At 38.7% G+C, this 60,948-nt stretch overlaps 1 protein-coding gene across 2 annotated transcripts; it reads left to right on the top strand.

Annotated features, from left to right (window-relative positions):
• The first annotated feature begins 2,290 nt into the window (after positions 1-2,290).
• On the top strand, positions 2,291-6,891 carry SGT (UDP-Glycosyltransferase superfamily protein). 2 transcript variants are annotated; one of them, XM_079018546.1, is made up of 14 exons: positions 2,291-2,690; positions 3,511-3,764; positions 3,882-4,121; positions 4,204-4,315; positions 4,416-4,586; positions 4,671-4,734; positions 4,898-4,955; positions 5,035-5,212; positions 5,446-5,576; positions 5,822-5,924; positions 6,061-6,137; positions 6,240-6,287; positions 6,368-6,517; positions 6,589-6,891. In XM_079018546.1, the coding sequence occupies exons 1-14, from the start codon at positions 2,477-2,479 to the stop codon at positions 6,772-6,774; spliced, it is 1,986 nt and encodes a 661-aa protein (XP_078874672.1). In that variant the 5' UTR covers positions 2,291-2,476; the 3' UTR covers positions 6,775-6,891. The 2 variants fall into 2 exon arrangements, with proteins under 2 accessions (XP_078874672.1, XP_078874673.1); XM_079018547.1 differs by lacking the exon at positions 2,291-2,690 and having other exon boundaries at positions 3,598-3,764; positions 3,899-4,121.
• Positions 6,892-60,948: the final 54,057 nt, after the last annotated feature.

Genomic DNA, 60,948 nt, shown 5'->3' with positions numbered 1-60,948 from the left:
ATCAGATTAGGCAAGAAATCCTGAAATTCTGGATTTATACTGAGTTCACGACGTAACAGATAACTGTCACATCGTAAGATTAGTCTGACATAATTTTTTTTTGTTTAATTCAACTAATATGCAATCAATGTTTGATAAGCCTAAACTATGATACCACTGATGAGTTTTATGTAATACAAAATCATGTACAATACGGAAAACACTTAAAAATTAAGAGGGTAAATACATCCTATAAAGGGTCTATGTCATAACACTTTGAAGGAAGTATACTATGAACAACAAAACTAACATAAGCCCTAATATTATCGAAATCATGGGATTAGGGTTACATACCTTTGATTTGTTGTAGTAAATAAATCACTTCAATCTCCTTGGGGGTCCTATTTATAGTTTAGGTAACTTAAGGACAAAACAAGATATGAAGGATTAAATAATGGATTTATTCCAAATTCAAATATTTTCCTTATTTACCACCAAAAGGCTTCTGAAAACCGTTGGAATCCTCCTAATTTCGTTCACAACCTATATAGGTTTTAGAATTTTCATTCCTTGCTCAATCATTAAAAGTTACAATTCAACGCTTGGACATTTAATTAATTCCAATTAATCCAAAATGAATTCCAAATTAATTTTGATTAATAATTAATTAATTCTAATTCGTTTCACATTAATTTATTAATCATATAAAGTAACAAGCCAATTTTCTATTTCTAATTAATATATTAATCATATAATATATTAATAAATTATTTCCTCGAAATATCCAATTAGTTTATTAATCATATAATAATCTAATAAATCATCCTCTCTCTATAAATGTCATTTTAACCAAGTTCTAGTTATGAGGGCAACCAAAAAACTGACTTTGTTTCTAATTACAAAGAATATATACCAATTTAGTTACAGGCTTAGACACCTTAATCCAACAGATAGTTCACCCGTATCCTTGATGATGACTAATTACAAAACGAGAGAAGTCATGATGTAGGATGCTTTGTGCTAACTATATCATAGTCTTCATTGCTATCAAAATGAGAAAACGGTGAATGAGACAGTAAGAGGAACAAGGATGAATGTAGTTGCATAATGCATTGCATTCTTCCATTTATGTGCTATATGACTGTTATATTTTTTAAACATTTCAAGATGAAAAAAGTAATGAGCTGTAAAAAGAGTTTTGAGAAAACGTAGTGTTTTTAAAATGAATAGATGAAGAATTTTAGATTAAGAGTCAATAATTTGAACATTGATTAATAAACTATTTATATGATTTCTAAATAATGTTTCAGATGAGGAAAGAGTAATTGATTTTTTATACAAAAGAGTATTTCAAAAAGTTTCAAAAGTTTTTGGGGATACATCATATGTTAATAAACGATTCATTGACTATAAACGTGATAAATCCAAATATTACTTACTAGGCATTTCCAACATATAACCTACTATTTTGACATGTATTTTGGTACAAATAGAGACTAAGGCTTAGAAGAAATTGGGCAATTAAGATGTTTTTAACAATATTTTTTTTAACGGAGATGGCTAAAATTAGGGATGAGCATATGGACTGGGGAACCGACCTGAACCGGTACCGGAACCGGAACCCGATGGAACCGGTCGGGCCGGGACCGGGACGTTATTTTTGTGGATTTTTAGAACCGGGAACCGGTAGGAACCGGAACCGATATAACCGGAACCGGAAGAACCGGCAAAAAACGGTAGAACCGGCAAAAACCGGAACCGTATGATGCTATTTTTTGAGGACCGGTTCCAACATTTGAAGAAACGACAAAAACCGGTAGGAACCGGGAACCGATAGAACCGAAACCGGTAGAACCGCCGGGCCGGTTCGGTTCTTGATTTTGGCCGAAGCCGGTTCCCGGTTCCGGTCCGGTTCGGGCCGGTTCGGTTCTTTTGCTCATCCCTAGCTAAAATGGCTACCGTGTTTACTTTGAAACTATAAGGACCATTGATGCAACACTTTCAAAATTATCCTAAAAGTCTTATTTTTCAAAAAACCACAAGGACCAAAGGTGAAATTTTGTTTGCTTTTCATGTATTTTTATACTTTCACTAAATATCCGTTGGCTTTTCTAGAAAATATCGCACTAAATATTGCATTTGATTTTATTTTGACTATTGTCCGAATTTACATTACCAAAAAAAGTCGATAAAATATATTTCCAGGACAAAGAAGACTAAATGCAGAGCAACTATGCTATAGCAACTTGCACGTTTAAAGCTATTTTTCATCCCTTACAAACGTAGTTGTACATCTTCTACCGTTATTCCGTATTCGCTCACCACTCACTTGGAACGTGTCCCTCTCTCCCTTTCTCTCTCTCTCCCACCCCGACCGCGTTGATGTTCCGGAGCTGCATCCTGCTTCTATAATACGCAGGAAAACCAGAAATCGCCGGCATATTCTATAGATCTGGATAAAAAACAACGGGAGAAGCAGGCGACTTCACCGCCGGAGATGGACGTGGCTCAACCGACTGTGGAGCCGTCTCCTGAACCGGTGCAGAATCAGGATAAACCAAGCTCTTCTTCATCTAGTGCAGGAGAAGTTTATGTTGAGTCCGAGAAAAAAGTTCATGGCGAAATCAGTGGAGCGGAAATAGATAACTGTCGAGACGATGCTGCTGCTGATGCCGGTGGCCCTGTTTCTAACGGCGCTGCTAATTCTTCAGGTTATTGGGTTTTAATTTTTTGTTCTGATTCTGTTAGTAAATGCCGGTAGCGCAGCGAATGATCGGAGGTCATTGATTGAAATATCGAAGTAGTTGATTTCCAATAATTTGTACAGAATTTTAGTAATCTATCTACAATATCGGAACCACTGGAAAAAAAGCCAATTATGCCATTTTCGTTCGTTTATGTAAGGTTATATATTTTTATACTCAAATTTTATTTTGCATAATGTCATAACGTTTGTCTGGTAATATCAACTAAAATCCTACGTATAATTTGAAAAAAAGGCCAGGCATTGATTTTATGATCAGACCTGAAAATTTTCATTTGTTAATGTGAAATTTACGATTTCTTAAAATGCAAAAATCATGATTTCGTGAATGCCAGAATTGAGTAAACCTTAAAGTAAATATATGAAGCTTTCAGCCGCTTTTAACAAATGACTATTTTTGATATTAATGTTTTACAAGACAATGTTGAAATATTGGAGAACAGTATATTCTCAAATTGTTTATATGCTAAATTGAAGATGTGAAAAAGAGTTTAGGATCAGATATAAACTCACACTGTGAGTTTAGTTATCAAAACAAATGCAAAGAGATAAATCATGTAAAATTTTGTCTGTTGATGGTCTAAGTATCACTAGTGATGATTTGGAATCAGAGTTCACCATTTATATATAGGCTTACAAGAGTTCAGTCTTGAATCATTTGAATTAGTTTGTTCTATTCTTTACCATAATCACAAGCTCGAGGAGACTTTGGCTTTATATTGCAACATTTTTCCTTGATCTCAGTTTTGTTATGACTTATCATGCAGGGTCTGATGGAAAGAGCTTACCTAGTTCACATAAATTACCATCAGAAATCATGAGTTCTCATAAGTTGGAGTTACCTTCCAGTCAACTTAGACTGCGTAAATTACAATCAGAACTATCGACTTCTGACAAGTTAGACTCACCTTCCAGTCAACATAAACTGGAAAAATCAAAAACCGAAAAGCCTACACGTAGCAACATACTTGTGGAAGAGGCATCTCAAATATTCGATGAAAAGATATCTGTTCAACAGAAGGTACACCACACACAGACAGATTTATAGATGTATATGTGTTTATTGGTTTGATATAGCTGCTTGATCTTCTACGCATGCATGTCTGGGATTTCTGTTAAAACATTTAAAACATTGCAGCTCAAATTGTTGAACAGAATTGCTACTGTAAAAGACGATGGAACGGTAGAATTTGAGATACCTGCAGATGTTGAGCCCAGTGATTATGGTCCTGGAGATGGGAGAGCTCATGATGCATGCAATGAAGACCCTCTTGACTCAACTGAACCTCGGTATTTTCCACCATTGCAGATAGTCATGCTTATTGTTGGAACTCGTGGTGATGTGCAACCATTTGTTGCAATTGGAAAGCGTTTGCAGGTGTCATTTTTGTTATGAAATGAGGATTTTAATAGATTTATGAATGTGAATGGTTTTTTCACAAATGATTATGTTCTTTCAGGAATATGGCCATCGTGTTAGACTAGCAACCCATTCAAATTTCAAGGAGTTTGTCTTGACTGCTGGATTGGAGTTTTATCCCCTTGGTGGAGACCCTAAAGTTCTTGCTGAATGTATGTCCTTAATTACTGCTCCTTCTTCAACACAAAACAATTTGATATTATGAGCTAGACTTGAAGTTGAAGTGCCATTACCTGTTGTCATGCGTTGCAGACATGGTTAAGAACAAAGGGTTCTTGCCTTCAGGTCCTTCTGAGATTCCTGTTCAGAGAAGTCAGATGAAGGATATAATCTTTTCTTTACTCCCAGCATGTAAAGAGCCTGATCTTGATACTCGAATCCCGTTTAAAGCCGAGGCAATTATAGCCAATCCCCCAGCATACGGTATTGTTTTTCTGCAGACTACTTTCAGTAACTTTTTTCTTTTTTTTTTCTTCCATTTTTTTTTGAGAAAAAAAATGTTTGCAGGACATACGCATGTTGCGGAGGCACTGAAAATACCCATTCATATATTTTTTACAATGCCTTGGACGTAAGTCTTTCTGAATTAGGAGATATATATTTTTGCAAGTTTTGTCTAATCAATCATGAAAAAATCATGTTAGATTATCAGTTTTCCAGCTTAAATGTTGTTTTTGTCTCCCATCTAACCATCTTTTTTTTTTACAAAATGAGTTGCAATTTGTTGAAAACAGGCCAACTAGTGAATTTCCTCATCCCTTATCCCGTGTGAAGCAATCAGCTGGATATCGGGTAAGTTCATTGCTTGACTTACCATAATAGTGATTTAGCTTTTCTGATTCTATTGGTGGTTTTGTGTGAGGTAATGCAGTTGTCATATCAAATTGTTGATTCTTTGATTTGGCTTGGAATCCGGGACATGATAAATGATGTTAGGAAGAAAAAGCTAAAGCTGCGGCCAGTCACATATTTAAGTGGCTCACATGGCTCAGAGTCTGATATTCCACATGGATATATATGGAGCCCTCACCTTGTTCCTAAACCGAAAGGTACCTTGCATTATGTTGTTTGCAATGCTAGTGTTTGGTTGGAGTTGTATTATTTTTTACTTAATGTGGTTAAAGGGGACATGGCGTATTCCGGTAAGCTATATCTGGGTGTGTTTCATTTTGAAATTCAGGGAAAGGACGTTTGCCCTAACTTATCTTTTCCTTCCAATTCTCAAGACTCAAGTGTGCCTTTTGTTTTGTTAAATATATTTTTTTTAACATTGTTTTTGCAGACTGGGGACCTAAGATTGACGTGGTTGGATTTTGTTTTCTTGACCTTGCTTCAAATTATGAACCTCCTCAAGAACTTGTAACCTGGCTTAAAGCTGGTCCCAAGCCTATCTACATTGGATTTGGTAGTCTTGTGAGTCTTTTTTCTTTTTTGTTTCCTGGCTTAAAGTTGGTCCCAAGATATGCATATCTTTTATCCAAAAAAATAAGTATTCAGATTGAAAATTGTATATCATTGGGTTTGAAAATGCAACCTCATATAAGCGTTCCTATTCATGGCCCTGTTTGTAAAAGCAATAAACTCAACTCTACAGTTCTTCTTTTCATTTCCAAAGTAGTGTTTTTTTTTTCTTTTAAAATTTGAAATTTCACTGTCAGCCTGTTCAAGAGCCTGAGAAAATGACACAAATAATTGTTAAAGCTCTAGAAGATACTGGGCAGCGGGGAATCATCAACAAAGGCTGGGGTGGTCTTGGCAACTGTAAGTTTTTTTTTTTTATTTCCTTATATGTTTTTACTCTTACTATTACCATTAGTTTTTGTAATTTTGATTTCTGTTTATGGGATTGTCTATTTATTCATGGAATCAGGCTAACTTGGCTAAATTTATCCTCCAGTAACAGAACCTAAGGATTTTATATACTCCTTGGACAACATCCCTCATGACTGGCTTTTCTTACAATGTGCATCTGTGGTAAGATCTCATTTTCCAGTTTGTTTAATTTTACAAATAATTAATTTATTAAATATGATTACAAAAACAATGTTAAAATGTTAATGAATCTTTTGCTTCCAGGTTCACCATGGGGGTGCTGGAACAACAGCTGCTGGTCTTAAAGCTGCGGTAATAGCTTCTTTCCACTTTTTTTTTGTTTGTTTATTTGATTATTTATTTCTGAATTCTTTTTTTTTTTTTTTTTCCAGTGTCCAACCACAATCGTACCTTTCTTTGGTGATCAACCATTTTGGGGAGAAAGAGTTCATGCAAGAGGCGTGGGTCCTCCACCCATACCAGTTGATCAATTTACACTTCCCAAATTGATAGACGCAATTAAATTCATGCTAGATCCTAAGGTAATGGTAATCAACCAACTATATATTATTTCAAGTTTCAACATGCCATGATTTGGGAGATATTATTGCAGGTGAAGGAACGAGCGGTTGAACTTGCAAAGGCCATGGAGAAGGAGGACGGAGTGGATGGTGCTGTAAAAGCATTTTTAAAACATCTTCCCGCAAACAAGAACAAGAACAAGCCTGATACGGATATGGACCCACCACCTGCACCATCACATTTATGCTCAATAAGTAGGTGTTTTGGTTGTTCCTAGCCTCCCTCCTTTTCACTTTCACTATCTAGTAGTATGGTGTTTTGTTTTAGTTATGAAACGATGCATGCAATCTGTGTGCCAAAATTTTCTTATAATATAATGCGGAAATTTCTTTTAGTTTGTCACCACCTTATGTATTTTGTAACGTTTTTGGTTTTGGTTTTGGTATTGTTTTGATTTACTTTATTTTTTGTTATCAAGGTGTATTTGTTTTGAATTGGCAAATAGATAATCGTATGTAAGTAGTATCTATGTGAAAATATAAATTTTCTTTTCTTGATTTAACATTTGTGATACAAGTATATATTGATATGGTTCTAGTGGAGTGCCTACCCTCCATCCATACATTTCAAGTTTTTAATCGTGCATGTATTCCTTGTACCTACAGACCAAACTCCGCTTTTTGATTGATTTTTGATTTTCTAGGGGCAAAAGAAATTTACCATCTCCAACATATTATATCATTTTTTTATACCAAAATGATAAAGATGGTTTAATATTTGGTGCAAACAATATAGAAAAATTTGCAAAATAGTCATTTTGGGCTAATTTTGTTGCGGATTTGGTCTCTTAGTAAACTGAAATGATTGCAATATCTCAGGGTATTTATTTTCTATTTTTCTTTTATTTTTTAAATCTCATTTATTTTATTCATTTTAATAATTAAAAATAAAAAGGACACACCCTCTTTCTCTCTCTCTCACACATAAATCATCACTCAAGAAACAATACAAGAAAATGGTTGTTCTTCACCCCGATAAGAACAGGTCAATGAGAGCAGATGAAATTTTTAAATTTGTTTCAGAATAAAAAAGTGTTCTTTCAGATAACACAAAAAGAAACTTGTACGATCTCCAAAGAAGAAGAACTAGAATGTGCTGGTGGCTTCCATTAATGTCAAACATAAGAAATCAAACTACGGTTGATCCAACCTCACATGCACATCGTACACTTGAATCAATATCATCGAGCTCAACGACTTCAGGTGTGATTATCTTCTCAATAATCATCTTCCAAATTCTATCACCCGATTTCACTTCAAAATCAACATCAGAATGGTTGAATGAAACCAGATCTCGAAGCTACAAACAAATGAGTTGTAATTTGTAAGAACACAACCCTAATATATTATATAAAAATCAATCAAATAAGAAATAAATGTACTTTTTGAAACTAAAGGATCTCGAGTACCTAAATTACTAGAACTTTACATAAACATATATTCAACTAGCTCTTAAAGTATTTAAATCAGATTAAAGAAGAAAAATACCTCAATTTACTAGAACTTCCCCGATGGTTTTGGTGAAGTCAATATCTCCTGATATTCAACAGCCAAAAAGAGGTAATGGTTGCAACCGATCCAAAATTGTGTGGTGCAAAAAACAATCTCTTTACTTGGTTACTTGTGCTAGTCAAAATCTTTACTATCATGTTGAGCCAAGAAATGAATCGAACTCTGATCAAACAGAATACACTTTAGGCAGAAGCTGGAGAGGCGAAATGTGGCTATGAGAAGAACGCATACTGAATTTGGGGCACCAACAAGTAGATCATATATTACCAGATTCTGAAAATTTGTTGGGTCATCTATTTCACCTCCTACTTCCCGACACCATTCTTCATATTTAAACATGTGTACATCCAAGGAAAATTGTCGAAGTAGAGGTTTAGGTTCTATGGAAAACAAAAAACCCTAAAAATCATTAAAATGCATAAAAGAAATACTTAGAGATCACAGAACTTTTTTATCAAAAAATCGCAACTTTTAAGTCAAAATCGCTGAAAAAAAAATTTGAAAACAAAAATTTTACAAAAAAAAAGATTTTTTAATTTTTTTTCAGCGAAATTGTAAAAAATGCTGCGACTTTTTGATAAAAAAAATTCAAAAAAAAGTTTTGTGATGTATTGGTATTTTTTATGCATTTTTATGATTTTTAGGGTTTTTTTGTTTTCCAAAATTGCAAAAATGGTCATTGTGGTATGCATTTTTTTGGGGTTTTAATCCAAACCACGATTTTTTTGGACTGGTGGTCATTCTAAGGTAGTTTACATGCAGTTTTGGTCCCTGTACAAACTAAAATGACTATTATACCCTCATGAATTTAGTTTTCATTTTTCTTTCACTTTTTAAAATTATTATTATTATTAAATATAAATTTATTATTATTATTAAATATAAAATTATTATTATTAAATATAAAAAGGAAATATGAGACCCACTTCGTTGGTCTTTATTGATCTCAAATGGTACGAACGGAGGAGACCAAAATCGAAACGAAGGTGGAGATGGTTGTTGTTACTGCAACAGGAGGGTGGCGATAGTTAGAACTTCCAAAACAGCAGTGGGAGGTGGCGATATAGCGGTGGCAGCCGATGGTGATTGGACTCACGACGATAACATCGATTGGCGGCAGCTCTGCCGCTTCCTTCCTCTCCTCCGGCTGTGAACTACGAGTGGAGAGAGTGTGGGGTGACACTGGTGATGGAGGGGATGTGGTGGTGCAAGATAGGGAGGAAATGGGTGGAATGGCGGTGTTTCTTGGTGGTATGTGACTGAACAATAGAATAAGGTGGTGGTTCGACGGAGATGGTCGGCGACATCAACAACGTAGAACGACGGTGGTGGTCGACTCCTCAACAGTAGCGATGAGGGGTGGCAAGTGGTAGCAGCACAGCGGTGGTGACTATCTCTAACAACAGTGGCGACGACAACTTGTTGCCTTCGTTCTCTTCGTTTTCCGGCAATGAATGAGAGGGGGAGAGAGCCGGTGGAAGGCAACAGATGGTCGGAGAGGAGTAGTTCCGAAAGCAGCAACAAAGATGGGTGGTGGTGGCTTATGTCGACGATGGATGGCAGCTACGTTGCCCAGTTTTCTTCTTCCGTATACATTCGTTGTTGTAGTGTCATCGAGAGGAGGTTAGTGGCGAGTTGCAGGTGACGAGAAGGAGGTTGTGGAGGGTGGTGAACGACAACGAAGGTCGCAAACGGTGGTGGGTTGTTTCAGCCGACAGCTCGCCGGTGTCATTGTCTTCGTCGGTGGAGTACGAATGAGTGGGAGAGGTCACAAAGATGACTGATGAGGTGGTGACATGGGTTTCACCCATGAATGGGAAAGAAATAGAAGTTGGAGAGAGAGAGAGAGATGTGGGCCAAATTAATCAATTATTTTCTTTTTCCTTTAAATTAAATAGAAAAAAATATATCAGAAGGGTATTATAGTCATTTTAGTTTATCAAGGGACCAAAAATGCAACGAAATTATCTCAAAAGGACCACCAATCTAATATATATATATATATATATATATATATATATATATATATATATCCATATGATTATTTATATGCATATGTCTTATTCTTATGCATATTAATAGACACATTTGCATATAAATGTATACATATGCATATCATTCATATGTATATGTATAAGTAGATTTGTCTATGCATATGATGTATATATATGCATATCATGCATATGTATATGTATATGCGTGTTAATATGCATATGCATATTAATATACTTCTTCATATGCATATAGATCCATGGATAATCAGATTGAGAGAGTAAACCAATGAACTTTTTATCTACATTTAATTTTGCCATCAAACTTTATATTTGCAATGGGTATGACATATTTAAGAGAATTGATAAAGAGACTGTGTGCATATGTATGTGCACATATACTTTTTTAAATGTGCATATGAACAAAAAAAATATGAAAATGTATTAAAAATTCATTTTTTTTTTGAAATATTGTTTTTTCAAATTTCGTTCAATTTCAAATTATATAGAAAATATTCATAGAAAAAGAAAAAAAAATTATTTTTTCTGGTTTTTTTAGTTTTGCCAACATATAGTAGGGATTTCGAAAATAATATTTAAAAAATGAAGTTTAAAAAAACGGATACATATTTATACTTTTTTAATCCCAAAGCATCTGTTTCAGCAACAACATATATTTTCCAAATTTTGTCCCCTTATGTCCAAGCTTGTATTTCAGACATACTTAAGGTCTTTCTTCGGTCTATATACAATATTAGAGAATCGGATGGCTCACTTCGCAATGAGGGCAAGGTATGTTGTTACACATCTTGTAATGATATGGGCAAGTACGAAAATTTGAAAATTATGCTTTTTAAAAAATGCAAATTTTGCATGTCTTCTCGATTCAACATAATATAGCAAGAAAAAGTAGCATCAAGATCAGGACGATGAACATGGAAGGAAGCAAAATTAACATTAACGAACAATGAGGCTACTACTACACATACCTAAACTATTTGAGCTTTACCACCAAAATCTGAAAAGAAGTTACAACATCTTCTAGACTCTATTATTGTAAATTAACCCCAATTCCAGTCAATAACAATATATCACAAACAAATATTAAACACTAAATACTAGCAATTCTAGTAAACTAATTAACATATAGAGTTGTAGATTTAAGTATAATAATCTAGGATGCTAATTAAATAGGTGATTCTAATTTTGCTTTAACTACATATCTTATGCTCAAGCCTCAAGAATGTCTCATTCTAGACAACATTTATGAATCAGTGTTGCATATTAGTTGCTATGCCAGTAGGGTAGATCTGTAGGACTACCTGTAGTATTGTGTATGATCATCTATATGTGCATTAGTTGTGTTATATGTCGGCATATTATGTGGGATGGGTTAAGGTGATACTGCTCCGTGCGATAACTAACAAACCCGGGAGCATTCCAAATACGAGTTGAGGGAGACTCGTACTGTGGGCTCGATGGCAATCTAGATGTGAGTTGTGGGCTGCTCGGAAGGTAATCCAGACTCACACTGTGGGCCCAGGGGTAAACCAGTATGTAAAGTTGTGGACCCAGTATATGTTGTTATTTGTATATGTGTTATATGCAGGGTATCAGTATTTTGGGGGAAGTCACTAAGCCTCGGGCTTATAGTTTCAGGTACATCATGGGATCGCAACAAGGTGAAAACGTTATCGTACAACTCCTCATGCTTTGTTTATGTTTCTGGGAGGACTCTGATATAGACTATTTTGAAAACAAATTTGTAATAACTGTTGATTTTAAATGTTTTGAAAAGTTTTAAATTGGCTTGAATTTTATGGGTGTTACAAGATTACGCAGTCTATTGCGCTTTCTGAGTTGAGACTATGTTTTGGGAGGAGTTTGTGACCCGGTTTGGGGCAGAGGATTTTGCAGTTGTTGCAGTTCAGAAGTTGGCATGTGAGCTAGTGAGTGTGGCAGGGTGTCAGAATTTGAAGGATATGACTGCCAGAGTCCAAGGAGGCAAGACCGATTTAGATCACCTTGGGAAGAGAGAGTCATGCCAGGTGCATATAGTAGAGAGTTCCGGGAAGAGACCCAAGACTTCTGATCATCGGGTGAAAGGCCAGCAGGGCCGGAGTCAGTGCAACAGATGCAGGAAAGTACAAAGGGGAGTTTGTCGTTTCATGGGTTCAGGCCGCTACAAGTGTGGCGGGGTTGGTCATGTCAGCAGGGATTGTTCTTAGGGGGCAAGCCCATTTTCTTTTCACTGCGAGAAAATGGGCCACAAGAAGGTCGACTGTCCAAGGATGAGGGGAGGAACAGTGAAGGCGTCTGCTCTGGCTATTTTGCAAATCAATGACGGGCGAGAAGGTAGAGCGGGAGCCCCAACAAATAGGATTCAAACTTTACAGTGACATGCAGGAGAAATCACGAATACAGTAGGCGACGTTGCAGGTATGTACATGTTGCTCTTATCAGTTCTATCCATATTTTGTGGTTGTTTTCTAGCATCGGATTTGAGTAAGTGTATCATACTTGTGTTTGGATTATATTTTCAAGAAATGTCACATGCCAATTGCATACCATGAATTATTAGTGGTTAGTGAAAGGTCGTTTCCCTTTTGCTGGTTCGGAGTATTCAGCGATCTCTTAGCTCGTAGTAGAGATCGGTCAGGGGTATTATGTAGAAGGTCTGGAATTGGCTTCATCAGGGCTAGTCCCCCTGTATTGATGGGGCATAGTGGTTTCATCATCTGTTCTAGTATGAGTTGTGGAGGCTTATGAGGGACCCTCTAGGTTCTAGAGCTACCGTCGCTAGGAGAGGAGTGGTAGCAGAAGGATACAAGTGTAGTCACATGGGTTGTTTGACCATTGGGTGTTCCAAGGGAATGTTATTTTCGCATGGGTTGTGTCTGATTAGAGTTTAGTACTTCTGCAAGGGTTCGTCAGCCAGAGTAAAGGTCAAGGATTCTAGTTGCCAGCATGGGAATCCAAGGGGTTGGTATACTATCATGGAAGGAGGATTGATGTATCGGATTGGATCAGATTTATAGAGTACTCTTCAAGATTTCAGAGGATGAGTGATCTTAGGGAAGACTGGTAACCGATCGTTAGCACGGGTAAGCGCTGGTCGTCAGCAATTGGATTTCATAAGGTAAGAAGGATTGGGAATCCTTCAATGCTCACATGCCGTGAAGACTTAGTCGAATCTAAGTGGGGGGAATCGATCAGGTATTTAGGAGTAGAAATGGGTATGGAACTAGGATGGGTTTCGCATCCATGTCAGAGAGGGAGGAGGTCGAGTGGCCATCTAGGTTGAGGATTTGGTGAGTTGGGAGTTCAGAACACGTTCCAACATGTGGTCCATGCTTTCCCTTAGCATCGAATAGCAGGCCTTGGGAAACTGGTTAGGGGTCCATTTAGGACTCGAGTTCAGTTGAGTGTTAGGTCGAGTACATGTTCAACTTAGGATGAGTATAGATGGATTGGTGGTAGAATCAAGGTTGGCAGATAGTGCTAGAGTGTTGTAAGTCTGCGGGTGTAGCCGTAGCATTCACATGGTTGGTAGATAGTGCTAGAGTGCTGTAAGTTTGCGGGTGTAGCTGTAGCATTCACAAGGTTTTTAGATAGCGTTGGAAGTGTTGTAAGCTTGCGTATGTAGCTGTAGCATTCACAAGGTTGACAGATAGTGTTAGAGTGTTGTAAGTCTGCGGGTGCAGCCGTAGCATTTACAAGGTTGTCAGATAGTGTTGGAAGTGTTGTAAGACTGTGGGTGTAGTCGTGGCATTCACAAGGTTGTCAGATAGTGTTTGAAGTGTTGTAAGTCTGTGGGGGTAGTTGTAGCTTTCACTAGGTTGGTAGATAGTATGGGAGTGATGTTAGATCACGGGAAGAACCATAGCACCCAGTAGTTGTGGTACATCTGTGAGGGAGTGACAAGTCCATGGATCGGTTTACAGATTTCCCCAGATGAATTAGACCTGGATGAGCCAGTGATAAGACCATGGGAATACCACATCAGTCATGGGATCAAGCAAGCGATGGACCGTATAAGGTCGTTTGTGATATAAGGCTATAGTTGGTCTTGTAGCATTCACTTTTAGCCTTGGGTTTGGTGACGTTAGGATTCAGCGTATGGAGTTGATCAATTAGATCAAAAGGTTGTTAGAGCCACAGTGGCAATATGACTAGTCGCAACTATAGACAGATGAGGATTTCGTTCGGAAGTCGTGAGGGGCGATTGTATGGGAACCTTTGGCTTAGTAACCAGGTAAGAACTTCGTATTTCAGATGTCTAGCAAACAGATTGAGACCAGGAAGGTCTCAATGGATTTTGGAAAGTAGCCAGGAAGTAGCATACTGTGTCATGCAGTTCAGTGTTTCAGGCAGTTTAGTGTTTCTGGGAGTTCAATGTTTCAGGCAGATCAGCGTTTCGTGCAGTTCTACTGTTTCGTGCAATATTGGTGTTTTAGGATTTCATGAACAAACGGAGTAACTGATTGATTTGGAAAGTGATAAGTCACTCACAATGGGATTAAATAATCTCAGAGTAGTTGGTTTGACTCTATTGCGCAGCTCTCGTATGAGTCTAACCGTTGCAAGGATGAATCTTCTACTCGAAGGATTATCCGAGTCTTCTGTCAGGTATAAGTGTTTTGTAGTCGTGTATGGACAGTAACTTGTTTCCCTTTTCAGCAGCAACATGATGGGTGAAAGTTCGGTCTGAGGGGCCCGACAGGTAGTCAGACCATTGAGACCTTAGGGTTTGGATTCCAGGGAAAGTAGGATTGGTTTTACTTGAGAGATCAAGGAGTCAATCTTCACCAAGTTTGAAGAATTACTCGAAGTATGGTTCTAGTAGATCGGGGTAGGCCGATAAAAGAACAGAGTTGGAAGGGTTGTGATTGTTCTGCTAGCAGTTGAGGGATTGACGGATAGTTGTTTCAGCACGGCAAGCTGTTAGGAAGCCAGGTTATGATTGGTTTCAGGTCTCAGAAGGTAGAACTAGCTTGCAAGGGTTGAAGGTTCGAATGATATCTCCAGGATAGAGGTTTTGGTTTCCTTGGGAAGGCCATTGATCGCGTGGGATGATGGTTGTACCCTCAAGACGGCAGGTGTCAGTTCTCGTAAGAAACATCAACTGGTTCATGGCAATTGTTGGGAGCCGCGAGCTTATAGTGTGAGCCATTTTCGGAATAGGTGATTGCATTAGACTTCGTGGATGAAGTCTAGTTTAAGTAGGGGAGAGTTGTAACACCCAGAATCTAGAAGACTTATAAAAGAAAAATAAACTTCATTAGAAAGGGCAACTCGTCGAGTTCGAGGAGGAAAACTCGACGACTAGGAATCATTTGGGACGCGGGATTAGAAACCAACTCGTCGAGTTGGGGAGGACCAACTCGACGAGTTGGATTGGGTTTGGGAAACCCTAAATCCGGGATTGTGCACCTTATTTATACAACTTAACTCTAGGGTTTTGGCCTCATTTTCAGCCTCCAAGCCCCAAATCCAAAATCTCAAAACCCTAATGCATTATGAGAGCGTGTGAGCCATTTTTGAGTGAGTTTGTGTGCATTGAAGCTTGTGGAAGAAGGAGAAGCTTGGGGATTCAAGAAGAGACTATTAGATCCAGAAACATCTTCCCACTTTCCAGCAATATTTGGCCCTTAGAATCATAAAAAGGGTCTCCAACCCATTTTTTTTCCAAGAAAAGGCCATGTTCATGGAAGTAGATTGCTATATCTTGAGTTTGGGTCCATTTGAGGCGTGCAAAGCTATCAAGTTGTCAACTTTACAGAAATAGGTTATGGAAACAATATGGGTCTGTATTCTAGAACCTTAGATCCGAGGAAAAAGCTGTATAGTCTAGGAATGCAAGGGACTCAGCGAGTTCATAGAGGAACTCGACGAGTTTGGTCGAATATTCCTTATTCTTTTCATGAAACTCGAAGAGTCTACAAGGGAGCTCGGCGAGTTGAGTCGTTATGTCCCGATTCAGTTTAAGGTGGAACTCGACAAGTTTGTGAAGGGACTTGATGAGTTAACTTGCTTTATCGTGACCATGAGTAACTAGGGAACTCGACGAGTTGGATCGCGATTTAGGGATTCTGATTCATGGAACTCGACGAGTTGATGGACCAACTCGGTGAGTTGAGTCAACCATGATGTTGACTTTGAATAGAATGTTGACTTTGACGTTGACTATGACCAAGGTTGACCCTTGGAGGGTTATCAAGTACGGAATGGATTCTAGAGGGTAGTCCCATGTAAGGTTTGGGCCCAATCTCAAAAATTGGGCCATAAGTGGGCTTTCATGGACTATATAGATGGACCTCGATGGGTCAGGGATGAAACGGACATTTCACCCAAGTAAGGGTTTTGGATCATGGTTTGAGACCCAACTACTAATTGGGAGATATTTTGATATCTGTAGGTTGAGGTGTTGTCAGGGCAGTAGCTAAGGAACTCTTGTAGTGGACTTCAATAGTATGAGGTGAGTTAGCTTCCAGTAAAAATGGGTCGAAGGCACCAATGCCGACCCATTAGTGATTGATTATAGTAGAGATGATTGTCTTTGTGATAATTGTCTAATATGCCACTATCTGTTATGCTATTTGTGCTAGTATGCTATGATATTATGTGATAGTGGTAGGAAGGGGACTAGTCCCCGGATCTGGTTGAGATAAACCGGAAGGGTAGGTCGGACACCCAGATATGCCTGACAATATTTTATGCGATGTTTTTATGTGGTAGTGGTAGGGGTGAAATAGTCCCCGTAGCAGGTTGAAATAAACCGGAGGGTAGGTCTGGCACCCAGATATGCCTGGCAGGGTCATCGAGCACCCAAATATGCTTGACAAGGGGTAGGTCGGGCACCCCGATATGCCTGACAAAGGGTAGGATGATCACCCAGATATGCTCAGCAGGGTAGGCCGGGCACCCACATTTGCCTGGCAATATGTTTATTGTGTGGTATGTGGTATGATGGGGGAAATTACTAAGCTTCGTGCTTACAATTTACAGTTTTGGTTTCGGGTACTTCGTTTTAAAAAGGAACGGAGCCGGTGGGATCGCAACACATCACACTATGATTTCCGCATTATGAGATCTTTGGGAGTTGTACTCTGATAATACTTTTCTATGACATGTTTTAGTTATTTGAAATACTACTTTTTCTATTATGAAACAAGTTAATACTATGGGTGTTTCAGACTACTAGTTTTATACTTACTTACATAAAAATGAAAATTTTGACATTGAATTTTGGGATGTTACAAATTTGTAGAAAACCAATTTATAATAAGACTCATTTATTCTCATATACCTACAATCCACATCATAATTACACCAAACTACCATTACAAGACAAAAGATTATCATAGGGGTAAAATCGTCCACATGACACATGACCCAACAAAAAGTGATATTACAACCAACTAAATTTATCCTGAGATTATCCAAATGATTACCAATCGATATCATAACATGCCCATAATAATACATCTTATTAACAAGTTACCAGAGTAAGTATGATGTATTCATTCAAAGCTTTTAAGTTCAATGTATAAACTAAAAGATTTGAAAGAGAAAATGGTGTTTTAATGTAAATGAAGTAACTCTTATCGACTTGATTATACAATCAAATTCGAGATTACATATGTTGATGTTGGAACCTGAAAGTGAACCTCTAGCAATCCTAAGTCCAAATGCCAAATCTGAAGTCAGCCAGTGTTCCAAAGTAAAAAGTTATCGGGAATCTGCTCATGTCTGAAGTGAAGATCAGTTGGTGATATGAAGATCAGAAGTGAAAGAATTCCGGAATAGACTTTATGTCCTGAATAATTGATGATCCGGAGTCAATGTTTTGTCTTGTTGTATTTATTATTTTTGTCACTTAGCATGATTAGAGATCTCATAGGATTTAGTTTGTTTGTCAACTTGGACAATCAAAATGTCGGAAACACTCCTTATATCCGGCCCTATGTATGTTTACCAGTTTGTACTATGTTTCATGCTCTCCTATTTATAGGGGCATTCAATGTTAATTCAAGTGACGGATTATTCAAATCTTTTAGCATATTCAAGTTGTTTCATCATTCTAAGTATTCTCTAAAACATTCTTCTTGTTTTTCATTTATTATCTTTAGCTTGATCTTTATTCTCATTTATGGCTTGAACATTTGTTGAATACTTTATCTCAGACTTGACTGGTCTACCAGACTTAACTGGAACATTTATTAGCAAGCAAACAATGATCTTAAGCATTTACTCAAGGTTTGAGTTTTCAAACCTTGTCCCTGTGCATTAGACCATTCTTGTTCTCTCAATTGGTATCAAAGTCTGAGTGGTTGTCCTTTGAATCCATAAGATCGGATTATCATTGATTTGAAATTACCTTGGTATTTCAATCATATCTGTGTTTAAGATAAAAGTTCTTCTATATACCACTTTTGCTCAAGATATCTTAACTTCAATGGCTGCTTCTAATTCTCAACAAATGATTTCAATGCAAATCGCAAATAGTGTTGGTGGCCCTACACGTGCTCCATTTCTAGTTGTGCAAGAATATGATCACTGGAAAGTTAGAATGGAAATATTTTTGTTAGTCAAAGAGAAAGGTGAAGCTATTTGGAGATCCGTCAAAGATGGCCCTCATGTTCATGTAAGAACAATTGTAAGAGATGTTGCTGCTCAACTTATGGGTCAAGATGAGACTCGTCCAGCTCCTCTGACAACTGATGATATTGAGAAGTTGCATGTTGATCAAGTCGCCTTCTCTGAAATGGTGTTTGGTGTTCCTCATTCGCTCTTTGAACACATTAAGTTGTGTAAATCAGCAAAAGAAATTTGGGACACTCTCCAAGATCTGATAGAAGGTTAAGAAAACATGAAAGACAAGCGTCTCACTTCGATTTCCAATGACTTTGACACCTTCACTACCACTCCTGGTGAATCAGTGGCCTCAGTCTCTAACCGTTACCGAATAGTAGTCAACAACATGACTGCGCATGAGATTGTTCTAACTCCACTGGAGTACAATATCAACTTCATTAACAACCTCGATAAAGGATGGGGAAATGTGAAATCTTGTCTTCAAAGTAATGGCTCCTTGAAAAATTTAAAGCTCTATCAACTTTTTGATGAACTTCAAGGACATGAATCCAATGTTGCTCAAACCATAAGAGAACACTCTAGAGGTCCTCATGCCCTTGTCAGCTCCTATGGACCAACCATTCTGAATCCTTCCACCTCAGATCCTTTCAAACCCACTACTCCTTTAGTTCAATCCTCTTTTCCTATTTTACCCACACAAAACTACCCTGTTGATTACTCTAAAGCTATAGATTCTGAACTCCGTTTCCAACAAGAATTTGTTTTGCTCTCCATGAAATACAAACCTACCTTTAATCCATCTTATAAACCATACCAAAATTGATTCTATGCTCCTCACCAAAATAATCCTCAACCATACTCTCCTCCGAAATCACAACCTCTTTCGGAAAATCCTCCCTCATACAAACCGAACATCTCAAAACCAGACTCCACTTCGGAACAACTACAAAATCCAAAATCAAACAAGCCAAAAATGACGTGTCACAAGTGTGGACATGCAAACCACTTTGCAAAAGATTGATTAGCTGAAGCTTCGCAAAAGCCAAAGATAAAGAACTCTGCATACTATGCCCGAAAAGCTCAAGAGATGGCAGAAAGTGAAAAAGCCTTTGTAACAAGTGTATCAAGGGATTTAGAAGGATATTGATCATCCGGAGATGATGATGACATGGTGACTGGAAGAAACATGTGCTTGATGGCGAGACAAACTGTTGAATGTGATGAAGGATATTGGTCCTCTAGGTCTGAAGATGAAGATGATGTTGTTGAACCACACTACTGCTACACATGGCCACCAACGATCCACCCGGTCGAAGCATCATTCAACAGGTAAAATCTATGATTAATGATAACAATTTTGATTTATCTATCTGTAAACCATATTTAACTAAGATCCAATCAGATATGAACATCATTTACAAAGCCTATGAGTCAGCCATAAAAGCTAGCGAGAAGAAGGAAATTGAGTTGAATCGTCTTAGGTTACGTTTCGAAGATAAGAAGTTAAAAATAGAGTCTTTAGAATGAGAGCTTGTTATGTCAAAAGATGAATGTATTATTTCGAAAGACAAATGTGAAATCACTTATTCTGAAAGAAATGTCTTAATCTCTAATAACAAACGTCTTAATGCTAAGATAGATGATTTGCATAATTCTATTGACATGCTTGAAGCAAATGATCGGATGACTCATAACTTTTGTCATCCATGGCCTAAAGCTCCTGGTCTCGGAAGCGAGTTTTCGAAACCAATAGCTAGTCCCTTGAAGGAATTGTAAATTTTAACATTCATGGGAGAGGTTCCGAACATCAAACATTCAGACACCCCTGTTTCTTCCTTGTCGCCCCTTCTTGAGAACACAGACCATTTTGTGTCCCTAATTCCCAAGTTTCAACCAATTGATGTCAGGTGTCCCGATTCCACGCCTCTTCTGCCTCTGACAAACCTAGACCTGAATCGGACCACGAAATTTCATCACAGTGTTTCAAATTGTGTAGATTATGTTCCGAAACACAATCCTCCTAACAACTGTGTTGTTGAAGAAATCATTCCGGAGACAACTGAAACTGTTACCTCTGAGTTTGTATGGGCATCCTTAGATGATCAAGTTGAAACCTCAAGCTGTGTCTCCTTTGATTCTTGCGAATCAAAATCTTTAGTAATTTCGAAAACAAAATTGGTCCCATTGATCGCGAATTTAGTAATCTATCTACAGGACAATCCTCTAAACCTTTGCCTCACTCCAAGAGAAAACCAATGTTAAATAGGAAGGATATTGTCGATCCTAAAGTGGAAGCTCGAAATACTCTTAAAAAGGATGTTAAGTCTAGACAAAACTCCAGGTTCCTTGAGAACTCCAAAAAGAGTGTATCTCGGAATTCTCGTTCCTCAATCCTTGGTCAAAACTGTTTCACTCCCAGTAAGATCCTCAAGATATCTTATAGTTCCTCCAGTCATGTAGAACCAAAGAATGTGGTCAGTTCCACTCAGCCTAACTCTCGTATAAATACCACATTCGTCCAAAACATCTCTCCTCGGACTGTTTCATCTGTTTTCATTGCTAAATACGATGGCACAATTTTTAAACCCAATCTATCAAAAACCAATGTGTCATCAAGCAAACCAAAAAGTACCAAGAAAACAATTTTTTCAAAATCTTCAAAGCAAAATTTTGTGTGGAAAGTCAAAACCCATATTGAGGAAACAACAGTTCCGAAGGTGTCAGTCGTTCCCACCACTCCGGAAGTTCATGTTTCAAAACAAACTACTCCGGAAATCCATATAATTGAATATGACTATTGGATTTATGAAAGAACTTTGTCATTTTGTTTGTTCCCGAAAGAATCTCGGAACAAACCTTTTAAACCCTCAGTTGCTCATAAGTCATTTCAGAAGTCCAAGACTCATGCCTTTGTCCTAAAACCTAACTTGGAGCCTAAAAACTCCACAATTCACTAATTTTGCAGGCACTCTGTGCTTCGAAGCAAGAAACAATATGGTATATTGATAGTGCTTGCTCCATGCACATGACCGGGCAGAAGGACTTTCTGCGAGATCTGAAGCTTGCAACAAATGTTGGATATGTAACATATGGCAACAACTCCAACTCTCAAATCCGAGGTTATGGAATCCTTACTAATGGCAATTTCTCCATTTCAAATGTGGCATATGTAGTTGATTTGAAGCACAATCTGATAAGTGTGGCTCAACTCACTAATGCAAATCGTCAGGTTGAATTCCGCAAGAAACATAGCTACATCATGACTGAAGACCAAAAAGAATGCTTGATCAAGTCCAATCGCAACAAGAACATGTATCCTTTTGATATCAACATGATCATTGGCAAGCCACAACTATGCTTACTCTCCAAAGCTGTTCCTGGCGTCAGTTGGTTATGGCATCGAAGGCTTGCTCATTTGAACTTCAAATACATGAAAGATCTTGTTTCAGGCGAAATGGTTAGAGGTCTACCACTCCTTAAGTTCGAGAATGATCATTTATGTGTTGCATGTGAATGTGTTACGTAGTCAAAGAAAGGTCATCCCGTCATCATTGAAAAATCAATCTCCGAACCTTTAGAACTTCTACACATTGATCTGTGTGGACCATTGTAACGCCTGTGTTTCCGGGCTTGCCATTTTTAGCAATGTAATAGTCTAGGTTAACCTTTGTAACCCGTTTTGAAATAATAAGATTGTATTATTTGAGTATTATGTGTTTTGTGCTTAATTGCTTAATTATGTGGTTTGATTAATTAAGAATAAAAATAAGCGTCAAAATTAAAGTGTAAAATAAACTTGATATCTTTGGATAATGTTGTAGTAGTTGAAACGAGGTTTCCGAATATATATAGAACGCCCCAATCTGACTTCGTATGAGGAAGTTATGATTTATCGAAGTTTCGGCTTAGCGGTATGCAGCCTGTTATACTCGATTTGAGATCGAGCGGTTTTTAGCCGAAGCAATCTAAACGAGGATCGAAGGTCTCGTTGTTGGTATCGAAGCGATAAAAGGTTAGGCGAGAACGGACGTCAAACGAAGAAGTTATGAATTTATAACGAAGTTTTTCTGTCCCGGCCTATTAAAAATAAATAATAAAAATAATTTAAAATTAGCCGACGAAGTCTAAACGAAAGTTATAGAGCGTAGTCTCACCTTCGCGTGGATATAAAGAACGTCGAAAACGGAGTTTGTATGAAGAAGATATGAATTTCCGAAGTTTATTAAATAATTTGTATTTAAATTTAATTATTAAATCCCGGTATTATCCAAAGACGAGTCATCGGACTCATCCGAAGTACGCCCCGCGTACTCGTGTACGCCCCGCGTACACCGAGGAATGTCTACACTCGCACTCGAGCACTTCGGATACGTAAGCGATGACGTTTCGGAGCAGTACGTCCCGCGTACTCCGAGACTCCAGCCTCCTATAAATAGGATGCGAGGGCAGCCAACTCAATTGCTATTTTTCTCTCTTCTCTCTCCCGTTTTGCATCGATTTGCATGCCAGAAATACCCCGAAGCCCCGATATTATTCTCGAGCCCCGAAGCAAGTCCCGAGATCCCGAAGATCCCGAGAAGTGCGGTTCCCGAGCCGAAGCTCTGCCCGCGAGAAGTTCGATTTTTGTGAAGATCTTCCAGATCTGTTGAGGATTACTACTTCTGCAAGTCGTAGTGTTGTTCGATCATCTTCTGATCAAGTGAGTGTATACTACCTTTCATAAACACGATAATAATACAAGTATGGTTCGAGGGTATTAAGTATATTGTTGTTTATAGGTGTGAGTGTGTGGTTACTTTCTTCTAACGCATAATTATGAAGTATTTTATACGAAATACGTGTTATGTGTATATTTTGTGTTATATGTGCGATTGTATATTCACTCTCTTCTATCTGATGGATCTTATTTGTTTTCTATGAGATACGTGTTATGTGTGTGTGCATCATCTGTTATGTGGAATATGTATCGATTAAAGCATGTTATAAAGGTTTTTAAACTATGTATAAAAATGTATATTTTTATCTACTAATATGTTGGGTAGAACATGGGTAGATAAATGGTGTGTAATAAACAGATGAGAGGCCTCGTTGTTGTTTTGATTTAGTCATCTAGCGGAGTTTAGATGACGACCACGGACTTTTCTAGATAGTCTTGTGGAAACATTAGCAGGTTCGCCACCTGTAGGTGTTAATGAACTTGGGTGTTCATTCGTTGTACTCCATCCCCCTCATGGTTGCCTTATTTGACTTATATTGTTGAGGAACCCCCGAAGCATGTGTTGTTGCCCCGATGAAATATTCTTAGACTAGGTCCCTTATGTTAGTTGTCTTAGGGACATAAAGTGAGAATAACGGGAATGGGTAATTGGGTTATTGTTGGTTGGTGGAAATTCAATATAATTATTTATTGTGGGTTGAAAACCCTATATGCTCACCTGGCTCCCAAGCCTGACCCACTCAGTTTTATTTGTGTTACAGGAAGTGGCACGAGGGCATAAGATGGATGAACCATCAAGTTGTTTTGTTTACAAGTCTGTATATGTATATATTTGTTAAATGACTTGTAATGTTATCGTTTATGCTTATTGGTCTGTATCGGAACATGACACCCCGAGTTTTGATTATATAATGAAAATACATTTCTTTTATGAAATGCTTTGGTAAACATTGTTCTATCATGTTTTGTTTTTGGGAAAAAATTCCGCAACTCATTCAAATCAAAAGGATTTACTCTGAAATTATTTTAAAAGCATAAATGAAAATCGGTCTTTTCTGGCCGAGATTTTGGGGATGTCACAACCATCAACTGTGGAAAGTCTACATCACAAAAAGTACATTCTTGTGATTGTAGATGATTTCACTAGGTTCACTTGGGTCTTCTTCCTCAGGCTAAAATCAGAAACAACCTCCGAGCTCATAAATTTTATCAAAGGAATAGAAGTTCTCATAGAACTTCCAGTAAGGAGAATTCGAAGTGACAATGGTTCGGAATTCACAAACTCCTCCGTTGAGAACTTTCTTACCAATAAGGGAATTGACTACAACTTTTATGCTCCATACACTCCTCAACAAAACGGTGTAGCCGAACGATGAAATAGAACACTAGTTGAAGCTGCTCAACCAATGCTCAATTTTGCAAATCTTCCCCTCTATCTTTGGGCTAAAGCCGTTTCCACAGCATGCTTTACTCATAATACAAGTATCATCAATCGACGCCTCAACAAAACACCGTATGAAGCTATGAATGGTTGGAAGCCAACGATCTCATTTCTTCATGTTTTCAGATGCAGATGCTTCATCAAGAACAACCATGATCAGCTTACCAAGTTTCAACCCAAAGCTGATGAAGCTATTTCCTTGGGTACTCCTCAAAATCAAAGGCTTATCGAGTCCTCAATTGACGTACTCGATTTATTGAAGAAAGTTTTGATGTTACCTTTGATGACAATTTCGTTCGGAATTCTGGCCCCACTCATGTTACCACTCACATTATGGAGTCTGATGCTCCTTCCCCGGAATGTCCGAACATTCAAGTAATCCATGAAGTATACTTTGAAACTCTCTTTGGACCCTCCTAAACTGCCATTGACTCAGAATATTGGATAAGGAAACATTCCACTTCGGATGTTCCTGCTTCCCCAAATGTCGCCGATCTGATTCCAAGTCTTCCTCCATTTGATTCCGAACCATTTCAACCTTCTCAGGTTGAGGGGGAGAATGGTCAACCTTCGCTTGAATCAAATGTGGATGGATTCCAAGATGCAGCTACTGACTTCGATGATTCAAATCCGATTAACATTGATGATAGTGAAAATTTCTATGAGTTTCCTTCGGATGATGATGTCAACCTCTCCGGTTCAGAAGTTCAGGGGGAGCATCATCCTCAAGTTCAAACCATTCAGGGGGAGCAACTCAATCCTATTTTTGATATTGGTTCGTCTACTGCTCAATAACTTCCAAGGTTACATGTTTGGACCAAGGATCATCCTCCGAACCAAGTTATCGGAAACCTAAACGTTGGTGTACAAACTAGATCTGCTGCAAGTCTCCAAAATGAATGTCACTTTTCGGCATTTATCTGCATGGTTGAACCCAGGTCCATTAAAGAAGCACTTGAACATGCTGATTGGATCACATCCATGCAAGAAGAATTGGCAGAATTTGATAGAAATGAAGTTTGGTCTCTCGTCCCTCCTCCTCAGAATCATCCCATAGTCGATACGAGATGGGTGTTTCACAAAAAATTATATGATGCAGGAGTTATTATTCGAAATAAAGCAAGACTGGTGGCTAAATGTTTTACTCAGATTGAAGGGATCGTGCTCCTGTTGCATGACTTGAAGCCATCATAATCTTTCTTGCCTATGCTGCTCACAAAGGCTTCAAAGTTTACCAAATGGATGTCAAAAGTGATTTTTTAAATGGTGAACTTGACACTGAAGTATACCTTCAACAGCCTTTCGGATTCATCAATCTCTCCTTTCCGAACCAATGCTACAAACTCTGGAAGGCAGTCTATGGCCTCAAGCAAGCTCCTCGCGCATGGTACGAGACTCTCACCGAATTTCTCAAGTGCTCTAGTTTTCAAAGAGGTGTTCTGGATCCTACTCTATTATGAAGATTGAATGGAAAGCATCTCATGCTGGTTCAAATTTATGTGGACAACATCATTTTTGGATCTACAGATTCATCAATGGTTGCTGACTTCGTAAAGCTGATGATCAAACGATTCCAAATGAGCATGAATCGAGAGTTAAGCTTCTTTCTTGGTCTCCAAGTCAAACAGACTAATAGAGAAATTTTCATTCACCAAGAGAAGTACATGGAGAAACTCCTAAAAAAAATACTCAATAGACACCTGTGCCTCTGCTAAGCTTCCCATGAGCTTCGGACACAAGATCTTTGCCGACCCTTCAGGTATATCTGTTGATGAAAAGAAGTACAGAGTAATGATTGGATCTCTGCTCTATCTCACACCAAGTCGTCCAGACATCATGTTTGCAACATGCTTGTGTGCTAGATTTCAAGTCAACCCAAAGATGTCTCACCTCTTGGCTGTGAAACAAATTTTCCGATACCTCAAAGGTACAAAGAGTCTCGGAATCTGGTACCCAACAAATGAGAGCTTCTTACTTCAAGCATACAGATTCAAACTATGGTGGTCTTCAACTTGATAGAAAAAGAACATCGGGTGTCTGTCAATTTTTAGGTGGACGATTGGTTAGTTGGTCATCCAAGAAACAGAACTGCATTGCACTCTCTACAGCCGAAGCTGAATACATTGCTGCTGCTAGCTGTACCTCTCAAGTCCTATGGATGAAGTCTCAACTCTTGGATTATGGTTATCATTTTCAACGCTTTCCTATCTATTGTGATTCTCAAAGTGATATTGCAATTTCACACCATCCAATTCAACACTCCATGATGAAGCACATTGACATACGGTACCATTTCATAAAAGACCATGTAATGGTAACATTGAACTCATTTTTGTTCCGTCTGACGATGAGATTGATGATGTCTTTACTATGACATTAGACGAAACCAAGTTCAATGGTTTTCTGAACAAGATATGTATGATGATGTTAGATCCTTAGTTCTTTCAAGAGACTTGCTCTCTTTGATGGAAGTATCTGACAGAAAATTGGTTCCGATCTTAAAAATATTTTTTTTTATCTTGGAACTACTTTCTCTCAGAATATATAGAATCATTTTAATTGACTTTATTTCTGACCATCACTTGAATCTTAAGTTGTACAGCTCATCCTGATCATTTGTTGTTCTAAGTCCACATAGTCATCTTGATCACATTTTGCATCTCGGAGTATACTTCATAATGGCATCTCGGAATTCCACTCCGGAAAGGTATTACATTCTATACTTCGAATTTTTCAAAATTCACTCCAGAAGTTTTCTCAAATCTTGTATCGGAACATCTTTCAAATCCTTTTCCGGAAATCTTTTAAATCTTTTTCTCTGGAACTTATAATCATCATTTCAAAATTTTTGACTCCGGAATCACAAATAATTTTTGACTCTGGAATCGTAAATAATTTTTGACTCCGGAATCGCAACCAATTTTTGATTCCAGAATCGCAAACCTTTTCTTGACTCCGGAAATTCAAGCTTCACTCCAGACTGATATCCTTCCGGACCATTTCTTAAATTGTTCACAATCCGGAACACAACCTTTAACCCTCTGGATCTCAAACCGTCTGAAATTGATCATTTGGAAACCCAAAAGTCCATAAGATGCAACATTAAGCAACATTAACTTTTGATCCTTATCTTCCTTGATATTCGTGCCACGAACGCACGTCTCCAAAAGCAACCATCAAATCGCCATTTGGGTTTTCCATTTCTAGCTATAAACAACCCTACATTTTTATTCCCAGGTCAAGTCACCCTCCAAAAGCAGTTACTCATTAAATGCAACCCGGTTAAAATTCGGATCCTCATCATTACTTCCCTTAACCCGACCCGTTTTCCTTACCTATAAATACTCCCAAAACACTTCATTTACCTCTTTACGCGTTCAACATTCTCCAAAACTCCCAAACTCTCTCTGTGTTCATCGTGTTCTTGAAGCTTTCAACTTGTTGCAACAATGGCTTCTCAACCCTCATCTCAAAACATTGCACCAACTGCTCCACTCCCAAGAAATCGATTGCCAAGAAGAAACCCTCCAATGGATCATCATCATCGACATCACCTCAACCTTTTCTCAGGGACACAACCCAAGCGTTTTCACTAAACCCTATGGATTATGATGAATCCATCATAGTCGTGATCGAGTTTATGGCAAACCATCCCATCTCCATCCCTCTCACCAAAGTCCCTGAACCACCTCTCCCACTTCATCATCTTCACAGATCCTTCACCAGAATCAAACTCGAAGAAAATGTTCTGGAAACGAAAATCATTGGCGATAGAATAGTGCCCATCTACAAATCCACATTCCTTAGGGCAATCGGTGTGAAACCAAACCCCAAGGGTTTCAAAGTACAAGAACCAACTGCAAAAGAGCTCCAACAGTTCTTAAACCACATTGGGTACACCCATGACTACAAGGCCAAGAATTTCAAGAAATCTGCTGTTACAGGTTTATAGACAATGTTGATGCATTTCATCATCCGCGGGTTGTCCGGAAAGCACAGTGGAACGGACACACTAAACAAAGATTGGCTTCACGTCGTCTACAGTATCTACTCCAGACGAAGCAATGCGGTTGATCTTCCGGAGGTGCTATGGCAAGACTTTTGCAAGTTTTCCATCAAGAGAAAAGAGAATGAGATTTCAAGTCCTAGGTTATGGGCTTTGACGATTCAGCAACTCTTCAGGGAACTTTCCAAACCTCTTCCTGTTAATACGATTCCTCCGGAGGTATGCGTTTCTTTCAAAGTTGTTAAATCTTATAGAATTCCATACCAATATTCTTTTGGTCCTGTCCGGAGGTTACCTCAACACATGTTGGACCTTATCCTTTCTTGATCTATTCATTTACAAAAACATCTGGAGATTTCGACTGTGTTCGAACCAACACAGTCTACCCAAGTACCCATTATGCCCACTCCGGAAGTGGGTAAACCGAAGACCAAGAAGTCCACCAAGTGGAAAACTTCTCCCTCTAAGTCAAAGCCTTAAAAGAGAACCAAAGTCGGCTCTTCCTCTCTACAGGAAGGTGCTAAGGACATCCCGGCTCGCTCTGGTTGTCAGAACACTCCTCATGCCTACTCATATGAGGCACCCCTCAGTGTTTCAAAATCACAAGCACACACCCACGGAGAGTCTACTAATAATCCACCCTCACCTTCCCAACAAGGCGATGCTAATGTTGAACACAATTCCTTGCCCCTGGAACACATCCACGTGTCGAATTTGATATCCCACTTTCTTCCTCACACTCACACACACACTCCGGAACCCCTGTTCCAGACCCCAAGCATTCCGAAGCTGGAGTAGTCCCTCCGACTTGGGATGCCACAACTGGTCTAATACCCTGAATGAGTACAGGACGACCAGGTTCTAATGATCCACTGCGGGAAGATTTTATGAACAAGGCTGTGATTAGACATCCGGACCTTACTCGAGATCAAGTGGAGTCTACACTCATTTCAATGCGGAATAGAGAAATTCAAAGCAACCTTCCGTACGTTGCTCCCACTGACACTGATGTCGATAAAGAACTTGCCTCAAAACAAGCTCCAGTCAATTCTCACAACAACCTTATTCAAACCGATATAGATGAAGAACTCTCAGAGGAAGTTATGCTGAATGATGATGGAAACATTGTTCCAGATACACACTTCATGTCATCTGTCAAATTCCTATCTAATCCTTCCTCATCCAAGTCTACATTTGACTTCAGATCCTCCTTCTCAACTCCGGATGGAGATGATAACTCCAACATCAAGATGCAAGAAGATGATGCTGCAACTAATCCTGGTCCTTATAAAAATCCCACATCTCACAAGGAAAAGCCACAACACTCCAATTCTGTCACTGGATCCTCCGCTGGAGATTATATCGATCTGTTTGCTCTCCTCAAGATTCATACAAACGTGTCCAATACCATGAAGAAAGTCTCCTGCATCGAGACTTCTGTAACAGAGCTCAACACCAAAATTGATCAAAAGGTTTCCAGACTGGATTCCAAGCTCGATGTCATTATCTAGTCTCTATCTAATCAGTCCGAACCTTCCGTTGCTAAAAGAGAAGCGCATTTAGATAAACTAATCTCACTCCGGCTCAAACACTCTATAGAAGAAGTCGAAGCAAAGTATGATGCCTCGATTGATCACTACCTTGATACGATCACAACAATGCTCAAGGTCCATGATGACTTGGTTGCTGCTACCAATGATCTCATCAAGCAGACCCATGTTCGTCATGAGAAGCAAATTCAAAGATTGGAGAAGGAAATCAAGAAGAAGGATGAGATAAATCTCATAATTCAACAAGTCCTCATCAAAATGCTCCGATCCACTTGGAACATTGTTGATGTTCCGAATCAAAAGTTTGATGAAATGTTAGCCATCCTTGGTCATTTGTTCGAACATCTTGCCTCTCAAGCGCCCACTTCCAAAGCGTATGATGCTCTCACTAAACAAATCAACACCAGAATTCAAAAGGTGTTTGAAAATTTTGATGGTATGAAGGAGTCACTATTGCTTGCACTGGTTCTTCGTTCCACCGATGCAAGAGGGGGAGGAGGCCCCAATCATGTTTGGAAACCAGCCTTGGAATTTACACTCCAGGATGAAATTGAAAGTGATGATGAATTGAAGATCCTTTCTGAATCCTCTCCTAAAGTTTCAGAAGCTGAAGACAGTGAAGAAGAATATGTCACTAATGGAGTTCTTGGTCTAGAAGCTCCAAACAAGCTCTTTCCGAAAGTGATGACAGAGGAAGAAAAGAGGATCTGGTCCGCAGTCTCTTGGCCATCCTCTTGTCTGATGTTATCTGGAAGGGAATTCAAATGGCTAAGGCAAAATCATTTCTCACAGCTCAAGCCTTCCGAGCCACCCCTTCTACGCTTCCTCCAATTCTGGCTCCAAGGATCGCTCATATTGACCAGGGTTCTCCACTCTGGATCCCTAATGACATCCGGAAGAACCTCTTCTGAACCCCACTCTGGAATTTGTTGTTGATGAGAACATGCAACTCATCGTGTCTGTGTTGCAGAAAGACAAAGGCAAAAAGCCAATGGCAACCGAACAACAAGCCTTCCACTCCGTACCTACACCAAAATAAAAATTTGGATGGTCTCAGGAGGAAATTAACAAAGCTTTAGAGGACAGCATCTGGATCCAAGCTCTCAAGGATAATCCCGATCCGATGCGTGGTATATCACCTCTATGTCGTGAAGGCATTCTCTGTGATCATAAAATCATTCCTTTTATGTATTACGATGTTCCGACAAATGATTCCGAACAACTCGATCTTCCTCTCTCTCCTTACAGCAAATACTACATCGAGTTCACTCCTCTTCACCCCAATGACAATCCGGAAGTGATCCTCCGGACTGAGCGTGAGAGACTTGAAACATTCTACTCCAAGAATGCACAACCTCTTAAGGAAGTGTGGACAAGGAAGAGAATTACCAAAGTCCATGGGTTTTGAAGAAAAATCTTAGTGAAATTCGAACTCAACTGCACATTATTTCGTTTTCACATCTTCCGCAACAAACCAACACCCCAGACCATCACTGGCGCTGATTTCCCTTCGATGAATCTGAACGACATTCTCACATTGGCTGCTCATCTTCGAGGAATCCAAAAAGATGATATCAGCATGGGTGTCTACCATGTTGCTCTGAGTTTCCTTAAGGACTATGTCGTGGAGTTTTGCAGATGCGACTATGAGTTGGCTCACCTATACGGGACTAAAGACTTTGTCGTAAAAATCAACTTTGTTCTTCCTAAAGCTGAACTACTTGTCGATGGCCCAATCGATGATCCGGTTCTAGGGTTTGTCTACACAACCAGGAAGTCAAACAAAAAGGATTGTTTCCGAGTCCTTGACAAACACCTGGTTCCTACAAAAGCACTTCGGAGGTTCATTAGCCGTGCATCCAAGTCAGAAGCTCTGGAACAGGTCAAAGCAAAGTTTGTGAGTCATCTGACTTGGTACATTGAAGTTAGAGAATGGTTGTTTAGAGCCCACACCTTTATCAAGGGAGAAGCTATCTAAGTTGACTGGATTGCTAAGTTCACTTAGGGGGAGGTTGTTGGAACCTGAAAGTGAACCTCCAACAATCCTAAGTCCAAATGCCAAATCCGAAGTCAGCCTGTGTTACGAAGTAAAAAGTTATCCGGAATCTACTCATGTCCAAAGTGAAGATCAGCTGGTGATATGAAGCTCATAAGTGAAAGAATTTCGGAATGGACTTTATGCCCGAAATAATTGATGATCCGGAGTCAATGTTTTGTCTTGTTGTATTTATTATTTTGTCACTTAGCATGATTAGACATCTAATAGGATTTAGTATGTTTGTCAACTTGGACAATCAGAATGTCAGAAACACTTTTTATATCCGGTCTTATGTATGTTTACGAGTTTGTACTATGTTTCATGCTCTCCTATTTATAGGAGCATTCAATGTTAATTCAAGTGACAAATTATTTAAACCTTTTAGCATATTTAAGTTGTTTCATATTTCTAAATATTCTCTAAAACATTCTTCTTGTTCTTCATTTATTATCTTTACCTTGATCTTTATTCTCATTTATGGATTGAACATTTGTTGAATACTTTATCTCAGACTTGACTGGAACATTTATTAGCAAGCAGACATTGATCTTAAGCATTTGCTCAAGGTTTGAGTTTTCAAACATTGTCCCTGCGCATTAGATTGTTCTTGTTCTCTCAGTTGAATTTAATTTTTATTGTATATTTCATATGCAAAATCAGTTGACATTAGATAATTTTTAAATTTATTATTATAACTATGCATTTAACAGATGCATAGTTTTTATAGATTAAGTTTTCATTTCAACTATGCTCTTGAATGATCTTATGCAAATTGTACAACTATCATCAACTTGATTTACTTCGAATCGATATTACATATATCGAGTTCCATATGTATTGTGCAGTTCATTGCCACCCCAGTGGCTCTGTTTTTCCCAACCGCAACAATCTCTGATTTCTACATAAACCAACAAGATACACAACAATTACAGTCCATATTCAAAGATTTGTCATGAAGTTTGGTCAAGATGCACCAAATGCGAAACAAATAGGAAAAATGTGAAACAAATAGGAAAAAGCAATGCATAAATATGCATAGGATTTTTTTTTAAAGTTTACTTGAAATTAATTCGGTTTCAATTTCTATAATCAAACAATGATTTAGTAAAGTTTGTTGGTTATTTCTTTTAGTTGCAAGTAACCAGAAGATGAAATGATTTCTTAGTCTAACCTCAATTATGTTAAACACAATTATCGATTTGGTCAATTTGCTGGTTTGCTCATTCAATGGAATTTGTCATTGATCCTACCTCATATATGCAATATATATTTCTGCTAAATAAAAGGAACTCATGATATGGCTTACCCCATTTAAAACTTCAAATTCCTAATCACATTCATATTTTGTAAATTATTTTGTATACCTTAAACAAAAACCTGACTACTGATATGACTATCGATGTTAAAATTGAATCTCAAATAAATCTAGTTAGAATATAATGGATTAATTCAAATTAGCTGAAATCAGATTTTCAAATATAGATCGAAGAGATGTCTTTTTGTTTGATTATAATCTCAAGTTGGTTTAAACAATAGCAGGAACAAAAGCAACTAATGATAAAAAAACGAAAAAAATGGTACAAACTATTTCTTTTTGCTAATTATAAGAGTTATTTTCTTCAAAAATATATATGTACATATATAAATTACTGAAAGATTAACGATAAAACTGTTAAAAAGGTGGAAACAAAAAAACATTGAAAAATTGTCGTGGGTTTCTTGAAAATCTAAAAGAAATTCAAGAATATACTTTGATACAAAGTACAAACTGTGGCATCACAATAACATAAAATGATTTAATAATATATTATGTAATATTATGCGTAACCTTAAACAATTACTAGGTTGGATACTTGGCATTTAGTCGGTGTGTAAAATGATATTCAATAAAAAAACTAGGAAGAAATGTGTGAACCAATGATTAATGATAATTGGTACTGCATGTAACCCATGAAGATGCCAGCATGACTATCTTGCTTCAGTTTTAAATTCATGTGTTAAAAGTACCTAATTTTTATTTTATGGGAAAAAAAGAAACTATTCGATTCTTGTAAAAGTTGACATTCATATACCCAGAACAGAATGAGAACCCAGGTCGGGGGAGTGCATGTTACTTCATTAAATTCATTTGTCATCGTGTTAATTTTGAAATAACTTATTAATAATTTTATTGAATTTTTTTTATTAATTTTAAAATATATTTCTATATACTCAAACTTTTTTAAAACATGATGTTTTTATCAATGTTAATTGAGTTTGAGTTTTGCCAAAAAAATGTTTACAAGAATTTTGATAATTACTTATTACTGTAGTCTACATTAGTTTTAACAAATATCTCTAGTGGTTCATCTGCGGGCTATGTATAAAAACATTTTGGTTATAATTTTTTTAACTCCATGTGCTTGATAATTTTTCAATGTCAGTACGAATTCACTTCTCGTTTATATTCATTTTTATGAAGAATAATGAAGAAAAGGACGAAAGTGGTGATACAAAAAGATCACAAACGCTTTTTTTAAAAATAGTCATGTGGGTTACAGAAAATGAAAAAAAATCAAATTAGCAGATTTTTATACGGATCTATTAAAAGTAAATGGTGTATCGATTTAAAAAATCTATCACGAGGTCGAATAGGGAAGTTCATGTACTTAATGGCAATAGTCGTATTTGCAGCGTACTTCGGCGATAAACGATGTACTTTACTTTAACTATTAAAACAACTTTAAAAGAAAAGTCATGAATGGTCTATTTTGAAATAAAACATTATTCATTTTGTGCGATTCAATGAAAAAAACATAATTGTGAAAAGATTAATTATGGATATCAACTTTATTTGATCGATACTCTTCCTCATTCTGATACTTAATAATGAGTGACCAATTGGAGGCAATAAAACAATGTAAAGCGATAAATATACTTAATTAACAATTTGTTAATCTCTCCAAAAATATAGTTATTATTGGCGATTTCAAGCGGCCATATGATTTTTTTTGAACATCAAATATAATAAATCAAGGCTTCAGCCTAGCAAGAAGCTAGAGGGGACATATAAAGATTATAGAACAAAACTGTTAAATGAATTACAGAGAACGAAATGGGTACTGCAACCATTCTTCCCACTTGCAGTTTCCCAATTTACCCCGGTGTTTTAACCAAAAAAATACCATCGATTTGACATATTTTGCCCCTATAATTGGATTAGTAAACACCAGTTGAAACAACCTTTCATTTCTATACTTCCATACATCCAAAGAAGACCATAGCATATTGATGTGAATCTCTTACTCATCTTCAGACATCGACCCTAGGTAGTAGCAAATCTAAGGAGGTCTTCCACACTGTTGAGGGATGTTTGGTGCACTCCACACCAAGTGAAAATCTAATCTCTGATCATGCACGCATACGGACACCCGACTAGTAAATGATCAGTGCATTCAATACCATCAATGTAGGAACTGCACAAAATTGTATCAATCACAACTCCTCTCCTTCTTAAAGCTACTACAAATGGGATTTTCTTCTGCATAGCTCTCCAAATGAAGCATAATACTTTTGACGGAATTTGCTTACACCAATTCACCTGTGTGGATTCGGGGGTTGTAAGGGGATGGGGATCTATCAATTTACGTAAGGAGTTAACTGTGTAGCATCCATTGGAATCTAATTTACATCTCCAAATATCTGATGTGACATCCCCATTTTCATGGCCAGAAAAGACCGATTTTGTTTATGCTTTGTTTAAAAATCAGAGTAACATTTTAAATAAAAGTGTTGCGGGATTTGTCCCAAAACAAAATATGATAAGGATTTATCAAAAGCATTTCCATAGAAATGTATTTCATTAAAAAGACTCGAGATGTCATGTTCGATACAGATCATAAGCATAAACAATACATCATAGGCATTACTACATTATTCTGTATTTACAGGCCTAATATCCCTTAATCTCTCATCCCAAGGCATCACATCTATGCTCATGCGCCACTACCTGCAATACAAGAAACTGAGTGGGTCAGGCTTGAGAGCCTGGTGAGCACATAAGGTTTTCAACCCACAATAAATAAGTTTATTAACTTTATCAAACCAAAAAAAAACCAGATTACCCGTTCATGTTATCCTCACTTTACGTCCCTAAAACATCTAACACAAGGGACCTAGTCTAAGGACTATCATCAGGATGGACACTACTGCTAAGGGGATTCCTCAGCAATAAATGTTCTTAAGGCAACCATGTGGGGGATGGAGTACATGCACCTGGTGAGCACACAGTTCAAATAAACACACAGTTCAAATAAACACCTACAGGTTGCGAGCCTGCTAGTGTTCCACTAGACTGTCTAGAATAGTCTGTGGTCGTCATCTATACTTCGCTAGATGACTGGATCATCAATAACATTTATAACGAGGCCTCTCATTATTTTATTTTATCACACAACAACTATTACATCTACCCATGTTCTACCCAACACATTTTGTAGATATAAAATACATATACAATTTAAATCATTTAAAACGTGTATAAAATTGTTCATCCAGCATAGATAGCAAGTATACAAATAATATGCACACACAGCACGTAATTTATATAAATACTTCATATCTATGTGTAAGCTGAAAGTAACAACGCACTCACCTGAAAGGTCGTGACTCAGCACTCGGACATCGCTTTGATACTCTCAAAACAATTTTCCTTCGATAAAACCTAGTATCAATACCACTAGGGTTTAGTCTAACGTCAACCGCGACTAATTAATAGTCTAGCTATTATTATTATTATATAAGCATTAAATAACACTCAATATAACTCATAATAATAGCCCAAATAATTATTTTAAGGACCTAATAACATTACTATAATTATTTGAAAGCTATATTAAAAATTGCGTAAGCGTAGCTCACTTACAACGGATTTTAAAGAAAACCGGGCTTTGCTCGGAGCAGCGTTTCCGAAACCGAAAGACCCTTTTTCTCGGGACTCCGGGAGCCTCGGGGCTTCCTTCGGGGGCTAGGGGGTTTACCTAGGGTTTAGGAGGGTTTAGGGAAGCTAGAGAGAGAAAGTAGTGAACGAAATATGTGAGAAATCTAGGCAACTTCGCATGCCTTTTATAGGCGTGAAGCCTCGGTGGTACGCTGGGCGTAGGGAGGTTACGCGACGCGTAGTCCTCGGATAAGAACACCAGCTCGGATCCAGCTGGCTCGCACACGCCTACTCTCGGAATGGATAAGAAGCAAACGTACGCGAGGCGTACTTGGCCTCAGACGCGGGGAATAGCGAAGCGACGTGTCATCATCCGAAGCGAGTACCGTGGTCAGCAAGTGACGGCCCTGACCGAGCCACGTCATCAACTTCTCAACAGATTTCGCAATTTCACTTTCCGGCTTCTAAAAATCATAACTTTCACATACGAGCTCCATTTTCGACGTTCTTTATATCCACGCGAAGGTGGGAACGTACTCTACAACTTCCGTTTGGACTCCGTTGGCTAATTTTGACTTTAGTTTAAAAGTTATATTATTAACAGCCCGATATAGGATTGGTCCGTTAAATTCTCATAACTTCTTCATCCGACGTCCGTTTTCGCCCATCATTTTCTCGTTACGCTACTCTTAATGAGATCTTTGATTCTCGTTCAGGCCGTGTCAGCTAAAAACTGCTCGATCTAATATTCGAATTTCGGGTTGTACACTGCTAAGCCGAAACTTCGAAAAATCATAACTTCTTCATACGAAGTCAGATTTGGGCGTTCTTTTTATGGATACTCTCGGTTTAACGCATTCTATGACTTTCGCTTAGATCGCTAAGGCTAAATCTCGCTCTATCGTAAATTCACTTTTTACGCTTCCCGGTATCGTGTCAGTTTCGTCGTGAAACTTCGACGGGTCATAACTTCTTCATTATAACTCGGATTTCGGCGTTTTTATATCTCCGAAATCCTTGTTTCGACCACTACAACTTTATATAAAGATATCGGGCTTATCTCACACTTTAATTTTGATGCTTATTTTTATTCTTTATTAATTATACATTTATAATTAAATAATAAGCACATAAATACACATAATTTCACATAATACTCAAATATTTCATCTTTATTACTTCAAAAAGAGTTACAATAGTTGACCTAGACTATTACATTGTCAAAAATGCTTAGCCCTGAAACCCGGGCGTTACATCTGACCCCGAAGCTAGTTGCACACTATCAAGTTCACGTTGTATGCTTTCTATGTCATGAGTCGAATCATTTGCGTTGGGAAAAGATTTCCAATCCCATGACCACCCACCTATGTGTACTCTGTCAGCCACCGTACATATTTTTCTAGTTTCAAGATCGAACAGAAAATGATATTTTTCTTTAAACGAACAAGAGCCCAACCATGTGTCTAGCCAAAATAAACTGTTTTCGCCAGACTTGACCTCGTGTTTAAATATATCCTTTAGTTCACTGCCCTGTTTTTGTAATGTCTTTTTTGCATTAGCTATATTGTTCCATACCCCACTTATAGCCTTATTTGCTAAATACTCTTTCGAATTTCCATTGAGATTGTGAATACCATTAATAACCCAAGTCCATAAATTAGGACTGTCCGATTTCAGTCGTCACCACCACTTAACGATCAGGCCTAAGTTTAAAGCTTTGATGGATCCAGCTCTAAGCCCACCAGCTATTTTGGGGGCGATCACTTTATCCCATGTCACCTAGTGAATTTTCTTTTTGTCATCTTGGCCACCCCATAGAAACCTTCTTCTTATATATTTTTTCGAGCTCCTCTAGCACTCCTAGTGGTGCCTTAAAAAGTGACATGAAGTAGGTAGGCAAGTTACCTAGCACTGACTTTATCAACGTGAGCCTCCCACCGAAAGACAATGTTTTAGATTTCCAGTGCCTTAAAAAATGACATGATGTAGGTAGGCAAGTTACCTAGCACTGACTTTATCAATGTGAGCCTCCCACCGAAAGACAACGTTTTGGATTTCCAGTTAGACAACTTAGATTGGAATTTTCCAATTATTGTTCTCCAATTTTTTTCAAGATTCATGTTTGCTCCCACAGGCACTCCAAGATAAATAAATGGAAGAGTACCCGCCTCACACCCAAGAATGCTGGCCCAATTTGTTGTTTCAAGACCGCTTGCACCAATACCAAACACTTTTGACTTATGAAAATTCAATTTGGGTCCGGATGAAATGTGAAAACATTTGAGGATGCATATGGAGATGGGAGGGGTGTTGGATTAAGTGTCATAGGTCTTAACTAAATCGGTATACTTTTGAAAAATAAAAATGAAGTCCTTTTTTTAGTTGGAAAAATGACATTGTAGCACATGAAAGTTCTGGCATTTGTCTAATTTAGTCACTAAAGTTTTTTTTTTTGGTACATTAGACCATTAAACTTCATTTTTACTTTTTAATTACACTATTATCCAAAAAATTAGACGATTTACTGGTTCCAATGCTTATGTGCCAGGGTGATGTGTCCAATAAGCTTACGTGAGATATTGATGTGTCGAAGAAGCTGACTCGTCCAACAACCCTTATTAATTAAAACCCTGAATCGGACCATTATTCAAATGTTACTTACCCTTTTGTGAAAAGTCAAATCCTCTCCATCGACTCTTGCCATCCTCAAGAACAATATCTTCCAGCTCGTCCACTTCAAGGAATCAGCTACAAGTTACTCGTGTTCAAGTGCGAGAAGGGGTATAGCTTTGCGATTGCGACGTTCCAGCTAAAGAACGAACGTGTTGGAAGATAACAAACCCTGGGAGGCATTTCTGGAATTTTCAAAACAGTTTGGTAGGTCCCGATAATCATGATCATGCTACCTTTGTATTTTAGGGTTTGACTGTGGTGTTTCTTCGTGTAAAGTCGATCATGCTAGATTTGTATTTTGAAAAAAAAAACCCTAATTTTATTTTCATCTTAAGGAATCTTCTTGATCGTGAATCAAACCCATTTCGTTAGTACATTAAAGGCAGCTGATTTCCTTAATCATTATTTACTATCTAAATCAAAGCATTTTCATTTTTAAATGGATTGGCTATTTACATACTAGGTTCAAGAAATGTAATGTAACATCTCGATTTCCAAGTATGATATTTATTCCTTAAAAGGCAAGTTTCCCTTGGAACTCAGCAAGTTGACGGCCTCAACTCGACTGTTGAAGGCTTTTCGGTCGCGCATCTTTTTGGACTAAATCGACGAGTTGGTGAGGAAAACTCGACGAGTTGGCTGCTGGTTGAGAAACCCTAAATTTTAAGGTTTATGTAACATCCTTAAAAATACGATCCGAAAATTTCATTTTAAATCATTAGTATAAGCCATAATTATCAACCATTTCATTCATAAACAAAACTGTTATGTCAAATTAGAGTATAATCCCAAAACATATTCTTTTTATATCAGAGTAAAACATCTCAGGCTAAACAAACAATGGTGTGTGCCATGCGATCACCCCGAGCTCCTCCCATTGCTACTGGAAGTAGCTGAAACCAAAACTGAAAACCGTAAGCACGAAACTTAGTGAGTTCCCCAATCTACCACATACCATACATAATTACATACTACAAGCACTGGGCCTCGCCCACTACATCGGGCCCCGCCCAGCTCCGGACCAATCCAGCAACAAGCACCGCCTGACCCCCCGCCTCACCTGGCTTCGAGCCCCGCTCAGTAAACATATATGTTTCTCTTAGGCCCCGCCTGTCTCTGGGCCCGGCCCGCTAAGCATATACACCACATAACAAATAAGCTAAACATACTCTACTATACTCCTGATCTAAGGCCTCGCCTAACTTAGGCCTCTCCCCTGTCCTGCTAATGATGAATCATGGAACCCGGTCCACACTCCTGCTGATAGTGAGATACGAGCCCCCGCCCACACTCACCTCCCTCTTAACTCGGCCTCGCCCCTGCTTCGCTACTAATGAGATACGAAACCCTGTCTATACTCTGCTAATGGTGAGATACGGGACCTCGCCCACACTCACCTCCCTACTAAGCACATACAAGTATCAAACAAACAACAAGTATAATCTAACATGCAAACATTCCTCGGGCACCCGCCCAGCATCGGACCTTGGTCCGGAATATCATACTAGCATACATTGCCTAGGACTAACCCCTGGGTCTTCCTATTCATAACTACATGGTCTGGCATTGTGGCCTTAGACCCATTCACACAGTGAGGAGAATCACCTCGCACAACTAAATACTGGCTGAAACCCCTGGCTGCTATTCGACAATTCCCCGAACTGCTTCTCCCCGAGCTACCAATACCAACATAACATTTAGTCTCAAAATGCCCTCCAGAAGTCAAACTAAGTCAACTCTGGTCAAAGTCAAAGTCAACGGTCCATGGTCAAAGTCAACACTTCCAGGTTGACTTGACTCGCCGAGTTGCTCCATCAACTTGCCGAGTTCAAAAGCTTAGAATCTTGCAATCGCAAACCAACTAGTTGAGTTAGCCCCTGACTCGCCGAGTTCCTTGGCTAACCAGACTCGTGACAAACCGAGTCAACCCGCCAAGTCATTCCCCTGACTCGCCGAGTTCACCCATAACCGGAAAACAGGACAACTCACTTAAACTCGTCGAATCCCTCCTTGGACTCGTCGAGTTCCTCGGTTTGCTAGCCTATCTTAAAAGGATTAAGCCCCTATACTTCAGATCTGAACTCCAAACTTCGTAAACACTCTGGAAATGACTTATTAAGGGTAAAGTTTCCAGCTTTACCCATCCAAAGTCCTTCTTAATGGGTTTAGATAAAACCCTAGCTCATTAAGACATAACTCCATGGTCCAAAAACCCTTATTACACCAAACCACGACAGGGAACTCAAGATCTAGACTCTAGACATCTAATAATCACGTAAATTCCTAGACTTTACTTCCTTTCATGGCCTTTAGGGTTCCAAGAGGCCATAATAATCTCTTTAGGGTTGCATGGGGCTTTCTAATGGTATAAAGCTTGCACCTTTATGCCTTAACCACTCTTAGGGACCCCAGATCTGGAAGGATCTAAGCTTGGGACGTCCTTCTCACAAAGATCAAGCTCCATGGTCCAAAATCTTCATAAAATGGACATAACTAGATCTAAGAAACCAAAAGCCAAGATGAAGACTTGATTACCAAGAAATACAGAAAATGGAGTGTATCTTTTGGATCTACTTCCTCCTTCTTGAACCTTCAACCTCCTTGCTCTTCTTTTTCTTCTTCAAGAGCACACAAATCATTCAAAGATGGCTCAAACACTCACAAGATGCTCTAGGGTTTCGTGGGTGAGGGTTTGGGGTCTGGGGACTAAAGATGAGGCTGAGGGAATGAGAATATGATGCTTAAATAGGGCACAAGGACTCGAATTTTGGGTTTCCTAACCCAGAACAGACTCGCCGAGTTGGTCCCCCGACTCGCCGAGTTGGTCACTTAATCCTGCAACCCAAATCGTGCTCCTACTTGTCGAGTCACCCCACCTACTCGACGAGTCACTTCCTAATTTTAAGGTTTTCCTTCCCTTTCTAGGTCTTCTAGGTTCGGGGTGTTACTGTTTGCACCCTATATAACCTCCTTAAGTCCTTGAGGCTGATCTTTTATCAGCCTCTAAACCTTATTATCGGCTTTGTGAACCCTAATCTTCATTCCATCTCATATTGTAAGTTAGTGTGGCATTTTGAAGCAAAAGAAGGAGAAGATTGAGAGAAGGAGGCAAGGATCTAGCAAGTTAAGCTCTCATATTCAGTTTGGCACTCTTTTGGACCGTTGCAAGTATTCAAAATCTGATTTTTATCTATCTATGTAGCTAGATCTTGAGTTTTGTCCTTTTTTTCTCCTTATTCTTGGATGTTGCAATGGATGGACTTCATAAAGTTTGCAAATTTATGAATCTCCAGGTCAAGGTGACATTAGAGTGGGTTAGATATGATCATTAGCCAAGCTTTGATGCCATGCATGGATTTTAGGTCATATTTCCCCTTTTTGACCCGTTTTGGGTTCAAGACATGCATTGGAAATGCATTTCTATAAAGCACCAACCTTTGGGATGTTTTTAGGCTAGATGTAACTCTCATAAAAATCATGCAAATTTAAAACTTTTTAAATCTTTCATAAACCCATAATCATTACAAATTGTTTTCAAAATAATATCATATAAGAGTATCCCAGAAATCAAAATCATAAAAATGTGAGGACGTGCACGATCATGCCTTTGCCTTCCCGCGATCATCTGAAGTACCTGAAAAAAAAATCCAAAACTGTAAGCCTGAAGCTTAGTGAATTCCCCTAAAATACCCGCACAACAAGTAACACACATATATTAACAACATACTATGGGCCCAATCAACCATAAGGTTGGAATGCCCTCAACCATCGGGTTAGAATGCCAACATATTATGGGTCCAGTCATCCTCAAGATGGTATACCCTTGGCCCACAACCATCAGGTTGGAATTCCCACATACTACGAGTCCAATCACCATCAGGATGGAATACTCACGGCCTACAACCATCGGGTTGGAATGCCCCGGTCTATTGGCTCTCGCACAAAGCAGATAAGCCTCAACCACCAATAAAACATGTGCACATATATATCAAATAATCACATAACAATCTACAGACAAAAAAATCGATCTAACAGATCATAACAGCATAATAACATCCTATCTACCAGGATACCGTTCTAACAGATCATAACAACATAACAACATCTTATTTACCAGGATACTGATCTAACATATCATAACAGCATAATAACATGATATCTACCAGGATACTGATCTAACAGATCATACAATACTCGATCATATAACATATCAGGATAACAATCCAAAAGGGCCGGCCTTGGTGCCTTAGACCCTTGAGTATAGTGAGGAAAACTCACCTCACAAGTAGCTCGAGATGATAATGTCAAACTCCCCAAATACTGCTCCAAACTCAAACACTTACATCTACCAATAATCCACTTCAATAAATTTCCAAATTACTAAAATACCCTCAGAAGTCAAACGGGCCAACCCTTGGTCAAAGTCAAAGTCAACGGCCATGGTCAACAGTCAATGTTGACCCAATTCAGTTCACTAACTCGTCGAGTCTTTCCAGAACTCGGGAAATTTTGAAAACACTAGTTGACTCGCTGAGTTTCTAGACAAGTCGTCGAGTACATGCATATCCAAAAGTCGGGAAAACCCTAACTGACTCGTCGAGTCATCTCACTGACTCGCCAAGTTCATGCAGAAACCAACAACGGTCAATCTTCATCGGACTCATCGAGTTGACCATGCAACTCGTCGAGTCCCTTCAATCTATTTCTCATTCAGATGTTTTTAAGCTACACCAAAGCTCCAAATTGTAGATCTAGCTTCCTAAGGCACAGATTCCATGTAAAGTTGCAAAATTTACGTGCATACAAGGTCTTAAAGGCTTAGAATCACCAAAACCAAGTCTATAATGAGGTTTAGGGCATGATGAGAGGTCAATATGAGTTAAAGTTGATAGCTTTATGAATTTGGGACCTAGAGGAGTCTATGTCTGAAACTATGCCCTTGTGACAAGCTCAAATCCGAAAGTAACTCCATTTTTGCACCAAAATGCCCATATTCTCACTTAAGAAAAGATCTAACAAATGGAAGACCAAGGTAAAGGCTTTTTGCCTTAAAATGCCATCCAAGAAAATGTAGATACTAGATCTACACTCTTCTTCTCATTCCAAGCTTCTAAAACTCCAAGCTTCTTCAATCAAAAGCACCAAAAACACACTTTAGCCTCTCAAACACTCAAGAACAAGGTTTAGACTGATTAGGATTTCTTCTGTATATCGAAAGGTGGTAGGGGGCTAGAGGAAAGGAATTAAGGCCCTTTAAATAGGGTGAAAAGCCTAAAAATTAGAGTTTCCATGCATAACCTCTACTCGTCGATTCGGGGTCCTCTGACTCGTCGATTAGGAGTCAAAAACCGCGCGAGATGACTAGGTTCGACACGAAGAGTTGGGGCCTCCAACTCGTCGAGTTCCCTCAATAAAATGAATATAAACGTTCGAAAATTATATCTGCAAGTCGGGATGTTACAACTATGATCCTCTGAACCACAAGAATTATTCACTTTACTTAATTATGTAACGCCCCGATTCTCAGGTATTGTTCAAATAAGATTTAAAGGAATTGAAGCTAGGAAGGTGTGGGAAGCAAAATTTACCTCAGCTAGCATCCCTTGGAGGTATCAAGTTGCCATCCTTACTTCCCTGTTTCCTTTTGTTGAGTTTTGGGGGTTTTTATGGATTTTGAGGTTGATAAGGTGGGCAATGGGTTAGATCTGAAGTTGTAACTTCAGATCTGGACTCTCTTTAAGTTTTAGAATCATAATGTTATTATATTGGTCAGGAATGAGGCCCTCCTTGGGCATGAGACCCCATTGAGAGCTTAGATTTGGCATTTAGAACCTTTGTAGCTATGCATGCACGTAAAGTTTGCAACTTTACGTGAAAAGCATGCCCTAGAAGCTTGGATCTGTGATTTGGAGCCGCTGCATGGCTCAAAATAGGTCTGTATGAAAAAAGGACTGAATGGACTCGGCGAGTCACATGAAGATGGTCGTTAACTCGACGAATTGGAGGAACATCACGGTGAGTCAGATGATGATTGCCATAGACTCGACGAGTTGAAGAACAACTCGACGAGTCGGATGAGTTTTCTCCAGGACATGTATGTGTGTGTATTCGTCGAGTTGCAAGGAGGAAACTCGACGGGTGGCCTTAAAGTTTGATCGAGAATTGAAGGAACTCGGCGAGTTGGAATGTGCTTCAAGGAACTCGACGAGTAGCCAAGGGTACTCAGCAAGTCGAGGTCAACATGGACTGTTGACCTTGACTGAGAACTTTGACTTTGATTAGGGGTTGACTAGTGGGTTATGGAGTACCTTATAAGGTTAAGGACTTATGAGTATATTGTACCATGATAATAGGTGGTGGAGCCTGTGTCAAGTGATCCGAGATTTGGAGTTTAGCTTTCGAGTCAACATCTGCGAGGTGAGTTATCCTCGCTATATCGATAGGGTCTACGAAACCAAAGCCGACCCTTTAGTTGTTATTGTTATGGTATGCTACATGTGGTTATGATTTGTTAGATTGGAATCTGGGTAGACAGTATGTTATGCTCTTATGATCCGTAGGGATTTGTATGTTAGTGACCTGCTAGTTGGTGCTCTAGTTACTTGATAACTCTATGGCTGATGATCAGTGAGATAGACATGTTTGGTGTTTGTATATGCAAGTATATGATAGTTATGTGCACATGGTTATTGCTTGATTGGTTGGGTTGAGGCGGTCCTACTTTGTGCTGAAGGCCAACATACCCTATGAGCGGTCCGGGGAGACTGTAGGCCCACGTGGCGGACCAGTCATGCCGAAGGCTCAGAATAGATCCATATAGACTGTAGGCCCTATAGGGCGGTCCAGTCAGGCCGATGGCCCAGTATGCATGATGATTGATTGGTTATTACTGATATGGTATTGTTAGTGTGGAGTTGGTATTTTGGGTGTAGCTCACTAAGCCCCTGGGCTTATAATTTTCAGTTTATTGTTTCAGGTACCTCAGGAGATCATGGCAAGGTGAAGGCGTGACCGTACCGCTCCTCATCCTTATGATATGATTTTGGGACACTCTGGTGGATAATGATTTGAAAACATTTTTGTAAACAATGCTATTTGATTTTTATTTATGGTTGAAAAAGTTTAAATGTGGCGTAAAATTTATGGATGTTACAAGTTGGTATCAGAGCCTTGGTTTGAGTGAATTAGAGGAACACTCGTGTGAATCCAATCTCAAATCAAGGAGATTTTTGGAAAGTAAGTTTTAAAATGGTTTTCAAAATAAAGGAGGGAGGATGCAGAGGGTACGATCAGCCGGATCCTGTAAGTAAACCCCAAAATACCATACAATTATTTGATATGTTGATATGTTAGAACAGCATGCTAGTGCTAGGCTAGGGATCTTCAGGAATCGCACGATAGATTTGCCTGATTATATGATGCCTATTAGCCTAGGGTTTCTTGTATATGGAATTGACATCATAACTGTAGATGCTTAGTGTATGCATCACGGTTGTGCATAATAAGACCTTATAGCCTGAGAATGTTGATTCGGCCATCGAATATGATTGGATATTCGAAGGTCTATTGGGTCCAACGGTATGTGCAGCTAGCATGCATTAGCGCTGCAGGGGATGATGGAAGTTTCATGGATGTGTGATTCATGAGAAGTGGTGAGACTAGATGCGAGAGAGTTGGTATTCCTCTAGAAGTGAGGGTTGAGCGCATTTCTATGTTGATGATATTGTTAGGGCGTTGTGGTCAGTGGCGGGGCCAGGATCAAAGTAAACGGGTAACTCAATTTTTTTCCTGGGGTGCTTGGGTTTCCCCGGTTCAGTTTCGGTTTTAAACCCAAATCTTAATCGAATCCTTAGCTAACCTCAAGTCTTGTTATATAAACATGAAGTTGAAGTATATTTTGATACTTGAATTGATGTGAGACTCAAAGTAGATATCAAATAAAGCATGAGGATAACAAGTTTATATAATAGAAAAAATGGCTGAGTTTACATGCGTTTTGCGATGTGGGATAGAATAGCTGGGAAAATAAAACAAAAGTAAACAAAGAATATGTAAGAAGCGAGAATTGATCTTAAGACCTTTACTTCAATAAACCAACGCCTTAACCAGCAGACCAACTATTTTTTGTGTTTATAAGTGGAGGGATGCGTATATATACACTATACCGATTTTTTTTAGGGATACGTAAACAAAAATTACACTACCAAAAAAAATTTGAGGGGTATCCCGGGCTACCCCAGGATCCCCTTGGATCCACCCCTGGTTGTGGTGATACTTGAGACAAATATGGGTAGGTGTGGAAGGTAGTATGGGCCCGTACTACTGAATGCACAAGACCCATACGCGTAGCAAGGAAATCACAACCCCTAGGGTTTATGGATTTTGGTCTCCTGACATTATGTCATTTATCTAATGACTTATATATATTTTAGTATGGTGGTGACGAGACGTGTTGCTTCTGGATCAGGATTAGGATCAGGATCAGGATCAGGGTCGAGAGACGGAGGTTTGGAGGTTCCGGTAGCACCTGAGCCCGTGGTATAGATAGGGACCGAGGAGTTGGATGCCAAGATCCGGGAGGGGTTGGAGGGGGAGCCGGCAGGGCTTTCCAGTACCGGGACTTTGATAACACGAAGCCTCCGACATTTGATGGTACACCGGATGCGATTAGGGCTATGAGGTGGTTATCTAACGTGGAGGGTTGTTTCTTCACGTGCCCATGTCCTGCTGACCAGAAGGTCATGTGTGCCCTGAACCTGCTAAGGCTTGGGGCAAAGGACATGTGGAGGTTGATGACTGGGTCGTATACGGATGATCAGCGGGTTGCTGTTATTTGGGAGCAGTTCCGAGATATGTTTCGCACCCGCTACGTTTCGCGTGTGGAACGGGGGCTTGCTCAGGAGTTTTTGACATTGAGGCAGGATGGGGATTCTGTGATGGAGATTACCCGTATGTTTACAGAGAGGGTTATATTTTGCCCGAAGTTTGCTTCAGAGCAGTCTCAGATGACTCGTTATCTGAGTATGCTCAAGACTGATATTCGACAGTTTGTGTCTACACATAGATGTGATACCCTCTTGGACCTTCAGGAAGCCGCGAGGCGGCATGAGTTGGAGATAGAGCTGCAGCTGAAGGAGCAGTGTCAGGCACCGACACAGTCTCAGCCGGCGCCTAAGCGGTCTAAGACCGCTGATACACGATCTGGGGGTCATCAGAGCCGCACTTGTGGAAAGTGTGGCAGGGCTCATTTGGGGGTTTGACGAGCAGGAAGTGGGTGCCACAAATATGGCAAGGAGGGGCACTATGCCAGGGACTGCCGTCAGTCCGCTCCTCTAGTAGATATGAGGATTTGTTACCATTGTCATCAGGTTGGTCATGTGAAGACCAACTGCCCGCAGCTCGCCACCAAGCCAGCGCAGGGTTCCGCGCCAGCTACTGTAAGGATTGGAGATGGGAGGCCGGTCAAGGTGGAGCCTCCGAAGGCTCAGGGTCGCGCCTTCCAGCTCACGGCCGAGGCGGCCAAGGCAGCACCGGATGTGGTTGATGGTACGTTTCTATTCTCTGTCTCAGTTATTATAGTTGTGTTATGCTTATTGATTGTACCTATGATTAGGTACGTTTTTAGTGAATTCTTTGCCCGCTTGGGTATTATTTGACTCGAGGGCGAGTTGGTCGTCTGTATCTCAGACCTTCGCTAGAGGGTTCAATGTGCCGATAGATAATCTTGAGTGTCCGTTGCGTGTTTCGATTGCCAACGAGCACGCGGTTTCTGCTTCTTCAGTCTACCGGGGATGCGAGTTGGAGATTTTCGGGGTGTCCTTCCCGATAGATTTGATTCCTATCCCCATGGGGGGAAGTGTGTGTGATTGTAGGGATGGATTGGCTTAGCCGGTTTAGCGCCATGATCGACCGTGAGGGACAACGGGTGGTGGTTCGAACCCCAAGTGGGGGAGAACTTATAGTATATGGTGAGGGTACCAAGTTGGGATCAGGGTTTTGTTCAACAGCCAGGGCTTGGCAGTATATTCAGCACGGGTGTGTCGGTTATTTAGTGTATGTGGTAGATACGTGGGTTAGGGAGCAGCCCTCAGTTTCAGAGGTTCCCGTGGTCAGGGAGTTTGCTGATGTGTTTCCGGAGGAGTTACCCAGAGTGCCTCTGGAGAGGCAGGTTGAGTTCAGGATTGATCTAGTGTCGGGTGCGGCCCCTATCGCCAAGGCATCGTACCGTCTGGCACCGCCTGAGATGCAGAAGCTATCATCTCAGTTACATGAGCTGTTGGGTAAGCAGTTTATTCGTCCGAGTAGTTCACCCTAGGGAGCACTGATCCTTTTCATCAGGAAGAAGGACGGTTTGCACAGGATGTGCATTGACTATAGGGAGCTGAACAAATTAACAGTGAAGAACCGTTATCCACTCCCGAGGATAGATGATCTTTTCGATCAGCTGCAGGGTGCATCTTGGTTTTCCAAGATTGATTTGAGATCAGGATATCACCAGGTCAGGGTGAGGGATGAGGACGTGGAGAAGACCGCATTTCGGACTCGTTATGGTCATGACGAGTTCGTGGTGATGCCGTTTGGGCTCACCAACGCGTCAGCGGTGTTCATGGATCTGATGAACCGAGTCTACAGACTGATGCTCGATCGCTCGGTCATTGTGTTCATAGATGATATCTTGGTGTATTCCAAGACCCAAGAGCAGCATGAGGAGCATCTCAGGGAGCTGCTAGAGGTTCTGAGGCGAGAACAGCTATATGCCAAGTTCTTGAAATGCGAGTTTTGGTTACGAGAGGTCCAGTTCCTCGGACATCTCGTTAACCAGGAGGGGATTTTGGTCGATCCGGCCAATGTGGAGGTGGTTATGCAGTGGAAGATTCTGAAATCTCCCTCATACATCAGGAGTTTCTTGGGTTTAGCAGGGTATTATCATATATTCATTCGTGATTTCTCCAAGATTTTCATACTCCTCACTCGTCTAACGAGGAAGGGGGTGGATTTCCGGTGGGACCCTAAGCAGCAGAGGGCATTTGAGACCCTTCGGCGATGTTTATGCGAGGTGCCGGTGTTGACACTCCCCGAGGGAGTTGATAATTTTGTGGTATTTTGTGATGCGTCCATCACAGGCTTGGGGGCAGTCCTCATGCAGAGGGGACGAGTGATAGCCTATGCGTCGAGGCAGTTGAAGTCGCATGAAACGAGATACCCCACGCACGATCTTGAGTTGGGAGCGGTGGTCTTCGCTCTCAAGATTTGGAGGCACTATCTGTACGGGGTCCGTTGCACTATATACACAGATCAAAAGAGTTTGAGACACATCATGGATCAGCCGAACCTGAACATGAGGCAGCGCAGGTGGCTGGATGTGGTCAAGGACTATGATTATGAGATCCTTTACCATCCTGGTAAATCAAATGTGGTTGCGGATGCTCTGAGCCGCAAGTCAGCTGGGTCCTCTACCCCAGCCAGGTGTATGAGGATAGCAGTAGATTTCCTGCTGGTGGGTTTGGTCAGGGATGCTCAGATTGAGGGAATGAGACCAGAGAACTGGAAATTGGAAAGAATTAAGGGCGAAAGCGCCCGGTTTGTTCAGGATAGTCACGTATTGTTGACCCGTTATGGTCGGGTTTGGGTTCCGATTTCCGGAGGGGTCCGACAGACAGTGATGGAGGAGGCTCATAAGTCTCGTTTTTCTATTCACCCGGGAGCCACCAAGATGTACTGTGATTTGAGTTCGAGTTATTGGTGGCCTGGTATGAAGCGAGTTATCACTTGGGTTGTTGAGAGGTGCTTGACCTGTAGGATGGTCAACGCCGAGCATCAGGGGCCGCATGGTAAGCTACAGCCTCTGGAGATTCCCATGTGGAAATGGGAACGGATCGCAATGGATTTCATCACGAAGTTGCCAAAGACGGCGAAGGGGTTCGATTCTATATGGATCATCGTGGATCGATTGACCAAGAGTGCCCATTTCCTAGCCATACGGGAGAGTTCCTAGGCAAAGAAGTTGGCCGACCTGTACGTCCGCGAGATTGTCTCTCGCCATGGGGTCCCAGTTTCCATTGTTTCCAATCGGGATGTCAGGTTTACTTCCCATTTTTGGCAGAAGTTCCACGAGGAATTGGGTACGAGACTGCATTTTAGTACGGCGTTCCATCCGCAGATTGATGGGCAGAGTGAGCGGACCATTCAGACCCTCGAGGATATGTTGAGGGCATGCGTCATTGATTTTGGTGGGATTTGGGATTCCCACCTACCGCTTGCAGAGTTTGCCTATAACAACCGCCTTTCGAGTTGTTGTATGGGCGGAAGTGTAGGACCCCGGTCTGCTGGGGCGAGGTTGGGCACAGGGTGATGGGTCGGACATAGGTAGTTCTGCAAACTACCTAGATGTTATAGCAGATTAGACAGCGACTGCAGACCGCTCAGAGTCGGCAGAAAAGTTATGCCGAACGACGCCGATCTGAGTGGGAAATTTCAGGTGGGCGACATGGTTCTCCTGAAGGTCTCACCTTGGAAGGGTGTGATCCGCTTCAGGAAGAGGGGAAAATCGGGTCCCCGTTATATTGGGCCGTTCAGGATTGTTGCCAGGGTTGGCAGCGTGGCTTATAGGCTAGAGCTTCCGGAGGAGCTCCGTCGGATCCACAACACATTTCATGTTTCGCAATTACAAAAATGCATTACGGACCAAGAGGCAGTGGTATCATTGGATGATATTCAGGTCGATGAGCACCTGAACTATGTGGAGAAGCCTATGGCTATTTTGGAAAGGAAAAAGAAGATTCTGTGGAACAAGGAAATACCTTTAGTAAAGGTACATTGGGAGCATCGTAGGGGATCCGAGTGGACATGGGAGCCGGAGGCGGAGATGCACGAGCATTACCCGACATTGTTTATTCCAGCGGACTTCGAGGGCGAAGTCTAGTTCAAGTGGGGGAGAGTTGTAACGCCCCGATTCTCGGGTATTGTTTAAATAAGATTTATTGGGTTAAGCTCTACTCGACGAGTTGGTTGCCCTACTCGTCGAGTAGCAGGGGGTAGGATCGCGTGTTAAGTAACCTACTCGACGGGTCCATATTGGGACTCGACGAGTAGGAGCTGGTAGATGAAACCCTAAATCTCGAGGTTTGCACCCCTATTTAAAGGAGCCTCAGCCTCCTTTGGCCTCTTTGTAGTCTTTGAGAGCTCCTTAAAACCCTAATTCATGTGGTATTCCATTTTAATGTGTCTTAAGCTTGGAAAGAAGGTTGGCTAGAAGAGAAAAGCTAGAAGTGCAAAGGAATTGAAGCTAGGAAGGTGTGGGAAGCAGAATTTACCTCAGCTAGCATCCCTTAGAGGCATCAAGTTGCCATCCTTACTTCCCTTTTTTCCTTTTGTTGAGTTTTGTGGGTTTTTATGGATTTTAAGGTTGATAAGGTGGGCTATGGGCTAGATCTAAAGTTGTAACTTCAGATCTGGACCCTCTTTAAGTTTAAGAATCATAAAGTTGTTGTATTGGTCGTGAATGAGGCCCTCCTTGGGCATGAGACCCCATTGAGAGCTTAGATTTGGCATTTAGAACCTTTGTAGCTATGCATGCACGTAAATTTTGCAACTTTACATGAAAAGCATGCCCTAGAAGCTTGGATCTGTGATTTGGAGCCACAGCATGGCTCAAAATAGGTCTGTATGGAAAAAGGACTGAATGGACTCGGCGAGTCGCAAGGTTGACTCGGCGAGTCACATGAAGATGGCCGTGAACTCGACGAATTGGAGGAACAACTCGGCGAGTCCGATGATGATTGTCATAGACTCGACGAGTTGAAGAACAACTCGGCGAGTCGGATGAGTTTTCTCCAGGACATGTATGCGTGTGTATCTGTCGAGTTGCAAGGAGGAAACCCAACGGGTGGCCTTAAAGTTTGATCGAGAATTGAAGGAACTCGACGAGTCACCCGATGACTCGGCGAGTTGGAATGCGCTTCAAGGAACTTGGCGAGTTGCCGAGGGTACTCGGCGAGTCGAGGTCAACATGGACTGTTGACCTTGACTGAGGACTTTGACTTTGATCAGGGGTTGACTAGTGGGTTATGGAGTACCTTATAAGGTTAAGGACTTACGAGTATATTGTACCATGATAATAGGTGGTGGAGCATGTGTCAGGTGATCTGAGAGTTGGAGTTTACCTTTCGAGTTGACATCTACGAGGTGAGTTATCCTCACTATATCGATAGGGTTTATGGCACCAAGGCTGATCCTTTAGTTGTTATTGTTATGGTATCCTACATATGGTTATGATCTGTTAGATCGGAATCAGGGTAGACAATATGTTATGCTCTTATGATTCGTAGGGATTTGTATGTTAGTGACCTGCTAGTTGGTGCTCTAGTTACTAGATAATTCTATGGCTGATGATCAGTGAGATAGACATGTTTGGTGTTTGTATATGCAAGTATATGATAGTTATGCGCACATGGTTATTGCTTGATTGGTTGGGTTGAGGCGGTCCTGCTTTGTGTTGAAGGCCAACATACCCTATGAGCGGTCCGGGGAGACTGTAGGCCCACATGGCGGACCAGTCATGTCGAAGGCTCGGGATTGATCCAGATAGACTGTAGGCCCTGTACTGCGGTCCAGTCAGGCCGATGGCCCAGTATGCATGTTGATTGATTGATTATTACTGATATGGTATTGTCAGTGTGGTGTTGGTATTTTGGGGGTAGCTCACTAAGCCCTCGGGCTTACAGTTTTCAGTTTATTGTTTCAGGTACCTTAGGAGATCATGGCAAGGCGAAGGCGTGACCGTACCGCTCCCCATTCTTATGATATGATTTTTGGGACACTCTGATGGATAATGATTTAAAAACATTTTTGTAAACAATGCTATTTGATTTTTATTTATTGTTGAAAAAGTTTAAATTTAGCGTAATATTTATGGATGATACAAATTATTTTTGTATTCTCAAAGAATATGGAAATTCAATGTGGTATACTTTCAACTGCTTTTGTCAAGAACCAATAGCATATTGAAACATTTGTTTTTTTGGTGGTAGTCAGTTCTTAGAAAAACATTCTAAGAAAATATTAAATGTTATTCTATTTCATTTTAGTAATCTGCCTTTTATATGTATTTTAGTGTATTATTCTATTGAATATGATCAAATTCATATTGCAACAAGGTTGCTTGAAGCATTTCTTGGGAAACAAGAATGTATGTAGTGTTGGTTGTTTGAAGATGATTAAAAATGATGAAAACTGACAAGCAATGGAGAAGAATGTAGGGTTGTATATTTCAATTTGCCCTTATGACAAACAGATTCTTAAAGAATACAATATAAAATATAATATAATTTATTTTTCTTCAAGAATGTTGTATATTATGCAAAACATATAACATATGTTACAAACAGATTCTTAAAGAATGTAGTATATAAGGTTGTGTGTATTCTTCAAAATATTGTATACATTATTGATTTATGTTGTGAAAATTCTTGTTTTATGTTATAAGAATGTTTTTTATTGTTTTAGTATATATTCATGATTACATAGCAATATATATTTCTCAGAGAACAAAATTTCATTTTATAATATATATACATGGGTATTCTTTAAGAATATCTAATTTTTTGTGCAAATTATTATTATTGATGTAGCCATATTATTTGATAATGTTTAATTTCAAAAGAATCTCTTAAAAAAACTTGTATTCTTTAAGAATGATCTTATATTCTTTAAGAATGAACTTATGTTTCTCTTTTCTATTTATTGGGAGAATTCTTTAATTTTTTAGTATGATGCTCACACTATCATTTCTTAGATATATATGAATTAGAGATGATTTGGATAACTATATATATATATATATATATATATATATATATATATATATATATATATATATATAAATTTAAATAATTGCTCTCTTTTTAATTCTCTTAACTTCCTTAGTTGGAGTTAATCAAAATGTCACTTATGCCATTTTAATTATAATTTTTAATTATTTTTTATTAAAAGGAAATATATATATATATATATATATATATATATATATATATATATATATATATATATATATATATATATAGTTTTCCATTATAACTATTATGCATCTTACGATCTTAGTCATATACAAGTCTAATTTAATGGTTCAAAACTACTCATACACTCATACAATATATACAATTCACATTTTATTATATATATATATATATATATATATATATATATATAGTGATAACAAAGTTTAAAAAAATAAAAATAAATTAATAGCAACAACTCTTTCACTCTAACGTTCTTGAATTTTTGTCATCAGTAAAACCATACCAACAACATTATATCGCTGGTAAAACCAACAGTGCGGGGCGGTGTTTACCGTCGGTAAAAGCTGTCAAATCAACGTAGTGTCATTAAAAACTTTATGACGTCTTTTAACCTAAGATAAAAGTCTTATGCCGAATCTATAAAATATATTTATCATTAAAAACTTTTAACAACAAAAATTCTTAGTTCAAATACACGTTAAATAGTTGTTTGTATCCGATAGAAGACATAATAGTAAAATAAAATGCTAGCTATATTTAGTTTAACTTTTAAAGTCAGTTTAAACATTATTTAGCATTTAAACAATAAGACAATTTTTAATAAATCTTTCTAACATTGTACTGAAAAACTCAAAAAATTAAATCTTAAAATATAATTTGAATAACCCGTTAGTTAATTAAACAATGAAAAACACGTTTAATCACAAAAAGTATACACATATATATAAGGATAAAAGATTACATCATGGGAAAATAACTAATGGTGTGGTTTTTTTGTAATTACCAATAAGAAGAAAAGGAGGTCAATAAATTGGGGCTGGTTTTGGGCTTGGAGCTGGAAGGGTAAATAAACATGCCACGTGAGCAACAAGGGCACGTTACACGTGAGAGAGATACCCCTGGCCCTCTCACTCTCTCAGGCCCAACACATGAAGTAGGGTCCGTTAGTTTGGTATGACGTTAAAGTGGTTAGTTACTTAGTTAAGTCAAGTACTTTCGGGTACGCTTTTTCTCCTTAATTTCATTTTTTCACTAAATAAATATCCAATACGTAAAGTCCTTTTCAATTAGTGTTTACAACTTTTTTTTTTTTTTTTTCAAATAAGTTTTTGAATGCATGTAAGCTTTACTTAATTAATAAGAAATTTAGTTGCGGGATCCGGTTATTAACAAATTAAATAATAAATTAGAGCATTGAACCGTGTATATATATATATATATATATATATATATATATATATATATATATATATATATATATATATATATATATTAAGATATTTATTTCGTATATACACATTTCTTATTATATAATCTGATTAATGTAATTTTCGCGCTGTTTGTGTATAATTTAATAATATTTCGTATTTATACATTTCTTTTATTAAATTTAAATAAAACATGACAAACAATCTAAAAAACGGGGTTAGAATTATCTCTATATTAAATTATTTCGGAAATGGGTTTTAGAGAAAAAAAAATTATTAAAATTTTCGAATTACTTATATCACATGTTGGGAACGTGGGTCTACATGCGACTTAATGTGGCAAGTGTGTTAAAACATAAAGATAATTACCATTAAAAAACATAGGTGAAGCAATAACATCCTTTAAACTAGGTTTGTCAAACTTGTTCAAATCAAATAGATGAACCCAATATCTATCCAATCCAATAAACGTGTTAAATTTGATTTAATACCATGGTTTCAAAATATTGGAAACCAAAAAATAGCTAGCCAACAATATTGATTTTAGGTTGATAGAATTTGAGAGTTTTTGTTTTTATTTTTTATTTTTTATTTTTTATTCTGCTATATTTTTAACAAAACCGACAAACAAAAGGTAAAATATTTAAATATATTAATTTATTAATAAGTCATTTAGCCATACTATCAGACCATAAGGAGTGGTATGGTTTTGGTCGTATCCCTTATCATGGTGGCAGGGGAATACCATCCCCCTATGAGGTCTCCAATGCGATTTAGCTGCAGTGCAAACGTTTTTAGCTGCGGGTTGCCTCTTCCCTTGATTGTTTGAACGGTCAAAATGTTTTCAAATTTAATTATATATTTTTTTTATTTTACCTATATATAAAACCTATCATCACTTAATTTACCAAACTTCAATCAAATTTATTTATCTTTCAAAATCTCTATTTCAAACACTCTCAACATGTCTCCATCGAACAACTCAAACAATCAAAAAACACTCACTAGAAACACCCCAATACCTTCTTACGATCAATTGATTTATTCGTTCTTATTTATCATTATAGTGGTATGCTACTGTATTATCCACAACAATTATTACAACCACAGCGACCAACACAAACACAACCACATCATGTAACCGACTCGTATTTTAATCTGTTTGAATTTTTGTCTCAACCTGAATTTGTTCAACAAATACAATCACAACCACAAACACCCATTTCTGATTCTAAACCCGAGTTCTTTCAAAAACTCAACCCACTTGAGCACCAAATAAAAGAAAAAAGAAAGCAGTGACTAAAGGATGAGATTTGAATAAGTGTTCATATTGTCACAATTATGTATCAATATTTCAAAAGACGAGACGATAGGAAAAGACAAAAAAATATGACCATTTTTGGATGTGGGTTACAAAAAGGTTCCACAAAGGAATGAAGCTTCATGTGTATCGTTCAAAATGCCAAATTTTCTCAAAATGAAGGTAAACAAGCAAGGAAGTCATGTTGTTTAATGATTTGTATAACAACATGAAACATCAGTGAAAATAAGTGATTTTAAAGAAAACTCTAAAAGTGTACCAAAAAAAACAAGAAGGCTTTCAAGTTTATTAACTTTTGGATTCTCGTGAAAGATAACAAAAAATGGCAAGTGAGCAAAACATCCGAAGAGCATATCAATGGTGGTTCAAAACGGTCAAGAACATCCGAATCCGACCACCCTACATATGATGCTCGTGTTGGTTTCGACCTCAACAATGATGTATCTGTACAAGTTTCACCACCTTCCCGACCAATGGGAAGGGACAAAGCAAAAAAGCAAAAGCAAAGGCAAAGACAAAACTCTAGATTCAGATGAGTTGAAAGAAGTCAAGGACAATATGAATGCTATAAAAGAAAGAAGGGACATAATTTTGCAAATTGCTTCCGAAAGAGAGTTTCGGAAACAAAAGGATAATGATATGAGGATAGTCGGATATCGAAAACAAAGTAACTTTTTTTTTAAATTATAATTTAAAAAAATCATGAAGTTTAAAGTGTATATATGCATTTTTTTTCGGTGTATATATGCATTTTTTTCATGGTGTATATGTATGTACAATCGCAACTGCATATATTCATATTTCTTATTCTATAATATTTTTAAGTAATCATAAAATAAATACGTTTTTATTTAATAATCTATAAACACAATAATATACTTGTTTTAGTCGATACAAGATACAATATAAAAAGAATGAAAAAATGCTACAAAATTTCAAAGGGTCTTCATTTCTTCGTGGCTAAATTGCCATATATATATATATATATATATATATATATATATATATATATATATATATATATATATATATATATATATATTCAATTTACAATTTTTTTCACCTCTTCAATAGTCTCAACAAATTATTCCAAAATTACATGAACATTAAAAAAATAATCAACGAATAACACTCACACAAAATACATGTGTACATATCGACATATACACAAGTGGACATACATTTATACATATGTGCATATCGACATATGTATATATAATGTAAGATTCACATATGATTATATCATGTAATTTTCAAATGTGATTATATCATTTGATATTCACATGTGATTTTATCATAAAATATTCGAATGTGAAATTCAAATGTGATTATATCGTTTAAGATTCACTTATGAGATTCATATTCGAAAATAGCATGTTGTTCTACTGAAACTGATAAACATAGCATAACATTGTATGGGTACTTTGGGGAATACTTACTTGAGCTCGGCCGGTCGCGCACATCACACACTTGTTCCTTTTCCAAACCCTTTTATCATATCTTTTAGAAAGTCATTTTCTTTGTCAAAAATCGTTTTAATCCCTCGATTTGAGTTCAGACTCTCCTGAAGGTGTGTCCGAATCCCTCAAACCAGGGCTCTGATACCAACTTGTAACAACCCATTTTCACGTCCAAAAATTTCATTTTTGGTTAAGTGATTTGCAAAATGTTTGTAACAAAATATCATGCGATCACATCATTTAATAAAAACATGTCTCATATCTGAAAACCGAATCTTAAAACATAATAATGTCAGAGTACAAATCCCAGAATATATCTCATAGTGCGGAAAACAAAGAGCGTGTGTGTGATGCGCCACTACCGCGCCAGCTCCTTCCCCTTTGCTGAAGAGGTACCTGAAACCAACACTGAAAACTGTAAGCACGAAGCTTAGTGAGTTCCCCCACTGTACCATGTACCACCAACACATAACGAACAAATGTTGTCAGGAATATCTGGGTGCCCGACCTACCCCTTCAGTCCTCTCGACCGGATAATGGCTAGCATATCTGGGTGCTGGCCTCCCCTTCGGTCCTCTCGACCGGACACTGGCTAGCATTTCTGGGTGCTGGCCACTCCTTCAGTTCTCTCGACCAGATACTGGGGACTATTTCACCCCCTACTACTACCACATAACACGTATCACATAATCTATCTGTTGGAATAGTGTCTAAGGCTGCAACTATATTAGGCAAGTATTTGACCCGGTTGTGCATGGTCCTTTTGGGTTGCCTTCACCATAGCAACTTGATAGGATGATTTATTAAGAGAGAATAAATATTATTAATATATTATGAGAATAATATAAAGAATAATAATATTGTTATTTGATTAATATAAGTCATAGAATTAATTGGAATTAATTTGGTGACTTAAAGAGATTAATTAAATAAGAGGGTATAA

This window comes from Lactuca serriola, chromosome 9 (genome assembly GCF_051521515.1).
Source record: "Lactuca serriola cultivar US96UC23 chromosome 9, Lser_US96UC23_V15, whole genome shotgun sequence".
Lineage (NCBI taxonomy): Eukaryota > Viridiplantae > Streptophyta > Magnoliopsida > Asterales > Asteraceae > Lactuca > Lactuca serriola.
This window is presented reverse-complemented; position numbering and strand designations above follow the sequence as displayed.

What these genes read in the sequence shown, in the direction of transcription:
- SGT (XM_079018546.1), top strand. Translation starts at nt 2,477, where the DNA reads ATGGACGTGGCTCAACCGACTGTGGAGCCGTCTCCTGAACCGGTGCAG. An exon ending in CAATTGGAAAGCGTTTGCAG is followed by an intron (nt 4,122 to 4,203) that starts GTGTCATTTTTG and finishes ATGTTCTTTCAG; the next exon opens with GAATATGGCCATCGTGTTAG. An exon ending in TCTTACAATGTGCATCTGTG is followed by an intron (nt 6,138 to 6,239) that starts GTAAGATCTCAT and finishes TTTTGCTTCCAG; the next exon opens with GTTCACCATGGGGGTGCTGG.